Source organism: Bidens hawaiensis, unplaced genomic scaffold (assembly GCF_021521415.1).
Source record: "Bidens hawaiensis isolate Kalapana, Puna unplaced genomic scaffold, B.hawaiensis_p1.1 tig00034153_1, whole genome shotgun sequence".
Lineage (NCBI taxonomy): Eukaryota > Viridiplantae > Streptophyta > Magnoliopsida > Asterales > Asteraceae > Bidens > Bidens hawaiensis.
The window spans coordinates 23,892-95,980 of NW_027495876.1; the positions used below are offsets into that span (position 1 = coordinate 23,892).

Consider the following 72,089-nt stretch of genomic DNA (forward strand, 5'->3'; position numbering starts at 1 on the left):
CGCTTCCTTATAATCCGCGTTGACATTCTTGATCGCCCAAAACGCCTTATGTGCCAACTCCATTGGTAAATGACACCCTTTCCTATAAACTAACCGATAAGGAGTTGTGCTAATAGGAGTTTTATAGGCGGTCTGATACGCCCACAATGCATCATTTAACTTAGAAGACCAATCCTTCCTATCGACCCCGCACCGTCTTCATCAAGATTTCTTTAATTTGGCGATTGGGCACTTCAACTTGTCCACTCTTTTGCGGATGATAGGGAGTAGCGATTCGGTGATTCACATTGTACCTTTTTAAAAGCTTCCCAAAGTTGAAATTCTTGATATGTGACCCACCATCACTTATAATAACCCGCGAAATGCCAAACCGAGCAAAGATGTTTGATTGAACGAATTTACAAACTACCGAATGGTCATTAGTTCTTGTTGCTACCGCTTCTACCCACTTTGACACATAATCAACCGCGACCAAGATGTATAAAAATCCATTCGATTTTGGAAACGGGCCCATAAAGTCAATTCCCCATACATCGAAAATCTCTAACACCAAAATCGGTTGCAATGGCATTTCATCCTGTTTCAAAATACTACCCAACTTTTGACAATTCAAGCAATGTCGGGCATACTCGCTTGCATCTTTAAAAATTGTGGGCCAATAAAAACCACATTGGAGCACCCGGTAACCCGTATTTTGACCACTAAAATGACCTCCACACGCTGATGCATGTGCATGAGTCAAAACTTCCCACACTTCATAATCGGGAATACACCTCCTTATCATTTGATCCGAACCAATTTTGAACAAATCCGGTTCATCCCAAATATATTGTTTCACTTGAGCCATGAACCGTTGTCTTCTTTTCTTCACCCAATGCTTGGAATAGACCCCGTTGCTAAATAATTCACAAAGTGAGCATACCATGGTGTAGTCGACACGGCTAACAATTGTTCATCAGGAAACCGTTCGTTTATCTCCATCGGGTCATCAACACCCTCCAATGGGATTCGGGATAAGTGATCCGCTACTACATTTTCACATCCTTTTTTATCCCGAACCTCTAAATCAAACTCTTGCAAAAGCATCACCCATCTAATTAACCGTGCTTTTGCATCCTTCTGCTCCATCAAATATCGAACCGCGCTATGGTCCGAATAAACAATCACCTTACTCCCCCAAATATACGAGCGAAACTTATCCAAAGCATACACCACCGCAAGCAATTCTTTTTCGGTGGTTGTATAATTAAGTTGCGCTTCGGATAAAGTTTTACTCGCATAATAAATTACCACCGGCTTTTTATCAACTCGTTGACCCAATACCGCTCCAATTGTAGTATCACTAGCATCACACATGATCTCAAACGGCTTTGACCCATCCGGTGGTTGTAGAATGGGAGCTTCCACCAACTTTTCCTTCAAAACATTAAACGCTTGCAAACACTCATTAGTAAAATCAAAAGGAACATCTTTTAATAATAAATTACATAAAGGTTTTGTGATAACACTAAAGCCTTTAATAAATCTTCTATAAAAACCCGCATGCCCCAAAAATGACATTACCCCTTTAATGTTTTTAAGTGGTGGTAAAGATGATATTACCCGGACTTTTGCCTTATCCACTTCCAATCCCCTTTCCGAAATAACGTGACCCAACACGATACCCTCTTGCACCATGAAATGACTTTTCTCCCAACTTAGAACTAAATTTGTCTCAACACATCTTTTTAAAACTTTTTTTAATTCATTGAGACAAGTTTCATAAGTTGGACCAAAAATTGAAAAGTCATCCATAAATACCTCAAGTGACTCCCCGACCATATCAGAAAAAATACTCATCATACAACGTTGGAATGTGGCCGGGGCATTACACAATCCGAATGGCATTCTCCGAAAAGCAAAAGTTCCATACGGACAGGTGAAAGTGGTCTTGTGTTGGTCATCCGGGTGAATGGCAATTTGGTTATAACCCGAGTACCCATCCAAAAAACAGTAATACTTTTGACCCGATAATTTTTCAATAATTTGGTCAATAAAAGGTAATGGAAAATGGTCTTTAGATGTAGCGGCATTTAATTTACAATAATTAATACAAACTCGCCACCCGGTGACCGGTCGGGTGCCGATTTGTTCACCGCTTTCATCTTTAATTACCTGTATACCTGTTTTTTTCGGTACCACTTGTGTAGGACTTACCCATGCGCTATCCGAGATGGGATAGATGATTCCCGCATCCAACCACTTGATTACCTCTTTCTTCACAACTTCTCTCAAATTGGGATTCAACCTTCTTTGAGTCTCTCGGGTTGGTTTTGGCTCCTCTTCGGTGATGATTTTGTGCATAACTATAGATGGACTAATGCCTTTTAAATCGGAAATTGTCCAACCTATGGCAGCCTTGTTCGCCTTCAACACCTTCAACAATTCTTGCTCTTGGGCCTCTTCCAAATTAGATGCAATAATGACCGGTGATATGTCATTATCCCCCAAAAACGCATACTTCAAGTGCTCGGTAAATCCTTCAATTCCAACTTTGGTGGACTTTCTAATGACGGTTTTGTACCCGAATCAATCACCGCTGGTAGACTTTCAATTTGATGAGTCCATGGTGGTCGTCCTTCTTTAACCGCCAACACGTCTTGATTTTTCTCTTCCATCCTCAATGCACAAAGATGTACCTATTCAGAAAAATCATAAACACATGCTTCCAAAGCATCGTCCTCATAATCGTGTGGTTCACACGTGTCAACAATATCTGTCATGAAACACTCATCACCACATAAAGCATTAGATCCGTTAGTGAACACATTTAATCTCATTTTTCTATTTCCAAAAGCCATATCAACTGTGCCCGATCGACAGTCAGTAATAGCATGAGCGGTGTTTAAAAACGGTCGATCCAATATAACATTTTGTTGTTGGGTCGAATCAACCGATGAGTAGTCCAAGACCAAAAAGTCAACCGAATAGTAAAATTCTTCAACTTTTACTATCACGTCCCGCACAATTCCTCGGGGGAGTTTATGAGACAAATCGGCTAACACAACCGTTGTCTCAACTCGTTTTAAAGGACCAAAATCATATTGGTCGTATGGACCCCCCGGAAGAATACTTACTCCAGCCCCAAGATCTAGTAACGCCTTAGACATTTGAAAATCGCCTACTTAAATGTTAATTAAAAGCGTTCCCGGATCTTGAAGCTTAGGAGGAAGATCTCCTTTTAAAACCGCACTTACCCGCTCAGTTAAATCCACTCGTAGAGGCACTTTTTGTTGCCTCTTTTGAGTGCATAATTCTTTCAAAAACTTTGCATATGCGGGTACTTGCTTAATTGCCTCAAGTAAAGGTAAATTGACCTTTACTTGTTTGAAAACTTCCCACATCTCTTCTTTTTGAGGACCCCTTCTTGAAATAATATTTTTCTTACCCGGGTCAAGTAAAGCCGAAGGAAATGGAACCACCTTTGGTTCTACTTCCTTATTTTCATCGTTTACATTTGAAGTTTGACCCGGATTTTTTAACGGTTTTTCAAAAGTGACATGTTTAGTAGGTTTATTTGTTACTATTTCATCATCACTTTCGTTACCCGTAATATCCTCAACTTCTCCATCAACCACACCCGGTGATAAAAAAATTTTATATTCATTACCACTTCTTAAAACACTAACGTGGTTAATAGGAACATTACGAGAAGAGTTATGAGAAGGATTTACCTTTGTGTCGCTTGGCAATTGGCCTTTATTCTTTTTCAACTCGGAAACTTCAGTTGCGAGTTGACCCATTTGTGTAGTCAAAGATTGGATGGCCTTATCTCTTACTTCATCCTTTTGCATTCGCGCCTCATCCAGTTGATTTCTTCGTTGCATGTCTTGTTGCATCAACTTCAACATGTCCATAACCTCATTACCACTCGATGAACTTTGACCCGTTGACCCGCTTTGACCTTGAAATCCTTGATTATTCCCGCCATGATAATTACCTTGATTATTATATTCTTGGCGAGGGACATAATTGCTTTGATTTCCTTGAAAATTCGGGTTAGATTGAGTAGCCGGATTTCCATAACGAAAATTCGGGTGATTTCTTAACCCGGGGTGATAGGTGTTGGAGTTCATGTTGTAGTTTCTACCACCCCCCCCCCTTGGAGTGCATTTACTTCTTCCACCGGCGCTTGACCTACCGTACATACCTCCATTGCATGACCCAATTCGTTACAATTTGTACAAACATTGATGACTTGATTTGTAGTTTGTACGTTTCCTTCTTCCACAGCTTGCACTTGCGGTCTACAATCGTCGGTCTTGCTAATCTACCGGTCTGAGCCTTTCTCTTTGAAGTAACCGCCATTTGTTCCAAATATGCCCAATCATCTTGCTCATAATTGGTACCAAATGTATCATTAGTGATCGACCGCAAATCCCGTTCATCCTCCATACTCAAACCCTCATGAAACGCATTCATCAACTCCCATAAAGCAATACCGTGATGAGGACAATTCTTGATCATCATGTTAAACCTCTCGAATGCTTCATGAAACATTTCCCCCGATTATTGTTGGAATGTTCTTAAACTTCTTCTCGCATCATTGGTCTTTTGGGCCGTGTAAAATTCTTCTAAAAATCTTTGTTGCATTTCGGCCCAAGTATAAACAGACGCGGAAGGCAAAGTGTAAAACCACCTATTTGCCTTATCTTCCAATGAAAACTGAAACAAAACCAACTTCACATCATCCGATGTAAAACCTTGACCCCCAATTGTGTTGCAAATTGAGTCATAAGCCTCCAAGTGGAAGTAAGGTTCCTCCGTTGCTAAACCTTTATACTTCGGAAGACTTTGAAGTGAATTGGTTCTTACTTCAAATGTCCTCCCTTGATTATTGAGAGTGATAACCACCGGAGACGGATTATTAGTAATTATGGGTCGAAAATGGGCTTCAATCCCCCTCACCATCTCTCTTGCATGCCTTCTTGGTACACCCATGGGTACTCTTGGTTGACCCATTTGCCTATAAATGGGCCTTGGCTGCACAAACTGTGGTTGAGGCATTTGCGGTTGAAATTGTTGATCTTGAAGTTGCCCTTGTGGTTGTTGAACAATTGGTGGCGGTTGAACTTGATTAACAACAACTGGTGGTTGTTGTTGAACTTGTTGAATAACCGATGGTGAAGCTTGTTGTTGAATAACCGGCGGTTGTTGTTGTCGATTAAGCTCTTGAATAACCGGCGGTTGTTGCCATTGACCATAACCAAAAGTTCCCGGATTTACCATTTTTTCTCCCTCACCTCCCATGTAGTTACCTTCCACTTCATACCCATCAAATTCACTGTCAAACCCATATCCGTATCCGTCACCTTGTGTTCTTGAATGTTGCATAAACGGTTGAGGTTGGTATTGGTAGTTTGATTGTGATTGTTGAAAGGGTGGTGGTTGATATTGTTGAGATGATGATGATGCACCAAAGTTAGGAAAAAGGTTGGTAATAGGTGGCAATGTGGATGATGTTGAGTAGGTGTATCGGGCAGCTAAGGGTTCGGTTGTGGGTGGTGGTTAGAGTTCACTTGATGCTGTAGATGTATTAGTAGTAATTGGTGGAGGTGGATTTGGTGGAGGTGTAGTCGGGGCTGGTTAACCCGAAGTGGAAACTGGTGAATCCATATTGCTGTTTGATGCAGTTGGAGAACCAAGAAACTTATTCTCCCTGAGCAAGACTCGATTTCTTCGAAGCGTTCTGTCAATTTCGGGATCGATTACTAGTGGTGATGACTTGTTAGATCTTCTAGTATGCATACACCTGTAGGTACCTGCACACCAACACAACCAGCGTAAACCCGAAAATAACAAACAAAAACTACTAAATCTAACACACGTTGCGCACTACTCCCCGGAAACGGCGCCAAAATTTGACGTGAGGTCGAAGACTCACTCAAAAATCAACCGAATACAACTAGTTAGATAGCGGTAAGCTGGTATCGAACACATGGAGTTTGTGGAAATAATGTTACCAAGTAGTTTTGTTATTTATCTAAATTAAACTAAGTGCGAAAAGTAAATTCAAAGATTTGGTTGTTGGTTTGATTAACAAAAATAACTAAAACAATAAACGAGTTTTAAACAATATAAGAAAATATGCCCTCCCTCGGTTTCAGGTTTCTATGAATGTTACAGTGATGTTTAGACTGAGTTCATGTTTATGTAAACGATTGCGATAATTGAAGATCAAGTACTTGGATCATATAACGTAAGGTAATCACTCAAAAACCAATTAATTTATCCAACCCTAAATCCCTCCCGATTAATCTCGATTACTTAAAGAACCAAGAACTGACGGTTTAGAACACAAAGTCGATAAACTAATAATCTATCAATCAATACATAAACATCATAATAATGAAATCAATAAGATTAAATATTATCTCAGAAATTGATAAAACATTCAACCAAACAAGCATAATAAACTTTACAATCTGAGGGAAAACATAAAGGAGTTTAGCCGAGCATGATTCGGTTCATCATTCCTTCGATTATAAGTTGCATATGAATCAAAAACAAGTCTTTAACGATTACCACACTCAAAATAATATTCTTGTCTCCCAAAATCGCCTCCAGGTGTTTCTAGATGAAAAAATGTGTCCCAGATGTGAAAAGCCAACACAATTATAAGTAAAACGGCAGTTACAAAAGTGCAGCGTAGCCTCCACCGTACCGTAGCTTACGGTGGCTTCCAAAAACCGACGGTAGCTTGAATCTGCCTTACGGCAGCTAAATTCCTTCAACCCCACCGTAGCTTACGGTGGGCACCGTAAGCTACGGTTGTCTTCACACCAACTTCTTATTTTCTTGATATTTTCTTCATTCCAAGTCCGTTTTCGCCACCGTTTTCGCCTACGTTCTCGTAGTTCCATCATCTAGCTTCTCATACCTGCCATTACACGAGTAAACGTAGTTATCTAATTCAACAAAATAAACCAACTAAGCGCATGATTATAAACGAACTTAAACCACTTAAGGGTTGTCCCAAGGACCACCCGTCAGTTTCCACCCCTGAGAAAATTAACATCGAAATCCTGTTAGAACTAAACACCTATGAACGACAAATCATCATAAAACGTCATAGTTTAAAGGTTGTGAAAGAGAAAGAAAACTATATAAAGTGAAACCTTGAAATGGCTTTGACGGCTTGTACATTTATATTTCAACTATTCAAGGACCTTCATCATAACAAAAACTTGGATTTTAATCAAATTTATTTATACCAAAACGTAAATAAAAATAGAGTAAATTGCCCTTTCCGTCCCCGTGGGTTGATCAGTTTTTCCATTTCTATCTAAAATTATTTTTTTTTTGTCATTTTCAACCTCGTAGCTTCATTTTATTGTGATTTTTGTCCAAATCACTAGCTTCATTAGTTGACTTATGTTAAGTTCGTGTAAACTTACCTAAATACCCTTACATTTCAATCAAATATATAAATATTATGGATATAAAAATATATTAATGTCTCATCTTCAACATTAAGCAACACTACTTCAAAACAACTTGTTGCCACCACCATCGTTAATTTCCAGCCATCACCAACATCTAATTTCCTGCCACCATCATAACTCGACCATCAACTCCACTACCATTTTCGGCAGGGACTAATTGCATGAGTATCCCCCACCACCACACCATTGTTGGTTTTTCAAGGCTATTGCCCACTTTCAAACATATTAAGAACGCGGGTGAATGTCAATCAATTCAGGCCATGTTGGTGGTGACTTTCTGGATGATTTATACTTTAAAAAACGATAGGATATTGAGTGATATTCAATAACAAACCATTCTTCATTGCCAAGGTGATAAATAATATCAAATTGGACTTCTTTTCTTTGGGTGAAGCATACAAGTATAAGATTATCGTCAGAATAGGAGAAGTGTAGATTTAATTTCATAAATTTTCCTTTGTAATGGATCAAGTAGCGTCCTCTAGTGGCTCGCGTTGTAGTTAGTTTCCCATTTCTTTTGTTAGTGCTTTCGGGCCTTGCTTCTCGTAAGATTTTTCCCTTTTTTTTTTATATATCATTGACTTTTAAAAAAAATTAACAGTAAATAAAAGTCTTAAGGATAATTAGTTTAGAGGAGCTATATTATAACTTGGGAAAAATTGTTATGACGTCTTTCGCTATTAATAAACCATGTCAATATATTATCCGATTTACCTCCAATGGATTAGACATCTAGAAACTCAGGGCTTTGTTTTCACCCGACGAATTACTCGTCCTTGCAAAAAGATCTCGAGGTAAAAGGTTCAACCATTATAAGAAAGGTTGCATCCCCCCCTCCCCTCTCAACCTACGCGACACTTACAAGTAAAACACTTGGATGAATGCCTTTTCTTCTATATAACATACTTACTTTATACATGTTATCGTCCTTGACCCTCTAAATAAATAAAAATAAATGATAAATAAGTTACTATTAGATTTATGTAGAAATCCTAGTCCAAATTAAAACGATCTTAGCACAAACGTTTGGCTATGTTTATGAGAGAGAGAGAGAGAGAGAGAGAGATTTAACGATAAAAACTACTTATGTTAGAGTCAAAGGACAAAAAATATAACATTTGGATTTTGGACTAACGATTTAACAAAACATGTCAGTTTTAAAAAAACAAGTCTTTATAGGACGATACAAGTACATCTTGACAGTTGACACATAGTAGAGGGTCCCGTTTCGTAAATTTTGTCCACCATCTTCTATACATATAACGTATCAACAAATGAACAATATTAACAATTAGGGCAAAATCACTTTCTTCAGTCCACTTATAATCCAGACAAAGAAAAATGGGTTGGATCGGAGAGCAAGTTGATTCATTGAAGTCTATGCAATTCAGACAACTCTTCACTCAAGCCATTAGCCTCGGTTCGTTATTATTATTATTATCATTACATTTCTGTTCATATTATTAAATCTTGATCATTCAATTTAACCTTCCGATCTGCTTTGCTGTTGCTAGTTAAACCATGTTTGTACTCGATTTGGTTAATTGGATCTTAATTTTGTGGGTTTTTGTTAGTTTTGTACATTAAGGCTTGAATTGTGAAATTTGGGTTTTTAAAAATTTAGGGTTTTCTAATGTGTTACATGATTACTGTTATCATTGAATTTGATTTCAATTTTTGTGGGCTTTGTTAGTTTTGTAAATTAGGGTATGGATTATTATAATTGAACTGTGAAATTTGAGTTTTTGTTGGGTTTATAAAAATTTAGGGTTTTGTAATGTGTATGATGATTAGCAAATTTGTTGCTGTTCTTAGGCGATTTGATGCAAAGTCAGTCTCAATTTTGTGGGTTTTTGTTAATTTTGTAAATTAGGACATGCATCATGATCTACGGGTGTGGGTGTGCACGTGGTTCGGTTGGGGTCGAATTTAAAAATCAAAGATGCGGTTTTTATGTTTTTGAAATCATTTGGGCCTAAATCATTTTGTTAATTTGTAACTAATTTATTATTATACATTTGGGTTAAAGTATCTGAGTTACATATAAACTCATCTTATAAACTAATTAAAATTAAAAAGAATGGAAATTTATAAATTTAGTTCGGTTTTTTCAGCTTCTACAGAAATATAAGATCAAACACTTCACACCTTTATATCTGAATTGTGAAGTGTTTTATAAGTATTTGGTTCGATGTGCTGTTTCTTTTTGTTTCGTTTTCTTGATAAGTTGATATCAATTTCGAAGTTGAATTATGGTTTTTCATGTTTAGTGCAGTGTTGCAGAGAACGTAACCTTTGTGCAGTCTTGAATAAGGCTATACTGGTTTCTGAATTTTCATTATTTTTGTAGGTATGATTGTTACGTCAGCATTGATAATATGGAAAGGGCTTATGTGCATTACCGGTAGTGAATCTCCCGTTGTGGTTGTGCTTTCTGGAAGTATGGAACCTGGTTTTAAAAGGGTAAGTAGTCTTATTATTAATTAGCATTTTTTGTTGAACCTAAATGATTACTTTGCTTGTTGTCAAATTTTCGATCTTTACCCTGTGAATTCACTTTTTATTGAGTTTTAACTCTTTTGAATGTTTTGCAGGGTGATATTCTGTTCTTGCATATGAGTAAGGACCCGATTCGAGCTGGAGAAATTGTGGTGTTCAACGTTGATGTATGCTTCTTAATAAGTTTTCATCTTTTGAATCTTTGTGACAATTGCATGTATAGCGTATACATTTTTAACATCGCTTAAATATGATGATCATGTACTTAGAATTTAGAAGTTAGATCCGTTGTCATAATCTTTGATTCACTGTGATTCATAAGCTGTAATTCCTGCTCATCTATTTCCATTATCAGTAATTTACAAGGGTGCATACAGTATATTGATTAATGCTTCAAAATTAACTTTGCTGATGTGTGTTTCTGCTCGTGTTTGTATGCAGGGGCGTGAAATTCCAATTGTTCATCGAGTGATTAAGGTATGTGCCTCAAGAATTATACCGCGAGATTTATTATATAAGCTATATCTAGTCAATTATCAGGGATTAATATCTAACTGCTGATATGGTTTCTGTAGGTTCATGAGCATGAAGATGGAGAAGTCGATGTTCTTACGAAAGGTAATCTTTAATTCATTTATAAACCATACTAAACAGCTATAAAGCTGTAATTCAGATCACGATATCTCAAACCTTTTAAAAGAGATTAGATAACAGTTAGGGAAACCGAAGCCTGGTTCACTGGCATTTTGATCTTCGAGAAAATAATAAATTAAAATGGTTATAATTGATAAGGCCATAAGGGTAAATATGGTATTTGAAGAAACTGTTGTGATCTTTCAGGTGACAACAATTTTGGAGATGATAGGCTTCTGTACGCCCAAGGGCAGATGTGGTTGCACCGACACCATATTATGGGGAGAGCTGTCGGGTAAATTAAACTTTACATTGTTTATATAAAACGAATTACATAAATCTTGGTTGTCTAAACAACATAAATTTGGTACTTTTTCAGGTTTTTGCCTTATGTTGGTTGGGTGACAATTATAATGACGGAACAGCCCATTATCAAGGTTTAATTTTTAGACCAATTTTATTTCTTTTATATCATCTTATCAAAGAAAATCTCACTTGTAAATAGTATATAAGCATTATTCCAATGAATTAAACGTCTGTTAATATTTACTAACGGGTTGTCTTGTTGTATGCAGTATATTCTAATAGGTGCTCTCGGGCTGCTAGTGATAACTTCAAAAGAGTAGAGTGTGCGTCAATCCCTTAATGGAAAGGTGGTTTAATGAGTGTAGAACATTTTGGATTTCGTTTTCCATTTTATGGACTGATATAGATTCAATATAAACTGTTTGTGAGGTGTGTATTTTCCCTTTATTAATACGATCGGGATTCCATAGAATAACAAGAGCTATAACTGCCCTACTAAGACTTTATATTCTAACAAACTGTGCAAGACCAAATGATATTAGGTTTATAGCGGATGTATTCTTTCGCCTTGATTTGATTTTTGTTCATTTTTTTTCGCTAAAAAGTGTGTATGGAAATGGGTTTCAATAGGATTCACTTGAAGCTACAACTCTTAGTTTCTTGACAAACTAACCTGTCGATATTGAAACACAAACGACTGGTTATAACGACAGATTGTCTTGGTGTCATCTTAAGGTGAGCGGCAACATATTAGATGACCAGGTTCTGTCAAAACTAGGTGACCATGTATTCTTAAAACCCGCCTAACCAAATGCTTACTTCGTGGGATTCGAACCCTTCTTGTAACGAGTATGTGTGAACCCCATTGTGGGTGGTCTAAAGATACAACACTAAATATTTGTCTACACTATGCATAACATATAGAATCATCAAATGTTTTAATGTCTCTTTCTTCCCACAACACATACACCTTGTCACCTACTCACTTGGATGCATATGATAACATGCACTTTGAGGTGTACTTGTGTCGATTGACAACCGTCCAGTTTTCGATCTTGGTTGCTTTGGATTTTAGTGTTGGTCTGGTTCCATCTTCGTCAATTAAAGTTTATAGGCTGGTAAAAAATGTTGTTCTAAAATAATGAAGTTGGATCTAAATTTTATTATTTTTTTAAACGACCAACCAAGATAATAAAACATAAAATAATTAATTATTATATATTTTTGTTAATTAATAATTAATTATTATTTATTTTAGGTAAAATATACTCGTTACCTTGCTTATTAAATTCATATAAATTATTTAAAATTTAAAATAACTTAAAATATTTAAATTCAGTTTTGATCTTTTATTCATATAAAGTTCAAACAAAGAGTTTGTTTTTCTTGAAATTAATTATTATTTTGTTAATTAATAATTACTTATTATTTATTTTAGGTAAAATATACTCGTTATCTTGCTTATTAAATTCATATAAATTATTTAAAATTTAAAATAACTTAAAATATTTAAAATTCAGTTTGATTTTTTATTCATACAAAGTCAAAATCAACACAAAAAATTTGTTTTTCTTGAAAACATAAAACTAAACCGTCGGTTTTGTTTCAGTCCAGCTTTTCATTTTAGTTTTTCGGTTACTTGTATATTAATAGAGAAACAGGATCATATACATTTTATTTTTAACATGAAAACAGTGAGAATCAATTTGTTGGTATCATCAAATGTTTTAATGTCTCTTTCTTCCCACAACACATACACCTTGTCACCTACTCACTTGGATGCATATGATAACATGCACTTTGAGGTGTACTTGTGTCGATTGACAACCGTCCAGTTTTCGATCTTGGTTGCTTTGGATTTTAGTGTTGGTCTGGTTCCATCTTCGTCAATTAAAGTTTATAGGCTGGTAAAAAATGTTGTTCTAAAATAATGAAGTTGGATCTAAATTTTATTATTTTTTTAAACGACCAACCAAGATAATAAAACATAAAATAATTAATTATTATATATTTTTGTTAATTAATAATTAATTATTATTTATTTTAGGTAAAATATACTCGTTACCTTGCTTATTAAATTCATATAAATTATTTAAAATTTAAAATAACTTAAAATATTTAAATTCAGTTTTGATCTTTTATTCATATAAAGTTCAAACAAAGAGTTTGTTTTTCTTGAAATTAATTATTATTTTGTTAATTAATAATTACTTATTATTTATTTTAGGTAAAATATACTCGTTATCTTGCTTATTAAATTCATATAAATTATTTAAAATTTAAAATAACTTAAAATATTTAAAATTCAGTTTGATTTTTTATTCATACAAAGTCAAAATCAACACAAAAAATTTGTTTTTCTTGAAAACATAAAACTAAACCGTCGGTTTTGTTTCAGTCCAGCTTTTCATTTTAGTTTTTCGGTTACTTGTATATTAATAGAGAAACAGGATCATATACATTTTATTTTTAACATGAAAACAGTGAGAATCAATTTGTTGGTATTATTAGGTTTATTTTTGTAGGTGTTTGTTGTTATTTTTTGTTCGTATTTGCTAGTTTTCGACTATGAGACGTTATAAGTATTTGTTGATTTATATTTTGTTGTTATTATTAGATTTTTTCTTTTGCTGTTATAAGTATATGTTGGTATTTGCTGTTATTATTTTGTTCTTGATTTTAATTATTTTGTTGTATTTTTTAGGTTTTTTTCTTTGTTATTATAAATCATTTTTATGTAGATTGGTATTGTTTCTTAAGTTCTCATTTTTTTATAAATTATTATTATTTCCTACGTTCTTATGTTAAGATTAAAATGCACATGAATCTTCTCGTATTGATACGTATACTTATTAATCTTTACGTGACAAAAGTATTCTTACGTACATCCATCCGAAAAGAATAATGCAAAGATGAATTCAAAATGTTTTTTGTTTAGAATTTATAATTTACACAAAGAATATAAAATAAAAACATAATTTTCATATATTATAATAATTTTGCCTCGGAACTTGGTTGTCATTAATATTATTATGATTCTTGTCAAGCCGTTGAAGATTTCAACCAAATATTGTTTGGGTTTAATTAACAATTAATTAATTACATTTGATTTGATTTGATTTGATCAGACGGACGAGAATTTGTAATTTGTAATCTGTTGTTTCCGATGGTCTGAATCCACAAACCACCCAATAATTCATCCATTTCCGATGGACTCACCGGATTCCGCCGTCACTCTCCCACCGCCACCGCCGCCACCACCACCACCATCCGCCTCTGCTTCATCCCAGGTTAACCCACCTTTTAATCATCAATTATCCGACGAGGATTACATATTCAATTTGTCTTTTTAAGGTTTCATGTTTTAAGTTAATGAATAATGTAGAACAAATTTATGCAACTATTAATTAACAAACATTGTTTTTTTTTCTATGCATGTTATTTAAATCAGACCATATTCTGCTGTAAAGATATTAATGAGTTATATTGTGCAGTTTGCCATAATCTACTTATGCTACTTGCATACATGTTCATAATTCACTTAATATCTGATTAGTTAATTGTTAAGACTTTTTTATTGTCAATGTGAATTAGGCCTCTAAACGAACCGAGAGATCATGAACTGTTTGACCGGAAGTTTTTTATCTTCAAATAAATGTATGGACATGAACAAAGTTTTTTGTTCATTTTTTTAAACACACGTTTTGATCGATCAAGTATGTTCGTTTATTTACATTCGTTTAAATTTTAATAAATACATGAGTAGTTATATTTGTATAAATTTAAAATATAAACATAAATGGGCTCGTTTAAATTATATACACACTTGGTTAATTTTTATTGAAAATAATAAATCATTGTGATTATCCACTAGAGTTTGTATTCGTGAAGGAATTTGGTCAATTATGTTCATTTGTGTTCGTTTAAGTTTGTTTGTGTTTCTTTGTTTAAGTTTGTTTGTGTATGTTCATTTACGTTCGTGAACTCTTCGTTAGGTTTTAATCGAATGAAAATAAATGGGCACAAACACGAGCTGACGAGCATGCCCATTTTTTCAATGAACGAACATGAGCAAAAAAATTTGTTCGCTTATATGTTCGTGTTCGGTTAAAGTAAAATGAATGAACACAAACATGCCTCCGTTCGTGTTTGTTTGGTTCATTTACATGCGTAGTATTGTTATGGCTCCAAGATTAGCGAATGTAGTTTTTAAAAAGATTGGGTTTTGCAGTTCAAAATGGGGTAGCGGCGCAGTTTGTTGCCCGCTTGCCTTTTGTTTCAATGTAATCACTACCTTTAAATGTTTATTAAAACATATTTACATGCCTAATGTTAAATATTGACTTGCAGGAAGATCATTGCGTAGCATCCATAACGGAAGAACATGAGGTAACCTGTTGGGGCTGTGGATTAATCTTGATACTTTCGCCTTACACACCGATTTTCAAATGCGGCTGGTGTGGAGCCATAACTAATCATAATTCAGTTAAAGGTGACAATAACTACTTCTGGTGGAGACGTTTGCGCGACAGGTGTTTCGTTTGTGTCCTCCTACTGTTCATGTTTTTCATTATAGGTAAAAATGTAAAATTAAGTTATTAACTTATTAATAACCACCCTTTAAATGATATTATTAATTACTGTTATGCTAATGATTATATGTATGCAGGTGGTGGTATATGGGCTATTTATCCTATTGTTTTCTCCATAAGCTATTTTTGTGGCATATTTCATATGACAACATCGGTTATGTTATCAATAACCACATTTTCCACTTATGTTCTCTCGGCTTTTCGGTCTCCTGGTGCACCACCGCTCATACCGTGGGGTAGCTATCCAACTGTCGGGAAAGGCGGTCTTGAAGGCTACACGTTTTGTAACTATTGTTCAAAACCAAAATCATCTAATAGTCACCATTGTCGTTCGTGTGGCATGTGTGTCTTAGATATGGATCATCATTGCCCCTTTGTAAGTGTGATTATATAGATACACTGATACATAGATAGTTACATACATATGTATATAGATATATATTAAAGATTGTTTTTTTAAACATATATGCAGATAGGAAACTGTGTTGGTGCTGCAAACCATAGAGTTTTTATCATCTTTCTAATCTCAGCAGTGATAAGCAACTTTTACGTATCGGTCATATCTTCATTTGCAGCATATTATATCTGGCCACCAATACAAAACCTTCCTGTATCGGTTTTAACCGGGCCCACCGACTACATGTTAATTTATGGATACTTGAAGGAAACTGCTTTCGCGTTTTTTGGATCCATAGAGTCATTATCGCTCAGAGGCTTCGTTCTTATATATCTATTTATTGCAAGTGTTTCAGTGGAAATAGGATTATGTGTGCTTTTATGGCAGCAAATGTGTTACATATATGAAGGGAAGACTTATTTAATTCATTTGAGTTCTCGTCGGACAAACCGAAATAGCAAGAAAGATTGCCAAAACATTGTTCGGTTTTTCGGGTGCCCGTATTCTGCAACTAGGTGTTTGCTAGGGTTTTGGAATTCTAGAAAGATTCATACGAAGTGAACCATATTGTTGCGGTAATGTGACTGAGATATGCGCGAGTAGGTCGTCGCGGGCACGCTTGTTTTATGCTGTGAAAGTAAGAAAGTGAAGCTTATGGTTTATCAGAGGGGCAAGTTTTTATGTAAGATGTGTTTTGTATGTCTTCTAAAAATTATTTTTGGTTGGTTTTACTTGCTGTTGAGTAAAAGTTGGTTTTAGTTACTGTGTTATAAGTTTTGTATCTTGCATGTTTTTAAGGAAGAGTACAGTGGGTAAATGAACATCCTAACATTGTTGGTAGAAAATCTGGTGTGGGCTAGAAATGGAACCTTGATGTTAAAGTTTTTAGATTTACTAACCGATCGGTTTCGGTTATGAACATTTTAGTTTTATTTTTTAATTGTCGTTGAAACCAGTTTAGTTAATTCGGTTAACCGGGGATTCCAGCCTAGGTTGTGTTTGTGGCTTCAGCTTAATATTATTGTTCAGGATATTGGATTTAAATAATCCGAACTTTGACCTATTGACGATATTAATCTCAACTTAAGAAATTCCCTAGGTTAATCCCAACTTTCACCCTATTGGCCTTCATCGAACCTTTTCCTAACGGAAAGTCTCTGGGAAAAAAATGTCATTTCTCAAAGTTCAGGAAGGGGGGGGGGGAATGAAAACGCCCCGCCTCCATCGTTGCCACCGCCACCATCGTCCCGCCTCCACCGCTGCCGCCGCCACTATATATTAATTTATAATAATATATATTCTCAAACTCTCCCTTCATAAACCTATAATATGCGTAGTGGTGGCCTGAAAAGTGGTGGCGGCGGTGATGACGGGACGATGGTGACGGCGACGGCGGTGGTGGGGGCGGAGGCAGCGGTGGGTTTTGAAGTCTAATTACCTTTTTCATTTGTCCCCTAAACTTGGAGAAATGATTTTTTTTATTTTGCCCTAGAACTAACCGGGTTAGTTTACGTTAGGAAAATGCTCGATGGAGGCCGATATTGGGATTAATCTAAGGAATTTCTTACGTTGGAACTAATATCGGCTAATAGGTCAGAGTTCAAATTGTTAAGATCCAATATAGAAAAATAAGGCAAAAATACATAACCAACGTAAAATAAATAAATAAATAAAAGCTATTATAAAGAGTTTGATATGAATTAAGATAGCTTAAGTGAAATTGTGGGTAAACTTTCATAGGGATTCAAGATGCTCTACTTGGTAATTTTTTTTATTAATTTTTTTTAATCAATAAATTTTTCATCTAAAATCCTACTTATCTTGCTCTACTCGGTAGACGGTAATCACTATAATAGGAATATAAAACCAATTTTAAATGTACAATTTACACGTAAAACATGAAAAATAATCACCTGCAATGGAAGTAAAATAGAAGTTAAAACTTGTTTATATACACATTTATCAAATAAGTATAAATATATATGTGTGTGTTTTTAACTTTTTATATTAAAAGTTGATTAACTATCCTACAACATTCAAAGATCCTATTAATCGAAAATCTCCATAAGAAAGAATCAACAAGTTATGGCTTTATATTTAAGCATAATACAGTAAATAATCTAGGCAGATGATATACATTTAAACAAAAACCTACGTATATTTATCATTAGTGTGCGAGTATGTAGCAAACGCAAACGCTAGGATTAGGTTTAAATAATCCCAAACCTAAACGGTCTAAAAACCTCTAATGTTATTGTTATGTATTGTGGATGATGCGGAAGGAGTGGAAGTCCTGCCTCTGACAGTGTGGGCACAAACAACGCCGTGGTGAGGGCGCTAAAGGGGCGTTGCCCTTCTTGAGCTCTTCATGGTGCGAGCGGCAAGTTTATTTAAAATTTGGTTTTTTAACTATTAAAATATAATAACCCAATTATTTAGAGCCATCTCCCATCAAGTATTGATTAGACAGTTTTCTTAAATACATAGTTTTAAATATTAATTTTAGGCTTTATATAAAATATTTAGTACAGCCAAGTAACACATATATAAACATGTCACAATAAGACTTTTGAGACATTTTGGAAAATTTATCATGTCACAATAAGACTTAAAACAATAATGAACAATTTTAAAGTATTTTCAACATCAAAGTGGTTTTCATCTTTATCTTTTTATAAAATACTGTTTAGTAAATAAAAAGCTTAAAAAAATTTGCTTTATAAAAAGTTACGTGTTCAATATTTTAAATGGCGTGCTTAAATCTATAGTATATATAAACGAAAACATAAAAATCCTACGTGTCGCGATGTGGTTGCTCCCCTTTTTTTTTGGAGTCACCAGATATGCTTGATTTTTAAATGGAGACTTCTCATGCATTTGACCCGAATTCACGGGTATGGGTCTTATCAAACCCACATATTTCTTAAACGGGTTACAACATTTCATTAAATTAAAAAACTAATCTCACCAAATATTTGACACAAAAATCCTATAAAGTATGAATATACTAAAATTAATATCTAATTTATTTAAAAAAAGATATATACTTAAAAAATCAATTTTATAGTAAAAAAAATAAACGGGTATTGACTCTAATCAAACTCATATAGCTTCTAAATCAGGTTATAACATCTCATATATTTGTGAAACAATTTAATATCAAACCACAATTTTATAGTAAAAAAAATAAACGGGTCTTGGATCTCATCAAACTCATATAGCTTTTAAACCGGGTTATATCATCTCATTTATTTGTGAAACAATTTAATATCAAACCATAAGTATATTAATAACTTTCATACAAAAAAAATTTCAAAAAATAGAATAGATATTAAAAACAAATAATATAAAACAACCCCTGTAATACGGGGGAATAAAAACTAGTGATTTATATAAAGAAAATTGGATGTGGTTCAATGGTAGAGCACTCACTTTACAAGTGAGAGGTATGGGGTTCAAATCTCACTATCACCAATTTATATATGAGATATGAGGGATGACCCTAGCTTGCCAGGGTTCGAGTCCTGATCTCACTCGGTTATATCGGCTTCTCACTGTCGTGCCGTTTGGCGGGCGTGAGGGTCGGGTTTTATCCAGGGAATCTCTCAATAGGTGGACCGTTAGGGGCTACGTCCGTCCGGACTAGTGGCCGGCTGGGACTACCTTTAGCCAATGAGGGCCGCGTACGGAGTACCCGGCGTTACTTAGTTGGTCGTTAAAAAAAATGATTTATATAAAGATCTAGCTCTTTTTTTTCTATAGAAATGAGGTTTGGATTGGGATAAGTGCACATTTTCATGCTTTGGTTTTTTCAAGCTGGTCTGACCAGACCAGGGCAGACCTAGTGTCAGTTCCTGGCTAGCTTGACCTGCTGATTACATTGACCCGGTCCACATTTTAAGGCCCAAAAACATTCACAATTGGCACGACCATTTTTAGCAATGGACTGCAATTCTTTTTCGTTTTTCCTTTTTTTCTTTTCTTTACAAATTGTCTCACTTAAATATGAAGTGACAAACATCAAACCCACTTATTCACGAGCAAAAGGAAAAATTATCTAAATGGGCAAATATACTATATTTTTTATTTTTACATTAATAGACAGAGAAAATTAGCCTTAGAGAATAGGCATAACGGCCACCCGCCTTTTTTTTATAATTATTTACTATTTAGCTACTCTACAACGTATTAGTTAAAGGGTTGATTAATATATAGGTTATTGTCTATATAGTTTTTACATGATGTTTTAACAGAAATCACTAGTTAGCTCAAAACGCATACCCAAATAAGAGAGACACGTAATCCCGTTAGGCATCACTATGCAACTCTTGAGCCTAAACACATTGTACTATACAACCTTGAAATAAGCTTAAGTAGGAGGGTGCAAACGAACCAAGCTACTCTCGAGCAACTCGAGATCGGCTCGTGAAAAGCTCGATTGAGTCAAGCTTAATCGAGCTCGAGCCTAAAAGTAAGCTCGTTTAATAAACGAGCCCGGTGCCGAGCTTTACTTATCGAGCTCGAGTTGGCTTGCGAGCCTAGACGAGCCTGACATTTATATAATTTTACTATATATTAATTAATATACATAATTTCATAAAAACAAATAACTAGAATTAACTATATAGTATATATTATTTTATGCATAATATTAAAATTGAAAAAAATATATATATAAATAATAAATATATAAAAATTAATTAATATATAGTAAACGAGTTAAACTCGAGCTTTAAAATATGCTCACAAGCTAAGCCCGAGCTTTGAAAATAGAGCTCAAAACAATCCGAGCTCAAGCTTGATTCGTTTGCACCCTAGGTTTAAGTGTCTTTGTAGCATATACAATGATACTTAGACATCTAGACATCTTTGGAGTCCAAGACTCTTTTCCTTTGAAAAACATTTATTTCACTTGCCTATTTAATAATTTTCCTTTTCAAATATCTCATCAACACAGTCAAGAACAGTTTTTTTCAAAAACCAAGGTCTACTTCTGATACTACAGAAAACCAAATTATCTCAAGGTCCACATGAAAATTGAAATCAACACCTAAAATCAAACAACAAACATAAAGCAACAACAGCTACAACCCCAATCAAACTCCAAATAACGCGAAAATCTCACATCAAAACCGACCCGTTATCCTATTCGGGCTGGTCCACCTCAGCATACGGCGTATCCACTTGGGCCTTCTCAGCTTCCTGGACCTCCTTCTCAGTCTTCCTACCTTTCTTTGACTTGTAATATACACTCATAAATGTCCCCACAGCTCCATACTTGTTCCTGCACTTCTCATAAAGCCCTGCATCAAACATCCTCCAAAACTTCTTCTCATCAAGTTCAGAAACCGCGTATTGTGGCTGGAACCCGTGGTTCTCAATCAACCAAGTTTCCAAACGACGAACTGCATCAATCCCGTCGAATACCTCACCCCTGAACACTGGTCCTGGTGTGTAGTAGACTCCAACATCCGTGTACATTTGTGCGTATGACGTGTCGCCTTGCCTGCATGCGTGTTCAAACCCTTCTTCCGGGTATATCATCGTCTTACACGGAAGCTTGTACATCCTATGTGGACATAACCATAATGGATATATCTGTACAATATATAATAATAATTATCAGTTTCAAAACACATATCCAAACACTAAAAACAATTATAGTAATAATAATGTTATTGTTTTACCTCCATTTCACGGTCAACCCACTCAAGGGCATCGGGGACCTTATAAAGCGGGACGAGCAAATCTTGAATAACATGCATCTCATGGTAATAGTTTCTTATGGCTTCACCTTGTGTAGCTTTCAGCAAAGAAACCTTTGGTGGCATTAACCAACCAAACAGAAACCTAAACCACCATTGATCACCAAAAGGAAGAATAAGTTTCCCTTCCCAGTACAAGCACCGTGTGTGTCGGTGATAATATTCTCTAGTTGGGATATACTCAACAAACTCTCCTTTTTTCAAAGCGGTTTCAGCGTGCTGATAAAACCACGGTTTAAACCACCAACCGACACTGTTGATTTTATTCCCTTTCATTTTGGCTTCTTCTTTAGACGCGTATTTTCCCGTCATGCAAACGCCCTCGTGCGGGTTGTAAATCATGGTTTCCACAAAGTCGGGAACTTTTTCGTTGTTCTCGTCGTTGAAATCAGGGGCGAAAGAGTCGATATACGCTTGTGCGAGGTCTCGTACGTTGCCTCTGACTGGTTTGTAAGTCAGCTTCATGTATTCTTTGATGGGAATAAGTTTGATTTCGGCTGACATAAGTAAACCGAGTGTCCCTTGAGACCACGGGATGGCATAAAAGAGATCAGAGTATTCATTATCTTTTGTGGCCCGAACCACTTGCCCGTTTGCAAGAACAATCTCGTAAGCCACAACAGTATCAGAGAAAAGCCCATATAAATGGGAGCTTCCTTCGATTCCATAACCGTTTATGAGCCCACCAACAGTTAGATCATCAAGCTCAGCCACAACAGCCAGAGCCAAATTCATAGGAACAGTTGCTCGTGTGATCTGACCCATGTTGACCAATGGCTCACATTTGGCAATCATTCTTTCTTGGTCGATTTCAAGAATGTTGCGGAAAGCCGAAAGGTCAACTTCAAAATGGCGGGCCCGTTTGTAGTCAACGTTTCTCATTCCGACTGCAATCCAGGGCTTTCGGGCTGTGCAGACAAGCCCGTCTTTCGATGGGTTTCTTTCTTTGAGACGTTTTTGAACCTTTTTAACGTTTTCGTCGTGTTCTTTTTGGCGTTTGGCGAATGATTTCCACTCAGATCTAACGTCCCCAAGGTATGTGAGGAAGTAGAGAGTGAAAGAGATTGGAAGTACTACAAATATGACAAGAATCCATCTGAATTGGACAAAATAGTCAACCCACACCTTCTTCCTCTTCGGGCGAACTAACGGAGCCTCAAGATCCGCCATTTTTTAAAGATTATAAGCTATACCGTCGAGAATAACGAAATATTTCAGTAAATCGATACATGTAATGTTGAAATTACCGCAAAAATGGATTAATACTAAAAAGAACATTCAAAACAAGACATCCAACTCATCAAATCCAAATAGTTATTAACTTAAATAAATCTGTAATAATTAATGTTGAACAGAAATATGACGTGGCATTTGGCAATGATCTTTATAGATCCCTATTCATGGATCCACAAAAGGTCAAAAAAATAATTTGAATAATTAAAGTAGATCTGGTTACAGTAAATAACTAATATTATAACATTAAATCCAGATTTATGAACCACAAAGTAAGGGGTAGGTGAGTTATCATTTTACAATCAAGTTCAAAGGAATCTTTGTACTTGTACCTCCAAATCAACTAAAAGCAACTTACATTTTACTGTAAAAAAAACCCAAAAATTCTTATTCTACAAGATGCAAGGGTTAAACTACCCAAGTTTAACCAATCCTACATCGTCACATCATCATGTCATTTACACCTTAAACTACCCTAAAACACCATAATCATAGACACCACTCCTCTCAAGTACCCTAAAAAAATATTTTGTTTTCCATTTTTAACTAAAATTAAACATTTAATAAAAATAAAAGTAAACTTTTATTAAAAAATAACAAATTTGTTAAAATATATTAAAACTACACATATATAAAAAAATTATATAAACAATTTGGTGTTATATATATATATATATATATGAAGTACAATAATGTGTCTAATTACAGATAAACCCTAAAAACAATTTTCCCCCAATTTACACCTTTCATATTCACAAAAATATCAAATTAGGTTAAATCAATTAGCTAGATAAAACCAATTCAACACCAATGCATGCACAATTAGATCCATAAGCCCTAATTAAACATATGAACATAATACCCCCAATATTAATGAACATAATAAACCCTAACAATAGTAAATAATAAGTTGATAACACTAACAACAGCCAATACATAATCTCATTGAAGTTAATTGAAACAGTGTGTGTGAATCAGTACGGATCTGTAAGTGAATATAGGAAGCTTACAGAATGGTGGAGCAGAAAACGGGTCGGATCTTAGTCACTGCTGAGAGCAGTGAGTGAAGCAGGGGCGACTTTAGATAAGATGATGGATTATGTTTTATAGCAAAAAATGTGGGCCGGTTTTCACGTGACATAAAACTAATACAAAATAAAAATATCTACTACACTCAATCTTTTTCCTTTTTTTATAGTTTGTATATGATAAAATGGCAAAAGACGTCCTTTACGTTTGAACGTTTTTTCAATAGTCGTCCTTTAGCAAAAGAAATGGCAGAAAACGTATTTCAGGTTTCAAATTCCGTTCACGTTACATCCTTTGACACAAACACAGTTAAATTTTTTGGTTAAATATGGTCATGTGCTTTGCACATGAGGGTAGTGTGGTCATTTTACCATTTAAGGACTGTTTGTGTAATTAAGTAAAGATTTGGACTTTTAAAAAAATATTTTTATTTTTTCAATAAAAAAAATATTTAATAACCTCTCCCACCCACTCCCACCATCCGTCCATCATCTCTCATCATCTTCATCACCACCAAAATCGGTTTTCCGCCGGAGAACATGTCGCCGTTCATCATCGCCGAAGAACAAGCCGCCGTTCATCATCCCCGGAGAACACCATTCTACTCGTATTTGAATTCCGAACAGGAGCCATAAAGATTTAATCACAGTTCTTTGTTAACGAACACGAATTTTTTATCTGAATGGTTTCTAGGGTTTATAATTTGGGGGTGTTTTACAGATCAGTGAGGCGGTGAGGACCTGGAACACCAAATTCCAACCGCGAAGATGTAGATGGTTAGGCGATGGTGTTACAGATCAGTGGTGGTGTTCCATGTAGGGTTGTTGGGATTTGGTTTTCCAGGTGGTGGCGACGGCTACAGTGATGCGTGGTGGCGCTGTTCGGCAACAGGTGACCGGAGATGGTTGTTTAGCTAGTGATGGCGGCGGTGTTAAATTACGGTGGAGATGCGGTGGTTGGTGGTGGCTGTGGCAAAGGTGGGTGGCGGTGGTGGCTGTGGCAAAGGTGGGTGTCGGTGGAGGAGGTGGGTGGCAGGAGAGGGAGAGAGATATTGAGAGAAAGAGAGATTTATTTAATTTTATTCAATGACCAAAATTTTAAGTCAATTACACAAATAACCCCTGGGGGTAAAAAGACTAAGTTGCCCTCACATGAGGTGCACATGACTGGATTTAACGAGAAAAACTAACCCTTGTTAGTGAAAAGGACGAACCGTGCAACGTTTTTTGAATATAAAGGATGTTTTATGCCATTAAGTTTGCTAAATGACGTCTATTGAAAAACCGTGCAAACATAAAGGACCTGTTTTGTCATTTTGTCTTTGTATATTTAATACTTTACTATTATTTTTGGGCGAATAATGGAGACATAATTAATGTTAATAAAGTACAGATGCGTAGTTGGTAGGTCCTTTATAACATGTCGGACACGATACGATAATTAATCGTGTCATTTTTTTTAAATACGTACACAAACCTGTTAAGGGACCTGGTGCACGTGTAACGAAACCAATATTTTTAAAATGAGTATAAAAGTCTTAATTAATAGATAATTCATAACGTATTTGAAACAAAATACCACATATATATAAGATACTTGAAACAAAATATGCCAAATCCATTACGTATTTGAAACGAAAAACCATAGAAGTAAATCACAACATTCATAAAAAAATATAATCTTTGGTTCAGACGGGCATTAATGAAATGTTGTTTGTAAGTATGACTTTAGGTTAAGACTCTAGAAGTGTATATACATTTATTTTTATTCATTTTTTAAAATAGAAATCTACATAGGTTAAAGACCTGTTAGGACACGAATTTAAACATGTCTTAAACAGGTCAATCTATTTAAGACACGAAACATGTTAAATTCAAACCTGTTAAAACTCGTGTCGTGTTAACATGTTCATGTAAAAGGTGGTGAGGCCAGGGAGTGTTTTTTAGTGTAAAATGTGATGATGATATGGCAATGTTTTTGGGTGTTTTTAAGATTTCTTATTTGGTGTGTTTTTTTGGAGTCCTTATTGTGGATGCTCTAAGACCATTCACAATTCGTCCATCAAATTTAGTGAGTGGGTTTTAAAATATCCGGAGTGGTGTTGTGATATGATGAGAGAGAAACTATAGTGATTTTTCAGTATATTTGAAAAGTTTCTATAACATCATATAAATTTTTTAATATATTTTAAAATGCTCGTGAGTAAATGAGAGAGAGTATAATTATAAAAGTTAAAAAAAATTATTTAATTGAGAATGAGAGAGGAAATGTAGTTTGTTTTAGTGTAATTTGGGATTTAGATAGTGAAAGGGTGTGAATGCTCTAAATAACTGAGATTTTAAGGTCTCATGTTTATAACTTGATTTAAATGTTTCTAGTTGACTTAAACCTAAAACATTAAAATCAATATTAATGGTTGATATTTAGTCTTAGAATGACTTACTTAAATATTAGTGGAGAGTTTCAAACATTGTTAAAATAATATTAAAGTATGGATATGTGGTTATTATGGCAAATTTGAAGCAATCCAGATTGATCAAAATAAATTAAAGACGATATGGTTATCATGGCAATTTTGAAGCTATCCAGATTGATCAAAATAATTAAAGACTTGGATAGAGACTTAATGGCAAATTTGAAAATATTTAGAAAATAGGAAAAAATATGAAAGCAACATTTTACTTTTGCTTTTTTATAATTATTCTTGTTTTGGTATACAAATATTTATATTTTATTTATTGTCATAACTCACAGCTAAAAATGCGACTTTAATTTTTGAAGTCTGTAATGTTGTATGTAAAAGTTGCACGGTTATTTAAATAGGTTTTTTTTAAAATAAATGTATATATAAGGTTACGTTATTGTCAATAGTCTTATAATACGTCTCACACGGAAAATTAGTTTCTTACAACTGCCCCTGTGATAAATATAAAAAATATAATCACCTACAAGTTACAATAAATAAACATTTAAAACAATAATAGATGTGTTTATTTTGTTATTTTAGTTATCTTATCTATAAACAATGTTTTTATTCCATAAGGTTAAGTGTAATGGCCTAACACGCCTCCACTACACCTGGTTGATTTCAAATGGTTAAGACATGTTGCCATCATTCCTCTCCTTTAACATCATTAACAAACGCCCAAAAAGGTTTAGTTCTTGACACGACCTAACGACCATGTAATGGTGCTTAACGCCATGTAATTTTTTATGTGCTAGGAAGTGGTGCACCCAAGTGGTCAGCTCTCCATTACATATTGTAACAAAAAGAAAGATATAAAAAAGGTAACACTAGAGATATACAGTGAATGGTGTGACATTTTTTAAGTTTGTAATCGTAATTATCGCTGGATGTGTTTGAATTTTTTATGCACTAAAACACAAAATAATTCAGTCTCAGAAAATAATATATTTTTAGGCCTAAATGGTTTTTTACAATTGTCGTTTTCTGCCTGCCTGCTTTATTTTATAGGAGTATTTGTCTGTTTTAAAGATTTTATTTGGATTTGTTAAAGGTGGTATCCAAGAGTAACTAGTTCACTCTCACTAATCACCCTCATCTTGTTTCATAAAATTAAAAAGTCATTTATATGTTTTAGTTATTATTATTATTTCATTGGAAGAAGTTTAACACATTATCAAAATTAAATCTTAAATATCATGAGCGACTTAATCTTGTACCTTTTATATTAATTATGATACGTTTTATGTAACCGCTAACATACCGAAAATATGTTTTTCACTTTTAAAAATATTACACTTTTGGTTTTATTGTGAAGAAGGTAATTTATAAAAGTATCTTAAGCATAAAATTCATACTACATTTGAGCACATTCGCGTTAAACAATAATGATAATAATTAATACAAAAAACAATAATAACAATTATAAATATAATAATAATCAAGATCCAATCCAACCAAAGGGCTGTATATCACGTTCTTGATACTTGGCTGGCTAAATATAATAATACTATATAATCAATGTCTCAGGATTCTATGTGACTACTGATCCGATTTTAACTTTTAAGTATATTTAAGTTAGTTGTAATTATCAAAAAGAATAAATATAATATCAATGATCTTAATCTTAGAAGATAATATTATAAAGTTAATTCTGAATACCAAAAACGTACGATCCTTTTCATGATCATAAATAGTAGTGTTTCAAATGCTAGGAGTTTGTAATACTAGTTTTATAGTGTTATAAGGTTATGTGTAGTGGAGGGGCTACAATCGGGGGTGAATTGTGACACATGGCGCCCAGTCAGCAAAATGGGCGAATTTGTTTTTGTGGTGTAATGATGTATGAGCTACAAGTTGGGTCCACAATATCTTTTTTTATTATTTTCTTTTTATAATTAAACTAATCAAATAATAACCAATTTATTTAAATAATTAAATAAAATTGCATTAAAATTAAAAAGAAATACCAAAAAAAATTAACTAAAAAAAATACGTAACTAAAAATATAAAAAAACATATAGCTTTGTTGGCGTACATATTTAGGTTCGGGTCGGGAAATTGAAACAGTTAGCTCGGTTGGTTTAGGTTCGTCGGGTTCCATTGTAAGTTCACGTTCGGTTGGTTTTGCGAATCACGTTCGGAATGGGTGGTTCGGTTGGTTCGGGTTGTTTCTAGGATTCATTTTGCATATACATATATACACACACAACATATATACATATACATATACATATACAAATATACAAATACATATATATACACACACACACAACACATATACATATATATGTATATATATATCACACACACAACATATATACATATACATATATATACAATAGTAATATAATAATAATATATAATATAATAATAATAATCTTCATCTCTTCCGGGCGACAAAAGAACCCCGCCCCCACCCCTTTTCGCCCAAAAATCGCCCGGGGCGGTGTTCACGCCCCTTCGCGTCCAAAGTCGCCCAAACCCAAGCCCCACTACACATAGCCTAAACTAGGATTCTGTTTTTATTGATATTTTCAACAATTACTTAGATGGCATATATTTTATATACGATGACTCATATAGGATAAAACTATCACAATTTGACACAAGGAGTAAATTTGATCTAGTGATTATTCACTCATACACGTTATAAAAAAGTTGTGTTCAAGCATCCATCAATGCATTTTTTATATAAAACAACTATACAGATAGTCCATGATATGTTTATATTACGGTGCTAGTGTATTTGAGAAATTAGTGATTTTACTTCTATTGTTTGCTGACCTATAAGGGCGCATTCGCTTCACGGAATTTTTTTAAAGGATTTGGAATTGGAATAGGAATAGGAATTGGAATTGGAATGGAATGGAATGGAATGGAATGGAATGTTTGAGAATCCATATCATGTGTTTGGTTGGTTAATATGTATTGGAATTAAAATCTTCTTCATTCTTGATGTTTTTTTTTTGTTTTTTTTAAGAACGAGGGCAAAGGTAGAAACGTTTTAGTTTTTTTACATTTTTCGTTTTGATTTATATTTTGAGTTATGATTTTTTTATTAATTTTTTTGAATTTTTTTTTGAGGTGTTTTTATTGTTAATAAGAAAATTCTTAACAATCCTTTCAAATAGGTGGGATTTTAAAATCCCATGAAATGTGGGATTTGATGGGATTTAGTTTTCATTCTCAATCTTTCATTTAATGAAATGAACATATCAATTCATGGAATTTAAAATCCCATTCTTTAAAATTCCTTACAAATCCTTGAAACGAAAAGACTAAGAGTTTTGGTCTCTAGAATGGAGACCAAAATTTTGGCAAATACAAAGAAATGTAAATCCCACTCCTATTATCCACTCCATTTCACTTTGATCATCATCTATAGTAATCTCTAATCACATTTTCAGCGGCATCACACAAGCACTTTGGTGGGACGTTTGATGACAATGTATGACAAATGATATAACCCTTTGAGAGAAAACCGCCACCACCACAACCTACGTCTTTTAAAAGAATCATGATGCACTTAAAACAATTAATTGTTTTTCATGTGTATGTTTGAAATGAGAGAATCATTAATATTCAGAAATTCAATATAATTTTTTCAATTCATAGGATTAGAATGTTGATTGATTTCACTATCACTTAATAAATTAATCCAATAGTTTAATGCTAATCGATATGTGTTTAAATCATCTTAAATAATATTCGTTGAAAACGTTAATAAATTACTCTAATAACTTAGGGATCACGAGGTGGGGGGAGCTTTATGTGAAAACCCAACAACCTGAGTGTCATCTTAACAAATCACTACCTACCCATTGGAACCCGTGACCATCGGCAACGGTGTTCCTGACTATCCGCAAACACTCTCTCTTTTCTCCAACAATCTATGCCGCTTTCTCTTGTAGAATTAGGTTCACATTTTGATTAAAATAATATAAAGATACTCTTTATTCACGTGGGAAATTATAGTACGATACTATATACGTAAAACAGTTAAATATAAGTAAATAAAAGTTACTTGAATGTAAGATGATTCAACCTATTGTTTTCTCCAAGTTGAGTCCTCGGGTTTGTTCTTGACTGCAACAAATGAATAAAATAAATTCATTAGCATTGGTTGAGGTTTCGTGTTCAACAAGGGTCACTTAAAAGCATATTTCACGCATTTTCTTAAACGAAAGCATCTGTCTCCCAGAGTATAACAACCGGAACAATATGAGTACTGTTGAAGATGGCTCTCGCACCTGGTTTCTTGGTGTTCTTGATTCATGGAAAATGTAATAAATGAAGAAGATGATAGTTTTACCATTTTTCACAGTGGCTACCCCTAAATATATGAATTAGTTTTTTTTAACCAAAAGCCAACTAGGTTAGGTCACTTTCACATATCTTCATTTATGGGCTTTAGTCTCATTCTATAACTTTCTCTTATCAACCCCCGAATTGTTGGATCCAAATCATTACTTTTGAATTCGTCAAGTTGGTTAAGACAATTTTCAGTTGAGATCAATTGTTGTGATGTGTTTTTAACTCACATGCTAGTTTTGTGTATTTGTCAATCCTCAATATTATTAACTCAAGATTCAGATTTGAATCTAGTTCAACGTCTTGCTTTTAGAATGACATGAAGAATCACTTCAAGACGAACAACCTTTGGTATGCACTATCTATCAAATATCTAACTAAATTCAGATTTTGACCAACTAGCATGTAAGTCTAATAACTAAATTAGCTCATTACGAGCATTGTGTACTCCATTAGGTCACATGTTTACAATATTTTGTTAGATTACGCAAATTCTTATCACCAAACTTTTCACCTTGTTGTTGTCAAATGCAAGTCACCCCACATTTAAGTTTTATTATTGGATATGCTTCATCCAAATGGGGTAGTAAAAGGTTTTCCACCCTTTCTAGACGGGTTTGAGAAAAATCTCAAATACCATGTCCACAAACCGAAAAAGTTATTTCTTAAATGGCCTTTCTGTTAATGCAGCATTTGTTGTCTGTGACTGTTTGAAAAGGTTATATATGGGTAGTTTAAGGTTTTATATGTAATAGGAATGGTCATACACTTATAATGTGTGTTTTTATAGGGCCACACGCTTACTAAGTTTACCCTTACGCTTATTAAGTTTACCCTTACGCCTACTTGTGAGCTCATACGTCTATGTATTTGGCGTATGGAGGCTCGTTCGCTAGTTAGAGCGCCCATATGCTCAGAATGTGAGCATATGGGAAGCCATTCGCTGATTACTATAGGCCAATGATTAGATGTAAGCATATGGCAACCCATTCGCCTGGTAAAATACTTTGCGTATGGGAATGCCTATAAATAAGATTAATCCAGTAAATGTAGTTAGAGTTTTGCCATTTTGATTAGTTCATATCGTTACCATGCCAAAATCTCTCTAGAATGATAGGCCGCCTAGAGGTGCACATCTAGACGGATCGAGCTTAACCGAGTGTGTATGTATGAATGTATGAATCATTTGTAATCTTTCGGTTATCAATAAACAAGTAATCATTTGGCTCGAATCATTCTATTACGTCTCATAGATCAATTGATTCGTCTCATGTAATTGCAATTGGATCCTAATAAAAATATAACGATTCTCACTCTCTCACCCATATTTGTTGCATCTTGAACAAGTTGTGCAATCATACTTATGACGACATAAAACCATCCATGACTAGATAAATCACATCTACATCTTTGTGTCATGAAGTCGTGAAAACAGATTTTTCAGCTCATATTCCTTTTGCTCAAAAAGGTTTCTAAAATGACAAAAGCAACATATACCTTGGTTTCTCTTCAGTTTTTTATTTATTTCTTTTTTGCAAATTGCAATGAAAATATAACTTACTAAATAAAATAATATGGCTAATGGTATTTTAAGAAGGACACATGCATTCGTATTTAATTAAAAGTTGGAGATTATTTAAGTCTTGGGATCCAATCTGATATTTTAAAACATCTGTTTTCCTACATTATACTAAAGAAATTCCCCACATTCTAAAAAAACAAAATTAGAAGTGAAACCATATTTTTGTATTCACAAATGTAATTTCCTTAAAAAAAACAATTACTAATATTACGTGTTCTGAAAATTTTAAAACATACGGAGATAATTATATTAAACTTTTTTTTACCATAACTTTCTTGTGTGTTAGTCTACCGCGCTCTATAAATTTGGAGAGCACTGTTGCCTCATTCCGTCCTGACTATGTTGTCTTAGCTAGGTTTACGCTGACTTCAGAGTTTGGATTTGACGTTCTCCCGAAAAACCATACCGCCAGCTGCCACTTGACTTTGTGTCACCACAAAAGCAAAACTCACTAGTGTATCACATGGTGGGACGAAAATCCGAGTGGGCTCGGGATTTGAACTAACAACATTTGCACAATGTTTAGCTTAAATCATTCATTGTCATAATCCACACAAAATGACACAAACGAAAATCAAACTTGGGTTTCTACTGAAAGATCCAAACCTCCTACCACTAGCTCAAATCTCCATTAGCTCAAATCCTTCATTAGCTCAAATCCTTCACTGTATGCGTATTAATTATATGAAACTTTTAATGGATAATTTTTTATGTTTTTGATATATTTAATTTATTAAGACTTTGAGACTTAATTATTAAGATGGTATCACCCTCAAACATAGATACTAGAACATTGGTGAGGGCCGACGAGTCAATTTACAATTGTGAAAGCAAAAATTAAATTACAAGTTTATTTTGGAACGACCAACTAAGTAACGCCAGTCACTTCGTACGTGGCCCTAAAAAGGTAGCCCGAGCCGGCCACGAGTCTGGACGGACGGAGCCCCTAGCTGTCCACTTATTGAGGGATTCCCCAGATAAAACCCGACCTCCACGCCCGCCAAACGGCATGACAGCGAGCAGCCGGTAAACCGGGTGAGATCAGAACTCGAACCTTAGCAAGCCTGTATAAATTGATGATAGTAAGCTTTGAACCTCCTATCTCTCACTAGTAAAGTGAGTGTTATATCATCGAGTTAAATCCAATTTATATAAATTACAAGTTAAATATTCTATTTGTACAAACACGTGTAAATCATTATAAACCATTGAGTTGGTCTAAGTGTAGCCTTTATTTGAGACTAAAAGAAGCATAAATTATAAGGGTGATAACTGAAACACATTATTAAAACATTTAATTGAATATAAAAAATATAGTTACAGATGCATCCCATCATTCACGCATCATTTTAATGACAAAGGTATAACCTTTAAACATCATACTTTAGAAAATAAAGGTATTGAAAATCACACGTACAACAAGATTAAAAGAAAATTTTTATTTAAGAAATGTATTGTTTGGCATAGAGTAGTTTTTAATATTCCAAATAAACATTTATATGAATATTAGATATTGCAAACTAAAAAAAAAAAAAACTAACTAAATTCTCTTTATAAAAAAACTGAAGTTTGTTTACGGCAATTTAGATTTTAGAACGAGAATGACCGACCACGAAGTTACTTTTCATCCTCATTTTAAATAAGATTTTCCTAAATATTGTTTTATTAAAATCAATTTGTATCCTCATAAAAACATGTTACTTTATAACACAATCAGGCTTGATTAAAATCAAAATAACATGAACCTGATATGTATGAACCTGGCATGAGATTACTTTCATACTTTTTTGTTGATATGGATGGGAATAGTATTAGATATACCCGTTTGTTTACCCGTACTGAAACCAAATATATTAACACATTACATAATCTTAAAAAAAAATAATAAATTGTATGTTTAAATTGTTAGGAACTTGAATTTATAGAATTATTGAATTTTTAAAAATAAATCGGTGAGTATTTAATACTTCAATTTGATCTGTAGAAACTTAAGATTGATTCCGCCAATAAGCATCCTAACGAGTAAATGTAGCCGCATACGACCACAAACATGCATGCACGCCCTTCTAATCATGCACATCGAATTACAAATACCCGTCTCATACCGACATTGTCATCCTTTTGTCCCAGCAAGGTGAAGTGCACAAGAGTGAGGCATGGACCATACTGTCTGTGGTGTTAGTATGCATGTACCCATAACTAACATGCTGCTGACCCTGCTACCCATATAAAGTTAATTGTACATATATGACTTCTAATAAAAAAAAAGCTTAGAAATATTTTAGAAAATATATGAAAAGATGAGCAAATTTAAACTTGACTACACCAAAAAAGAATATTTTGAATAATGAGACCAAAATCATAGAATTTTTTCTTAACCGCCATCCATGTGTTAGAACACGATAATTTAGTCATACAAAGCATCAACATTACAATGATTTAGGTTCCGGATTATATTTGCCAGTCAATAGGAGTCGCCTTTGCATCCTCCAAGATCCGATTTGTTCGAGAAAAATGCCTGCAAATCAATATTTCAACCTCTTATTGGCATTTTCTTTATCAGCATAACATTATACAAATAGGCTTACATGCATCATCTAACAGAAATCAATAACTTGTTCCGAAAAAGAAAAAGATTGACACGGTTCAAGAACAACATTCTGTTTAGTATTCAGTGATAATTTCATATATCGGTCTCAAAACTTGGTACAAAATATCATATTTACCAAACAAAAACATTATCATTTACAAAATTATGACATTTATATCTTTCTCTTAAGACTTGCAATATGAGATGAAATTTGGAGTGTAAAACAAAAGAGAAGGATATAATGGTCATAATATAAGTTAGGGTGAGCAGAAAACCGAATTAACCGAATCGAAACCGAATAATCAAAAAAACCTAAACGAAAAAAAAACGAACCGAGGCATTAACCGACGGTTAATTTTTTAGTTTTTCAAAAAACCAATTTTTGGGTTTAGGTTCGTTTATCCATTTTAAAAAAACCGAAAAAACCGAACCAACCCGATTAATCGAACCTATGTTTTCTACGTGTTTTATTAAGATGTGATGACCGGAAACAAAATACCAAAAGAATCTACCATTGACGATGACGAAGATTATGAAGATGATGAAGATTGGGTCTAAACTTTGAAGATGAATAAGATAATGAATGAAGATTCGGGCCAAACTTTTAGTGTTTTTTATATTAAGAACTTTGTTGAATTATAAACTCTACTACTCAAATAACTTTGTATTTGTTTGGTTCCACCTAACACGTGCCTATTTTTGTATTTTGAATTCAACATATATGAAGTACTCTATTTTTTGAATTCTTTTTTTTTTTGTAATCTCTAATCACAATAAAAAAACCAAAAATAACCGAAAACCGATTGGTTGGTATTCTAAAATAACCGATAGCTTCGGTTTCGGTTTGGGTTTCACCCAATAACCGAACCGAACTGTGCTCACCCCTAATATAAGTTGTAACATACTCACCATTCGCTAAAGTACACAGCTTGTTGCATTAAATGGTAAAAACATATGGTAAGTATGTTGCATTAGATGTGTCAAGTTGTGCATATATAGGTAAGAAATAGTAGTTATGTCGCGTTAAATGATTATATAACATAGAACAGACTGCAGAAAACGAAACCTGCAGCCGAAGAATCCCCTATGAGCAGATAAACCGGAAGGATGGCAGCCTTGAGAATATGATGCTTCTTTTCATCAATTAACCTATACAATGTTTCCACAACACACATTCACAATCTTAAACAACATTTCAATTTGTATCTACTATAAAAGATGTAAAGTTAGAGTCTCAGGTCACATATGCTAAATTTTCACCTTCAAACTGATTGAATCGTTAGGTTAGTAAAAAGAAAATAATAGCTATCATTATTACCTAGATTTTGCTTGTGCATAGTTTCCCCAAAGAAGAAAAACAATCCCCGTTTTCTTTTTAGAAATCGTCTCTATTACAGAGTCAGTGAACTGTTCCCACCCTTTCTTCGCGTGAGAATTTGCTTGATGCTGCCTAACTGAAAACAATATCAACAAATAAAAATACAGCAATCGTATTAACATACAATATCAGCCATTTATATAAACACCAAATCAATATATTCCAAATAATTTCATAAATTAAAGTTTCTTACCGGTAAGAACAGCATTGAGCAACAAAACACCCTGCACGTAATAATAATACCATCAGATAATACATACTTCGCAAAAAGAAAAAAAACTATGTATTTTTAAAAAAATGCGAATTTCACCTGTACAGCCCATCGTTCCAAATTCCCGTGAGACGGAATTGAGCACCCCAAATCCTGTTGAAGTTCTTTATAGATGTTTAACAAACTTGAAGGTATTTTTATTCCTTGTGGAACAGAAAAAGAAAGGCCCATAGCTTGACCCGGTCCATGATATGGATCCTGATACAGTGTTAGTATTCATACGCGATGATCATTCATGTTCAAATATATAAATTTAGGATTCAAGTAAACACCTGGCCAATGATGACAGCTTTGACTTGGTCAAATGGAGTAGAATTTAAAGCATTAAAGATCAAATGCTGTGGAGGGTAAATTGGAATGGAGCTTTGTATTTCGCTTTCGACAAATTCACTCAATTTCTTGGCATAGGGATTCTCAAATTCGCCAGGAATGGCTTCCAACCATGTGTCTTCCACCAACAGTTCTTCTAGTTTAAAAGATCCTAACCCCTTACCTAAACAATAAAGAAATATTAATTAAATTAAATTTTCATGTTTGACTGTTCTTCATTGTATTTTGAGAGTGATTTTGTGATTATTGTCTTCTTAAGGTGCAAATAGATTCACCTTACAGAGAGGCTTGTTTAACTTATTCTGAGTAGGGGTGTAAACGATCCGAGCCTGAGTTTGACTAGGCTCAAGTGCGGCTTGTTTAACTTACCGAGAGTTTGAGCTCGAGCTCGACTCGTGAATAGAGCTGTAAACAAACCGAATCGAACCGGACAAGGCCTTGTTCGTGTTCGTCCGTTAAGCTTTTATCGGGCAAACGAACGGTTCAAGAAACCCTAAAAGTTTAATTACACTAACCTGACGTCGAATTGGATACTCTTTCAGCACATACTTTAATATTACGTTTAGCTTTGGCTAACGACTGATTAAACTGAACCCTACGTTTCTGTTCCACAGTGAGACTCGACGAAGACGACGGTTGAACTGTGCCGGTTCCGTCAGCGTCAATCGATTCCGACACGGCGGATGAAGGTGCCGCAGCTAGTTTAGAGCGTTTTGACGGCGGGAAGAAGTCGGTTATGGGTTTAGATGAAGAAGCCATTTTGTGACTGCCGGAACTTGGAAATGATATTATGGCGGGAAATCTTCTAGCAAGTGAGGTCATGGAATTCGGTATCTAGTCTTGGTTTTGGTCTTATTGAATTAAGACCTAAATAATATTATTATGATGGAAAAAATGGGCGTGTCAAGTTAATTGGTTTTGAAGGTTATATAGGGAGTATGAATCAGTAATTGGAATAATGTAATTGGACATAAAAGTTTGGCAATAAAATATATAATCCATAAACTAAATGGTACATCCGAGTATTTTTAATAAACGGAATGATACACCTGAAATATAAATACCAGATGAGTAACTAATTACCTAATAAATATTTGATAGGTTTTGGGTTGAGTATGTGACATACTCTTATAATCGGGTATGAGGTTGGGATTACTTAAACTCGTCTCATACCCGACCTAGTGACATCCCTATGACCCATTAATTGTTAACGTGGGGTGGATGGAACAATGTCAGCGGTGGGCTTTTAAAAAAAAGAAAATGAAGCTTCTTAGAGAAGGTTCATAGGACACAATGATAAAAATGTGTCTTCTTCTTTACCGATATAAATATGGGTGGCGTCTTTTTCTGTCTGGATGGACAACTGACAAAGTGGAATATCAGCCTCTGGATACATAAGCATTAATGGGGCCCATGCACCATGGTCTAGCCCCCAATTATCCTCCTCGTCGACCTTATTGAACCCAGAAGACATGAGTAGTTCCTTGACTCTCTTTGCCAATTTTGGAGCTCCTGGTGCTGGATACTTGAGCTGATACATTTTGGAATAAACAATTTTGATAATATCACCCAAATTGGCTAGAGGTGGCAATTTTCAACACAGGCCGAAACACTTCCCGAACACAACTTCAGCAATAATCAGGTTTTGGGTTGAGATATTTAACCCATTTAAAATATGAGTCGTGTTCGGGTTAAATTGTTTATCTCGTATGGTTAACATGTCCACCCCCTCCAACCCATTTAACCCCATTTTTTACAACCCACAAACCCATTTAGCTAACTGGGTTAACGAGTTGTTTTCCAGTTACACGATTTAAATGTGCACAGTGCCACAGAGTTAATATTTTTTGACACGAATAAAAATATGGGTCGTTGACCGACATGACTAAATATATTTTTATATGATAGATTGGTTATGATAATTGCATACATTTGTTTAACTAGCTAGCTACCTGGTAGATGGGTTCAGGGAAACCCTGAAAATCATATATGGTATCAGAAGGGCCATCTGAGACGACGTTGACAGTGGGATGTTCAGTCTCCCAATGGGCGGAGATCAGAAGAATGGACGAAGGACGACGAGGGTAGACCTTTTGTGAAAAGGATTGGAGGAAATGCTTCAAAGGGATGCATGTTTCTTCAATGGATAAAGTAGGGGGTCCATGGGATATGTAAAATGTGTCTTCTATCTTCTTCATTGCCATGAATGTATTCTTGATTACTAGAACAAATTATGGAAGTGAGTATGCATGGAAGTCAACTGAATATGAAGATTTATATAGAAAATGGAGTTCATTAGCACATGTAGATCAAATCTTTTTTATTATTATTTTGTTAAATTCTAAGTCTTTACGGCTAAGAAAAGTGTCATGCAATATTTTAATTACTACATGATCATCGTGTTAAATAAACTAAGAAGAAAATTAAGATGTACGTCATGTAGGATAATACTCGATTCAACTTACTGTTTGTGGGCAGTTTTGTTAAGAGTTGGACCAGATCGACTGATCAAACTACGTGGACCGAGAATTAGACTATAATCAATGTGTTGATCTGACACTGGTTAGACATACATGTAGATTTTTTGACAAGTGATAGTTAAACTGATAGATTTTGAGTAAAAGAACTTACAATAATGTATATTTATTTTATTCTTTTAAATATAAAAACATGACAATATACTATTTAAGTTTCATGCTCTATATACGACTCCAGTGTCATCCAAATTATAAAAGAAAAACGAATGAGTCTTTAACATCATTTTGTAATATAAGTAAGTGCATTAGCATGATCGAATTGCCAAAAACATATACACTAAACCTAAATTCCAAAGTCAGTTACAAGTCTTTAAAAACCGATAATTCAGATGGGGCCACATATAAATATGAACTATATGATGTTGGGTTATGACGACTTCGGACCGGTTTAGGCCCATGGAGGTCAACAAGTAGAAACACAAAAGGGGCCGGTTTTTTCAATAAGTTACTTAAGCCCGTGTTTTTTTATCTTACAAATACCTACAAATGTAATTATACTATTTGCACTTGAGCCAATATAGAGAAACCCTAGTCCCTTGTTGCAACAGCGGGCATATATAGGTTTCACATCGAAACCAAATCACGTTATATTGCCGTGTTCGTTTATTTTTCTGGTTATGTGTAATAAGCATTTGTGTGTGCGTATTGTTTGCTTCCATTGCGTATCACTTGATTCCTAACATTATTGATAGATTCTAGGAATTGAAGCAAATCAAAATGAATTGAAATGCCCAGTTTGAGATGAGTGAAATCTCGAAATACAATAGTCTGATAATCAAAAGAAACATGCCTTTGTTATTAGCCACAATCCTGACAATGGTCGCACACATCGCAACAAGCGGGCGTGAGGTAAAGAGACGTTTGGCGTAGGGGAGTGTTTTGACCATTGTGCTCGGAAGGAAACAAAAAAGAATTACTATATAATCCCAGTTAACTTTAAAAAATAACCAACACTCTTAATTATTTCTACACTACTTTAATTTTTTTTACCATATTACTCATCTACCTTATTTCAAAAATATGGATTTATGGGATGAGCCATGAGTGTTACCGACATACAGGCCCGGTCCGGGGGGGGGGGGGGGGGGGGGAGGGCTACAGCCCCATACCCAATAGTTTTTAAGGTCCACAAAAAATTCTAGCATTAATATATATATATATATAATATACAAATCCTTATGAATTGATATGTTGATCTAGCTCAAGTGGTAAAACCATCTCCATCCAAATGGATTGCTCATGTTCAAATCTTGCATCTATTATTTACTTTTTTTATTTGTTTAAATTAACTCTAGATCTCATTAAGTTTTATGTCCAATGTTCATTCTAACTAAAAATGATAAAGAACCATTAATTTTTTCATTTTCATTAATAGAGCCTATGGCATGGGCTTAATTCTTATTAGAACTCGTGTTAATAGTTATATCATCTTCTTTTATATATATTTAAAGAAAAAGACTTTTTGATTTAAAACCAGAAAAGGTAGGATAATTTCAACATTCGTTTAAGTGTTTATATAAAACTATTTTGCTACTATATTCATTTGTTTTGTTTATTGCTATCATAATTATTGTCGTATTATTTACTTTTTAATTAGGAGTTAATGAGTATAAATACTGGAGGCCCATCTTTTACTAGCCCCGGGTTCTCAAATTTTTAGAGATTTTCGGAGACGGCCCTGCTGACATAATATGTCTTTCTGTCAAAACGACAACGACGTGTCTGACGCCACCGAGATGCAACATAACATGAGTAAAACACAACTACCATCTCCCGACTTTATTATTCAGAGATACAAAAGACTTGTAAGTAGGTTGCGAAGAGCAAATGAGCCCAATAAACGATCACCACCACCACATATTCTTTTTCTACTTTATTATTTACAATCACTTATAACTCTTATCACATCTTTTACAAAACTCACTCACACACACATATTTATCATTTTATGAATTTTCAAAATGTTACAACTTTAATAATAAAACTATTTTACTCATTTCCAAAATGATAAATCTAATATATATTATTTCCCAAATCTATCCACGACAATCAACTCAAATAATAATAACAATAAAAATAATAATAATAATAATAATAATAATAATAATAATAATAATAATAATAATACTACTACCAAACCGGTAGCCGGTAACACCACACCACACAACCACCGATCAGTCCATGGCCGGCGTCCACATCGCCGCCGAGTGGCAACTCCTAGGCGACAAATACTACCGCAAACCCGAAATCTACCAATTACAATGGAAACACATCGATCTCGCCCGCAACAAAGTCGCCGCATCCCCATTCGCCGGCCCAATCGCCATCATCCGCGACGACTCCAAAATCGTCCAACTCTACGCCGAATCCGCCGTCCGAAAACTCCGTATCTTCAACTCCGCCGGCAAACCCATCTCCGAAACCATCTGGCGTAACCCGGGTGGCCGCTTAATCGGGTTATCATGGACCCACGATCAAATCTTGGTATGCATCACCCAAGACGGTACAGTCTACCGTTACGATGTTCATTGTAAGGTTATCGAACCGAGTATTAATCTGGGTGTGGAGTGTTTGGAACACAATGTGGTGGAATGTGTGTTTTGGGGGAATGGTGTTGTGTGTATGAATGAAGGGTTTGATTTGTTTTGCATACCGGATTTGAACAACCCGAAAAGTTTGAAGCTTGCGGGTGCCGGGTTGGAGGAGTTTCCGCTGTGTATGGCGGTGACCGAGCCGCAGTATACGATGTCGGGGAATGTGGAGGTGCTGTTGGCGGTTGGGGATCACGTGTTGGTCGTGGAGGAAGATGGGGTCCAGACGGTTGGCGATGGGTTGGGCCCGTAGCAGAAGATGGTTGTTTCGAGTAATGGGAAGTTGATGGCGTCGTTTACGCATGATGGGCAGCTGCTTGTTATGCCTACGGATTTTTCGAGTATTATTTTTGAGTATGCTTGTGAGGTTCGTAACGAGTTTGCTTTGATAGTTTGTTGGCGATTAGGTGCCTGTTTAGTACACGATAAGACCTGTTTAGCAGAAAAGTACACTATGCGGTTTTATACGTTTTAAAAATAATTAAAATTAGGAGGCTAGGGTTCATCATTTCAAGCGTAGTGTTAAACGAGTCGTTTTCATGTTTGATACTTGTATTAATCGTGTTGTCTTGAACCTGTTAAATATGATAAGACACATGTGCCAGCCCTAACTTTGTTTTTATTGTATAATATTGTTTTCGAGTATTATTTTTTAGTATGCTTGTGAGGTTTGTTTGATTTCGTTTATTGTATGAATTTGCGTAATATAATCTTGGTTTTAAAAAGCATGAGGCGAGGCCTAAATCCGAAGCAAAAGGTGCACGCTTTTCGTACGCGAGGCGTAGGGTTTTCATATAATTTTTTTTATGTATATCATATGTTTTTAGCATCCGCGGATCAAAATTTAGCTATAAATAAGTATCATATATGATTCAATGTATAAAATAAATAATCTACATAGGCAAAAAGCGGCCTCAGCTTCGTCTTAGGCCGCTTTTTGCCTAACTCATTGCCTTTTGAACATTGATCGTCTTGAGTAGCCAAAAGCAATGAGGGTTTCGTTTTGAGCGCACTTTTTAAAACCAAGAGTATAATAAAGAATGTGATGATTAGATAAATAATACTATAATAATGTTATTGTTTAATTGTATTTGTATAGTCTGCTCTTGCTCCGGAGCAGCTTGTGTGGTGTGGAATGGACAGTGTGTTGCTGTACTGGGATGATATGCTTCTGATGGTGGGCCCGTATGGAGATCCGGTTCGTTATCTTTATGACGATCCGATTATTCTTATTCCGGAGTGTGATGGAGCAAGAGTATTGTCTAACTCAAATATGGAGTTTCTGCAACGGGTCCCTTCTTCAACTGAGTCGATCTTTAAGATTGGGAGTACAGAGCCTGCAGCTTTGTTGTATGATGCGTTGGATCATTTTGACCGACGTAGTGCAAAGGTAGAAACTTTATGCAACAATTATTCATGTCACCTAGGGGTGTGCAAGAAACCGAAAAAACCTATCCGGAACCGAAAAAACCGAAAAATCCAAACCGAAAAAACCGAACCGAACAAAAACCGACGGTTTGGTTTTATGTTTTTGTAAAAACCGAACTAACGGTTCGGTTTTGGTTTTGCATATAATAAAAACTGAAAAAACCGAACCGAACCGAATACCCAAATTTTTGTTTTTTTATAAATTATATTAAGTAATTTATAAGAATTTAATAAGCATGTAACTCAAGTTCTTTTGGTAAAATGTTTAACAGTCTATTATTTAAATTATTTTTTGAAAACTTTTTTTTTGACCTAAAATTTTCAAGATCAAATGGCAAAAACCGAAAATCGAACCGAAACCAAAATGAAAACCGAAAAACCGAAACTGAACGGTTTCAAATACTCCAAAAGCCGAAGTTTTGGATTTCGGTTCGGTTGTAACCAAAAACGCACCGAACCGCACCACGCACACCCTCACCTATGATCATGATTAAACTTATTAACGTCAATTTATTGCAGGCTGATGAAAATTTGAGACTGATACGCTCATCACTGCCTGAAGCTGTTGAAGCGTGTGTTGATGCTGCAGGTCATGAATTTGATCCTATGCTTCAACAGACACTACTTAGAGCTGCAAGTTACGGTCAGGCGTTTTCTAGGTTAGTTTTGATGTTAATATATTGGAATTATATATGTGTATATAACATGATATGGATTATGGAACTCAAAGCAAAAACGTACAGTATACTTAACAACAATTAGTTGGTGTAGAGAACTTATCTGAAGAACATTAGTTGATGTAGAATTTGAGTTATTTTATTAGCAACTACCGAAAATAGGCAAATTCAATGTTACCTTAGGTGTTTGAACTAGAGGACCATACATAAGCAAGGTTACGCGTTAACTAACCGGCTCGTGTATTAGATTTTAAGTTTTTTCTAATTTCTGTTTACGGTAGTGATATCCAGTTGGCTTTGGCAGCCAATTTCAGCGTGAAAGCATTCAGGAAATGAGTAAAACGTTGCGAGTTTTAAACGCTGTGCGCAGCCCAGAGACTGGTATTCCACTCAGTATACATCAATACAAGGTTTCTAACCACCTTAACACGATTCAGTTACATGATTGACTTTGATTATCTTTCTTGTAATTAATATATTTATTTTTTTATATTAGTTACACCAACGGTTTTGATCGGTCGATTGGTTAATGCTCATCAACATCTGCTGGCACTCAGGATATCAGATTACCTTGGAATGAATCAAGTAAGTTCTATTCTATCTTTTTAAATGTTATTTATTTTAGAAATTAAATTAATTTCTTTATACAGGAAGTAGTTATCATGCATTGGGCTTGTTCGAAGTTAACAGTATCGTCAGCAATTCCTGATGCTACGCTTCTTGAAATTTTACTTGATAAGGTGTGCAAACCGCAATGTTTTATAAACAATTAAACATGCAGTCTTTGTTATTGTAGTTTAAATGTAATAACTAACTGTTTGGGAATTTCAGTTAAAGTTGTCCAAAAGCATTTCGTATGCTGCAGTTGCTGCTCACGCAGATCAGATCGGTCGCCGGAAATTAGCTGCTATGTTAGTTGAACACGAACCTCTTACCTCTAAGCAGGTGATATACGTTTGTTTGTTTTTATTAAAATAGTGTTTACGGTGTATATATATATATACTAGATGGGTGCCCGCGCGATGCGGCGGGGAACAAAAATTATAGTAATCATGTAATAATTGTGGATGTTCAAGGTTCGTTTGAAACCGTGAAAACGTTTGAACCAATCATCACTTTTGGTCAGCTGGTTTTCGAATGTTCAAACCATAGCAACTGGTTTGGTTTATGGTTTATACAGAAAATTAACCATATAAAACCGGACTGGACGGTAACTTTATTATTGAAGCTCAATTCATGAAACCAAACCATTAGTAACTGTTGGTCACAATCGGATCTTGAACTAGAAAAACAAAACAGAAAATGTGGACCAGATTTCTACTAACTTTTGTAGTTGTATTTCTTATAACAAAACTGATTTTTTAGTGTACATAATCAAAGAAACAAACCCCTCTATTTATAGAGTGGGAAACACAAAACTACTTAGACATCCACTTGACACACAAGTTGGTCTTACACCTTATCCTACCCACTTGTTATCTTCTACAAATCTTCTTCTATAAGCAACCTGAATTTTCAGTCCAAGTGGCTTGCAACTTGTTTTATTTTTACTACTAAACTTTAACCCAAAGTTAAATATGAGAACTGTTTTTACCGGCCGGTAAAAACCGAGCTGAACAGTAACACGGAATCAACTAACAGTAACGATTAAGTTTAAAGTTTCTACGGTTCAATTTCGGTTCTCAATGACAAAAAATCAAACCAACAGTTTGGCTCACGATATAACTTAGAAACCGTTAAAACCGAATTGTAACACCCATATGTAATATGTTAATTTTTTCTATTTGAAAAATTATAGCAATACCATACTCAAGTTAAAGACAATAAAATGCTCATTTTTATGGTGCAATTTTTTATAAAAAATATTAACGTATGTAAAAGTTATGGCCGTTGGAAAATCGTTGGTGGGAAGTTATTTACAATTAAAATTAGAATATATAGGTAAAGATAAAGGTCCAAAGTAGTATTATTTCTTAAATTTACAAAAGTTGCTTAAAGTTGAGGAGGCAATGTTGTAACTATTTCAAGACATCTATACTATATATAATACACCAAACAAGGGTAAATTAAGACACCCATTTTTAAGTAATTTACAACACTTAAAGCATGAGATACATGTGTTAGTAAGGGTAAACATGTCTTTTAAAGACAATCCATTTAACTTACAAGTTTGGTAACCATATTATGTTTTTAATTTAACTTGTAAACTAACTTCCCACCCATGACTTTTAAACGACTATAGCCTTTTCATACGTTAATATTTTTATAAACAAATTGCACCGTAAAAACGAGCATTTTATTCTCTTTAATTTGGATATGATATTGTTGTAATTTTTTTCATTTTAAATAAATTAATATGTTACATAGGGGTGTTCAGTGTCGGTTTTGATGGTTTTTAAGTTAAATTTGTAAGTCCAACCGTTAATACTGATTTTTTGTCGTCCAAAACCAAACTCAACCATTGAAAGTTGAAACAGAATCGTTACTAACGGTCTGGTTCCAGTTTGGTTTCACAGTTTAAACTTTAATAAAAAATTTAGTTTAAAATAACTAATAATTGAAATGTACCATTAATTTTAACTAAAAACCAACATGATATGATACTTGAGATGATCATAAATAAAAAATGATAATTTTAGCCACATAAATGGTAAATATTAATGGAAGAGCTAGGACATGAAATAATAACAACAAATATTACAAAAGGAATCATATTGTAATTAGGTTAATTTACAGTCTTTTCTGGTTTCATATGGTCGATTGCCGATATAAACCGTGAACCAACCGTTCACTACGTTTTGAAAATTTTGAAACCGACCAACAAATCGAAAGTAAAAAAGAAAAAGAAAAAAGAAGTCAAACCAATGATCGATTTAAATGATTTCAAGGTTTTAACCAAACCATAAACACTTATATTTGTACGTGATTAACATGTTCAAACACCCGCTGCATCGCGCGGGCACCCGTCTAGTATTTTCTAGTGGACAAGTTTGTCCCTCTCTTACATGCTATATAAGGTGTATATTATGCATTAAAATTTGTAAATCCCTTAAAATTAAGGTGTCTTAATTTGCCCTCCTTTCATACATTATATATAGTATAGATATAGATATATATATATATATATATAGGATTAGGATCATGTGAGAACCATTTTAAAATTGAGAACTTTGAGAACCATTTTGAACCACAAAAAAAACTCTTTTTAAAAAAAATAAAAAATATATATAAAACAAAAAAAAACGCGAAAACAAAAAAAGTAAAAAAACCAAAAAAAATTATTTCTCATCCCGGTTTCATAAAAAAATAAAAAAATATCGGTTTAGCAAAATTATACATATATGTATAATACTTGTTTTTTTAATTTTATACATGTTATTCTTTATACACATATGTGCAATTAAGATAAATGATAATGTACATATGTGTACATTATGTAAATTGAGATTAAATACAAATATATATATATATATATGTGTGTGTGTGTGTATAATTAGGTTTTTTTGTTTTTTTATGAAACCGGGATGAAAAATAAATTTTTTTGGTTTTTCACTTTTTTAAAATTTTCGTTTTATATTTTTTAAATTTTTTTTATTTATGTGGCTTTTTTTGGTTCAAAATGGTTCTCAAAGTTCTCAATTTCAAAAAGTTCTCTCATGATCCTCACCCTATATATATATATAATATATATGTGTGTGTGTGTGTTACACATAATAATACGTCTGACTTTTCAGGTTCCTCTGCTACTCGGTATAGGGGAAGAAGATACGGCGTTATCAAAGGCAACTGAAAGTGGTGATACTGATCTTGTTTATCTTGTTCTGTTTCACATATGGCAAAGGGTATTATTCTTAAATATTTTACAGTTATGATCTTTTAGTTCGCATAATGTTGATTTGTCAATTTAATATGATTTTGACTTGTATAGAGGCCAGCATTGGAGTTATTCGGAATGATACAAGCTAGACCTCTTGCACGCGACTTATTTGTACGTTATGCACGGTAAGTCAAAATTGCTCAAGATTTCTTGTTTTACTTTATTCTGACCTTATTTTACATGAAAATCTGAACATATTTATTTAATGCAGATGCTATAAACATGAGTTTTTGAAGGATTTTTTTCTTTCCACTGGTCAACTTCATGTAAACCTACATTCATAATGAAACTTGATTTTGTCTCATTATTTACAGTTGTGTAATGAGTTTTTATTTAATGTTATAGGATGTTGCATTTTTATTGTGGAAAGAATCATGGGAAACGGCCAAGAATCCAATGGCGAGCAGAGGATCTGCACTTCACGGCCCACGTATAAAACTCATTGAAAAAGCCCAAAATCTTTTTGTTGAAACTAAGGAACATGTTTTTGAGTCAGGCTGCTGAAGAACATGCAAAATTATTAAAGTATTAATTTATTTTAAAAAAAAGACAAGATTACGTTTTTTATTTATATATTTATACATCCTGTCATTATTTTTTACATTTAACGCAGGATGCAGCATGAGCTGGAAGTAAGTACAAAACAGCCAATTTTTGTTGATTCAAGTATCAGTGATACGATTCGGACATGCATAGTATTGGGCAACAATCGGGCTGCTCTAAAAGTTAAAACAGAATTCAAGGTAAATCTCTTTATGGCTCATATTGTTCAAATTATATTATTTTAGACATACTTTAAATGATATTATTCAAAACTCGAATTATCAGGTTTCGGAGAAACGATGGTATTGGCTCAAAGTTTTTGCATTGGCAACAATTAGAGACTGGGATGCCTTAGAGAAGTTTTCAAAGGAAAAAAGGCCTCCAACTGGTATGGTTCTTATTTAAAAAAAATAATAAAATAATAAAAAAAATAAATAATAATAATAATGTATTTTTATTTTTGGTATGAATTTGTGGAGGCATGCATTGATGCTGATGAAAAAAGTGAAGCCGTTAAGTATATTTCAAAGCTTGCAGATCCTCGTGAAAAAGCAGAGGTATTTTTATATTTGACTTTTAACCAATTTGACCCGTTGACCGATTATCACCATGTATGAAACAGGCGTATGCACGAATAGGCATGGCAAAAGAAGCAGCAGAGGCTGCATCACAAAGTAAAGATGGGGAGTTATTGGAGCGTCTTAAAAACACGTTACAACAGAACACAACCGCTTCATCAATATTTGATACTCTCAGGGACCGACTCTCATTTCCGGGTGTTGCATAGTCTTTATGACACGAAAAGTGTGTGTTTTGATCTTTATTTGTGAGTTATTAAATTGTCAATAACAAGTAGTGTTCGTGTATAAGTTTGTTGTATAGACAAATTATCAATTCGGGAATTTTCTGTTTCATAATTGGTGTGAATGTGTGTGTGTGTGTTTGATTTATATTTTGGCTTGTAACTTCTTCAATAGAATAAGTTTTGGATTTCGGTTTTAGTTTCTTGTTCTTGAAAGGCTTGTATTGAATGGAGTTGATGTTGAATTTGATTTTGTTCCAATGTCTCTTTACATCACACTCGTACGGCCTTGAATGATTTTATATGCCGCATAACGGAAGATAGAAACCCGACATCAACCTGGAAATTTTAAACGACTATGCAAATCATGACACGACAAACATATTAATGAATAGACACGAACATGATCTATTTAACGTGAATTTTGTTATTTACCTTTCTTTTTGCATGTAACACTATAAAAACTACATATTTAAAACCAAAAATATAAATGTTTATAAGAATATAAAGTTACAAATTTGCGAATAAAAAATACAAATGTTTAAACAGTTAAGCTTCAAAGACTGGTTCTCATCTCTCTTTTATCATTTGAATTTTTAATTTTAATACCAAATCAGTATAAGTAATTTTAAAGTATTATTTAAAAAAGTTAAACACGTCTGCGTGATGAACCCAGTTCGTTTAACTAAACGCATTAGAGCAAACCTGCAAAATTCATGTTAAAATTTCACACCATGAAACAATGCCCTAGCTCCAACAAGAGTGCTAATTAAATGCGATTAACCGGTAAGCATAATAATCATGCAGACCTCGAAACAATACCAGTAAAGAAACCAATTTATGAGCCGAATTAAAGAGAAGTAGAAGAGACAGAACACCTTAATTCCTCACTTATTCTAGTAACTCTTACAAACATAAAAACAACTACAAAATCCGCTTTTTAAACCTTAAATAATTAAATTCACTCGGTTTCATTCTGAACCTTTCCCAACAGCATCGGTGACCAAAGTCAACGGTCTCTCATCTATAACCTCATCTATGATACCAAACTCCTTAGCCTCTTGTGGGGTCATAAAATAATCTCTATCCATATTCTTCTGAATTACATCAACGGGCTGTCCGGTATGCTTTGCATACAATGCATTTAATGTATCCCACATCCGAATGATCTGTTTTGTGTGGATGGTCATGTCTTTAGCCTGCCCGCTGTAACCGCCTGACGGTTGGTGGATCATGATGCTGGCATTAGGAAGAGACCGCCTTTCACCCTTGGCACCAGCCGTCAATAGCAGAGAAGCCATTGATGCAGCTTGACCTAAACATATTGTGTTGACTGGAGATCGAATGTATTGCATTGTATCATATATTGCAAGACCTACAAAAGAAAAAAATCACACATTATGATTTTCATCAAGTAACAACAAACTTCTAAATCTTCAATATTATATATAAAATCATGTCTAAATGCAAAATATTGGGATAAAGAGTAGTTCAAAACAGTTCATTTATTCATCCGTTATTGCATTTTAACAGTAGAAATGCTATATATCAAAAGACAACTGTATTCACACCGTATTCGAGTACATTGTACATAAACAGGAATATTTTTTTGAAACAATATTAACATGAATATCATTTATTCAAAACTGTGCACTAACCAACGCAGTTCCCCTATATGCCCCACCACGAAAATCTGAATTCTAAATCATAACATGATATAACATAACATCCAGAAAAGTATTCTAATGTTTGAACACCCAAATAAATCTAGCAAAAGTGTTGAAACTTTTTCTGAAAACCATAATGCATAATATTAATATCAAACTGAAAGCTATAAAACATTCCGAGGTAATGACAAGTGCAAGGATAACCTAAGATCGACTTTAAATTTACTATTATAATGCACCGATTTTACATGAAATGAATTTTTGTTTGTTCTTCCACTTAATAAATAAGAAATTTTCCTGAAAACTTCATAGTCTGGTTTTGATGTTTCCCCTCTCTACATGTCATCCTCAACGCATTTATGCACGTAATAATCCATTTTTGGTATCAAATAAGTGTCATTGTCTCAATGCATATACCTTTTTTTTACTAAAAGCAAGTGAAATGTCTCCACGACTTTATAATACTGTTTTAAAACTCACATTAACGCTCGCTTCAAGAAAGTAATACGGCCTTCAGTCGCAATTGAAACAAAAAAAAAAGCACTTGGATTTGTACTCCAAAGCTAGTACTTTCTAGAACTGAAATTCAAGACAGATTTATGCACATTTTTTAACTCCTAACTATTTAAATGTATAGCATATGCAGTAAGACAGTCAAGAATTCATTCTTACAAGAGCCATAAACCCCTAAACAACAAAAGGTTAAAAAGCTACTTGTACAACAACATCTAGTGCAGTGGTGAAGCTTGGACATACACGTCGAGGGGGGCAGACTCAATATGTATAAGAAAACTTATAGACTAGAAGGGGGCGGGCTCAAAATTTCGGTCGGAAACGGAGTGAATTTACACCATGTATAAAAATTTTCGGCTGAGAAAAAAATAAATTACACCGCCGAGCGAAAAAACGGAGGAGGCAGGCTCAAAATTTCGGTCGGACACGGGTAAATTTACACTACCGAGCAAAAAACCGAGGGGGGCGAACTCAAAATTTCGGTCGGAAAAGGATAACTTTACACTACTGAGCGAAAAAACGGAGGGGACCGGGGACACCCCTGGCCCGATCTAAGCTACGCCCCTGATCTAGTGCATCTCTTTCATCAAACAGTATAGAAATTTTCAAACAATCACATATTCACATACATACAAACATCAAATAGGTTTGTCGGTTCTCATTTTTTCTTTCTTAGTTTAATTTTCTTTTTCTCCAATTCTTTTTTGCTTCTTTGAGAAAATATATTGTTCCTAATACATATTAAGTTAATGTTCCCCCACCAACAAATTGAATCGATACTAGCCGCAGCGATCAGGTTAGCACCACTACATGGAATTAAAAACTTTGATCATTTCCTAATTAAAAACACAAACAAACCCTAATTTGCATAAAACAATTATAATTAGAATTTAAGAAACCTGCAGTGACAGCACCACCAGGGGAATTAAGATACATATTAATCGGCTTCGACGGGTTCTCAGACTCAAGGAACAGAAGCTGAGCAACGACGACGTGTGAGGTGTCATCGGAAATAGGACCGTTGATGACCACAATCCGTTCTTTGAGGAGACGAGAGAATATGTCGTACGCTCTCTCGCCACGCGACGAGTGCTCGATCACCATTGGTATTAGACTGTACGGTCGCCATTGATTATGATCATGATGATGATGCTTTATATTATTATTAGGTCTTGTTGCAGCAGATGCTGTTCTATAAAGCTTGGTGAAACTGCGAGTGATTGGATTATGCATTGGCGATGAAGAAGATGTGTGGATTGATTTGAATTTGGGGATTAATTAGGGTTTGAAGGGATTGTGATTTGAGGTTCAGTTGCTTCTGGAATTGCAATTGTCATGCTCATATCATCATTTTTTTAGGACAACAAATCCTCTAAAATAACCGAATTATAATGAGACTAAATCCATCGTATCGGGATAAACTCATAGTTTGATTCGGGTTAACGCTCGTGATCACTCGTCCAAAGACATGATAGTGAGGTAAGGTAAAACTCGTTCAGTTTAAGGATCCAATTAAAGAAAGTCAACTGATGTCTCTAAAAGTAAATGGTGAGGGCATGAATCAAACATTAGTCACATCGGTTTTGTTTTTCTTATATGTTTTTGGTTGGTATGAGTTAGGTTTCTTATGATACGGACACAAAACTGAAAAACAAGTTTGTCCGTCAATGCAAAAAACAATACTGATACTCATATAACTTATAATCACAAAAAATAGCATATTATCAAAGTGGCAAATTCGGTTGACATCTGTTAGCTTCGTTATGGTATTAGGCTAAACCCAAAATTAGAATTAGTGAACAACTAGAATACTCATATAGCTTTTGATAAAAAAATAACATAGCTAAAACAACGCAAATTGGCACTGACTTTGTTGTGTTCGTTACAATGTCTGAACAAAAAAACTACATATTTAAAACAAAAAAAATAAATAAATATTAATGGCGTAGCACATGTTGGGACGCCACGTGGACCAACCAAATTGGTGCGGTACCAACATATTTATCTATATATGTAAAAGGTAAAATCAATATACATATATTTTCGATAAATAAATATGAACGTGGAAGAAAACATATATCTCTTATCATACAACAACCGAATCAATATATACTATCGGGATAGTCTAAATCGTAAATAAGTAACAAGATTGAACTACTGATCACCGAAAAAAATGATTTGTGTTTGAGAGAATTGTTGTGTATTCGTGGGTGTTTTCTATTCACTCTCGGCTAAGATAGCCCCATTAGTTTAAGAAAAAAATAGAACTTCTCAAGCATTAAACTGATTAAACAAAACGTTAAATCGTATTAAACGTCTTTTAACAACTTAATTCGTTTATTTGTTAGTTATTCACTCATTGTAAAAGGAAAAACTTTCAATTTTATTGGTTAGTACTAACCTACCATAAGCAGTAATTGTATGTCACGAGTAACTCGGTAGTTGTAACTCGCATAGCAAGAACTCCCATTAGCACCAACCCACCAACAATTTCATGCCAAAGACAAACTTTGACCATCAATATCTCATCATATTGGCTTCGTTTTAGACACAATTTGGTTTGTTATGTAACACTCAAATAGTAGAACACAAGCCACGTAAATGATGATTATGTTTAATTATATGTCCAACACTAAACACGTTTAACTGTAAATTTTTTTCGTACTCACACGCTCACAACCAATACAACCAAATGGATTAATGGCAAAACAACGAAGGTCTGTCAACAACCAAAAACTCTTACGTTGAAGAGAGAGGATGAGGAGAGTGAGTGTAGTTAGTTCATAGCCATAGACTATCCGTGCAAGATGAAAGCGAACCGTGTGAGAAGAGAGGGCGATGATAGTCCCCTCTCGCTTTAAAAATATATACTCAAAAAAGCTTCTATTTTTTATCAAAAAATCTGAAAATAATATTATAATAAAATGATCCAATTACAATAGAGAAGCAGCTAAGCGGGCAACAAGCTGCGCCGCCACCCCCTTTTGAGTGGAACCGATCTTATTAAAAACAAAGTTATCATTCTTAAAAAACATAGCCACATCGATGGCAAGAAACCAAAATGTATCAAAACCAAAATGAATAAAGGGGGAATGGAATGGGAGAATGAATGGAATTGACAAAGGAATGAAATGGATCATTACTATTCCTTTGTCTTATTTGGTTAACATATGAGAATGAAATGAATAATTATTTTTTTTTGTTTGGTATCCGAAAAATTTTTTAGGAATGAAATAGAAATAATAAAAATATTCCTATCCCAAAATATATATATTTTTACAAAAAAAAAAAAAACTAAAATGGTGACGGTGGTGGTAGCTCTGGAGATGAAAATGGTGGTGGTGGTGGCGACGGTGGCAGTCAAGCCACGGGGGTAGTGGTTGTGGTGGTGGTGGTCAAGCGATGGTAGCACTAGTAGTGATGGCAGTGGTAGGGTGGTGATGACAATGGTGGTGGCCAGGCAGTGATAGTGGTGGTGGCGGTTATGGTCGGGTGGCGACGGTAACAATGGTTGTCGTGGTTATGGCGACGGTGGTGGCGGTGGTAGCTTTGGTGGTAAGGTGGTGGAGGTGGAGGTGGTGATGGCGACGGTGGCGGTCAGGTGGTGATGGCGGCGACGGTGGTGGTGACAGAGGTGATGGTGGTGACGGTGGCGGTGGTGGTTAGATGATGGTGGTGGCTATGGTAGTGGTGGTGGCGGTGGTTGTTAGATGATGGTGTTGTTGAGAAAGTAGGTTGAAAGAGGAATGAAATGAAAAAAAGAAGGGGTGTGGGAAGGAATGGTTTTGATGGAATGGGATTCCATGTGTAATGAATGATTCCATTCCATTGTGCAACCAAACACCTCTTATTTCATTCTCACGTAATGAATCATTCCATTTCACCTGTCATTACTGCATAACAAACGCTACCTAAAGGTGTTTTAATTCTCTAACACACGCTTTACTCTTTATAGGTTCTGGAGGCGGCTAGAAAGCAAGCAATTCAACCGACACAAACAGAACTAGAACTACAAATTTTGCATAAATGAACCCCAATAATACAGTTTCAATAAAGAATATATGATATTGATCTTTGTAAACGAACATTTTGGTTTAAAAAACAATTTAGAAAATTAAATACAAACAAACATATAAACATCATCTCTCCATTTCTCAACACACAATCCTTAATATACAATTTTTTTCTATCTAAATATACACTTTTAGCCCCAAAAATTAATATATTTATTATAACAATGGCTTCCTTTATTCCTATTTTATTTATTTTTCTCTATTATCATTTCATTTCTTTCTATTTCCTCTTGTCCCATGAATTCAATTGTTCCAAAGACCATATGTACTTAATCAATAGCTGCTTTGTTCTTTCGACCGCTTATCGGCTTCGGCAACCCGTCAAATATCGGTCTCGTGATGGCCGCAGTAGACAATGCGTCAACCGTCAGATTCAACACCGAAGTTGGCCAGATCGATGACATAGACGAACTATTATTATTATTACTATTACCGTTACCGTTACCATTACTATTATATGAGTCGTAAAACCTTGGTGTGCTCGATGACTTTTTCACACCAGAAGTGTCGGTATCAGAGTCACTGACGGTTTTGCTAGCGGCTTTTGGTCTCAAGGCTAAGCCTTTTCCGGCTGCGGCTGAAAACGCACTAGCGGTGTTCGTGGTGTCGGGTTTAAGCAACATTTCCGGAGTGTGAGTTTGCAGGTCGACTTCTGATAAACGCCTTCTCATTAACTTATCGTACCATGTACTGGAATCCGGCTTTTTCCCGTTTGAAACGGGCCCGTTACTAGCGTCGTCACCATTTTCTGACAACCCGTTAGCTAAGCTTTTACATTTTCTGTGAAGACCGTGTGGCGGGTGGGAACTTTGGGGCGGTTTTGGCCCGTTTTCTATGTTATAAGAACCTGCTTTATTGGGCCCGAGTCTTCCGTTAGCACCATTTTGATTGGTCGGTTTAAGGCCGTAATAGTCTCGTAACGCGTCCATCGATGGCGAAACGGTTTGCGGGGATGAGGATGACAATTTTAACGATTTTATCGAGTCGCATAAATCCGAATGTCTATGGTTTGGTGTTGACTTTTTTTGCCTGCAGGTCAAAGATAATAAGTCAATAACACATCAATGAATAAGTCAAAGATAATAAGTCAATAACACATCAATGTGAATAGTTGAATACATATCATCATATGCATACATGTATATTATTATATAGTCATTCAACATGTTTCCAATTAAATATAAGGTGAGATTCCGTTATGATTAAAAGGTAGGAACCAGACAACCAATAAAGAAACATAACAGCAACTATTTATAAAAAAACATTTTCATTTCAATTTTTATTATTTTAAAAACTGTTATCTACATATATAGGGTCCGGATCACGTACAAATAAGATTTAACGTACAAACTGTACGAAGTGAAATATTTTTTTTTGCATAGTAGCAAATTCTTAATTACTCTGAATAGAGTAATTACACCGCAACAAAAATATAAGTACGATAATAATAATTACGCTACTTGTAAAGTGTAGCGTAATTATTGTTACGCTACATCAAAATACAAGTTGTAGTGTAATTACTCTATTCAGTAATAGAGTAGTTACGAAAATACCACTGCGTCCTTTTTTTTTTCTAAACTTCGTATGTTTCGCACAATAAAAGTCATTTGTATTTGTTCCAATAACAATTTTATAAAAAAATACAAGTTTCATATCCATTAGGCGGTCAAAATAAATACTAGTATATAAATAATGTTTACCCTTGAATATCATATCCATTTGATATGATGGGAGAGGGCGGGTGCCTTCCCGGTAGAGGTATATAAAGCGTCTTGCGCGAAAACATTTGTAGATCGGTTGTCAGCCCGTTCATCCTTTTTATATCAGCCACCTGATCACACAATACAATTCAACTTCAAATACACACAAAAAAATAATAATAATAAAAATACAAAATAATAATAATAATAATAATAATAATAATAATAATAATAATAATAATGACTTCATGGAGTCAACGATTCTCCTTTCCAATGATGAATATAATCAACTTATATAGTGATTACAAGTTAGTTGATGTCATCAGCCAACAATGTAGACCGGTCATCATCCCAGAATAATAACCAGCTATATTTACAATTAGTCCTTGTCCTAAAAATACATAACAAAATCCAAACTACAGTAAATGTTTGATGTTTTAACACATCATTCATTTGTCTACAAGGACTTAGTGAAGTCACTTTAATTCATCATTTGGTTTTTCATGTTTTGCACCAAGTACCGTTACGGTACCGTACCGAACATAACCAATACCCATAGTTGAAAAAATCCCGACAATGCGCCGATTAATTGCTAGTTGCTACGTCCCAACCAATTAGTTGCCGATTAATCGCTATTTGGTCAAAATTAGTCAAAACTGAAAATTTTACGTATAAAATTTGGTATATATATATATGTATATTTGGAAAATTACATGCAAAATCTAATCCGATTAATCCCTACTAATCTCAATTAATCGCTAGTCCCTACCCCACCGCCCGACTAAAGCCTAGCGAGGTATACAACATTGCGAGTCAACACCTGTATTTGTTTTTCATGTTTTAGGTATCAGTACCATTTGGTTTCAGTATTTTTTATGATACCGGTACATGCCGGTACCAAAACGATAAAATCGGTACGGTATTTTTCTGCTCTCTTCCCTACTAAATTATGCATAAAAACTAAATTTAACCAGTGTTGCAAAAATCCCGACTAGACGCCAATTAAGTCCCGCTAGTCGCCACCCCACCGACTTGTCCCCTATTAATCCCTATTTGTCCAAAATCGGTCAAAATTGAGAATTTTATCCATAAAATTTGGAATATACATGTATATTTGAAAATTTACATATAAATTTCAATCTGATTAATCCCGACTAATCCCTATTAATCCCGATTAACCGTCAGTCCCTACCCCACCGCCCGACTAGCGCCTGGCGATTTTTACAACACGCTCATCGTTATTAAATTATGCATAAAAAAAACTAAATTTAACCAATCATTTGACCCTAAAACTACCATTTATTCAGCAAAATTAGAAAAATTTCTTAAAAAACATGAAATCAAACGAAAATCAAACGGTTTTCGATATTCAATTTCTAACAAATTAAACAGCATAACATAACGTATACCTCAACGCCATACTTAATAGCAACACCAGCAAGCGTATCAAATTTGGTGACCGTATGCTCAATATACCCATCACCGACACCCGAATCCGATAACCGTTGCATCAAATAATAATAACAATAATAATTCGAATTCAACGATTCCGGTTCCGTACAAAACCCCCAATCCGATTGCCGGTTCCAATAACTATTATCCTCTCTCTGCATATTCATATCCTCCAATTAACATCATGAATCCAAAATCTTGTTCACTACATTACCCAATTAACCCACCAATTGAATCGAATCGAATCGGAAACGAGATGGAATTGAATAAAGATTAGTGGGTTTTGAAGAGAATCGAAAATGATTAATGGGTTTTGAAGATCTTGGCGAATGGATTGGAATTGATTGGTTGATTGATGATGTTAATAATATTACGCGTATGAAATTGAAAGAAAGCGTGTTTTGGGAAAAAGAAAGTTATGAATATGGGAAGAGAGGATGATGATGATGATGAATGTTGCTGCTGCTTTGCCTCCAAATAAGACACGTTAGAAGATGTTATGTTATGTTATGTTGTTTTGGAGTATTGTGTTGGATAAAATTAATTAAAGTTACTTTAAGGCCAAAAATAAATTAATACTTTTTGTCTTCTAATCATTCATATGCAATGAATTGTTTTCTTGTATAAGGTGATAAGGTTATCAATTTTTTTGTAATGTTTTTGTTTGGAAGTTGTTAACTTACTATTGGTAGTTTTTTGTGGGTTTAACTATAGGGAAACTCTATGAAATTGTTATATTTTAATATGTTTTTGTTTTATAAAATACTAGTCAGATGTCCGCACGATGTAGCGGGACACGACACTTAAAAGGTTATTAGTGAGCCAAGCCTAACTCGAGTCGAACATCATACTGAGCCGACTTAGCTTAGCTCGAAATTAAAAATAAAATCTTAAACTCAAGTTCCCCTTGATATTTTGATATTTATTTATTTTGAGTACTTTTAATTATATTTTTGTGAAATATATCAAAAGATAATAATATTTACATAAACATAAGGGGTCAAGTGGTAAGTAATCCTTAAAATAATAAAATTTGAGTAAAGTTAAGGTACTATACTTGTAATTAACTTTTAGTTGTAAAAGTAATTTGTACATTCATGCATTAATGACTTGTACAATTTAAACCGTTTATTTGTTTCTAAAAAAATTTATATTGACACGTCAATAAATAAAAGCTCGTTAAATGGGTATGTTCAGATTTAGTTTTAATCATATCTTTGTAAAAGATATAACAAGAAAACCAAAAGGAATAAAGTTAGAGTAAAAATAGGGTAAACATGAGGGATGAAAGTCATAATTATTTCTTAAATTAACAAAATGTGACTAAAGTTTAAGGATATATATTGTAAGTTTAGAATCTTAAATTTTAATGCATCATGTGTTGTATATAAAGCAATGAGTTTGGTACCTCTCAAAATTTAAGAGGTCCCTAACTCATGTTTTATATATTGTATAGATTATTTATTAATAAACTCAGCAAATATAGCATTTAATTCCATAAATTGTTAGTGATATATAGTTGTAAGTGAAATTTTGGAGTATTGGATAAAATTTTAGATACTTTGTAAGCAAAAATAAAAAAAAAATACTTGTTGTTATATAATCATTTATATGTAATAATAATAATGTAAAACAATGGATTTTTGGATTTTGTGTGTGTGTGTGTATAAGGTGATAAGGTTATTAGTTTTTTTGTAACTTTTTTGTTTGGAAGTTGTGAAGGTAACTTGCTATTAATAGTAGTAGTTTTGTGGTGAACATGTAGGGAAAAGTATGTAAAATTGCTTATTTTTTAATTAGTTCTTTTAATAAAATGCAACTTGGTATAAATTTAATGAAAGAGCATTTTATTCCGTAAGTTTAATGTAAAAGTTACGTTAAGGTAAAAAAAAATAGTTTTTGTCTTCTAATCATTTATATGTAATAATAATGTGAAACAATGGATTCCTTATTTTTTTTAAATATTGTTTGGAAGTTGTGAAGGTAACTTACTATTAACTAGTGATTTACCCGCGCGGTAAAATTGGTTGTCGCAACGGGGAGTCAACGCGAATTTAGCCAATATTAGCTACGTTCGTTACGTTATTGAAACGAAAACAATTTGAAAACAAAAAATAGAAATAGAGGTGAGTCCGGGCGGGCCAAACGTTGAGGCAATGACTCAACGACAATCGTATAACATATTATAATTTTTTTGTTAACATATTTAAGACAATGCAAACCTTGTCGTTGCAGTAGCGAGTCGACTCATGTTCGGGAGTTGTGGTGGCGAGTTGGTAAAATCGTGGCGCTGGTAAAAATCCGAGTTTCTTGACGGTGGGTCAACAAAAATTATGTTGATTTCGTTTACATATGTTACGGCAACGGAACTAAAATAAAGTTTGGTAAAACGCGAGTGTTGTCGGTACTGGACGTTATGTGGTGAGTCGGTAAAACCCGAACATTGTCAGGCCCGGACATTATGACGGTGAGACGACAAGAATTCGGTAAAACAAAAAACAAAACGTTTGTTACGAATCTAGAAAAAAAAACGGCTAGTAAAACTCATGGCCTTAATAATGACACAAATGAAAAAAAAGGTTCAAAAAAATTTTTATTTGCCCTAGCTGAGAATCGAACCAAGGCCAATCAAAGGAACACCAACTTCAAACAACACCACCAAGCCAATGGACCAAAGCTAAATTAGTGTTTTAGATTATCTTATATATATGAAAGTCTTGGAGCCTATGTCAACTTTCTGGCACCAACTTTCTCATTTATTCTATATAGATAATAGTAGTTTTGTAGTTAAAATGTAGGAAATGTATGTCAAACTGGATTTTTTAAATACGTTTATATTATAAAATGTAACCTGACATAAGTTTAGTGAAGAATCATTTAATTCCGTGAGTTATTTTTTACGGGATGGTCAGGTTCGTGTTTGTGTTTGATGTCATAGAAGGACAAACTGACATTAACTGTGTTATCGTGATAAAAATTGCATTATTGTATTATATACGTGTCATTGATCATGTATTAGTCGTTGTTGACGTTAAAGGCTCATACAAGTGTGGCACTTAAGAAACTAGATAGGTTGATTAATGTCTAAGAGCTTTGTTTGACCGACGGGTCTTGTTTTGATCATGGATAGGGAAAACATGTTTTCGTTTCATTTGATATTTCATGAGTGTAATGTTCAAAACCCTTATAACATACCAACCTGTGGATTGGCATCGAACGACACCATGTTTGCTTCGTCAAACATGAGTATAATATCGCCAGTATTCACTAATTTGACCAGGATGTCCGCTTAGAGAAGACACCTCATGTCTTTAAGGAGGTGTGTTCATCTTTATTGTTATTACATTGTTTTAAAATAAATTGTTTTCTTTTGTAAAATATTATAACTTTATAACTTCAATTGAATGATATTAACATAAATGAAGAGGTATGCACCCGCCTTAACATCGAGCGGGGCGGGTCAACCCACAAGATATACACAAGAGGCTTGAAATCAGGATGTCATGAAGACACAAAGCCAAAACCTATGCGCAAGCGCATGAAACATCTGCGCGTGGCGCATATCACATATGCGCAAGCGCATGAAACATCTGTGAGAATAAAGAGAAGACCTTGCGCATCCCCGGGATAGGCGCATAAAGGCCGCGCGTAAGCGACACACAACAAATGAGACAATAGACTAATCCAAATCAGGATAAGGACAACCATGATTGTACTCATCAGGCAACCTTCCAGAAGGTATCTTTTAAGGAATAAAGAATGTGCTGATGTTGACAGCTGCCAATGAAGGGTGGACAACTCAGCAAAGCCCATGTGCCACCACGTGATGGCACATGGGTCAGGTGAAATACCTTGGTCAGAGAATAATCAATGAAAAAGCACCAGGTTCCTAAGTACACGTGGCGCGAAGCAATAGGAGGAGTCCAAAAGGCCCTAATTGGGTCTGAGCCCCGCCATTGGAAACCCTAATACTATAAATACCACACCACCTCCACAGTTGGAGGGGGCAGGAAAATATACTCTAAATCCTTTACTCATTTTCACATCCTGATTATCCCATCCTACAATATCTGATTTTCACACCGGAGGGTTACCCCAAAGAGGACCCCTCTGTCCCTTTCTGAGGGGTAAGCTCACGGTGCTGTTCGTTTTGTAGGTGGAAGAACTCGTATCTCGGAAAACCATCGGTGATATAGCACACTCGTACCCGAGGGACGTTGATCTTATACAAGTAAGTCGATCCACGCTTCTTCATTGGCGCCATCACCTGTTACAACGGCAACAAAACTATTATTTCATCAATTTTCTCTTCACCATGGTTTCCGGTGTTCGAAACAACGATCAAGTTCTGGAGGATAATGAGCTTGAGGATGTTAATGAGGGACATCAGGTTCTGAGGGCGCCGCGTGACACTGCGCGCACCACCAGTAACCATCCCTTCAACACAACACCTCATAGTTAGACTGAAACTCCCCCAGACGATCTCACGTTCCAAAATCTGACTGGTGCAAAACAAAAAGGACCAATGGGCCCGGAAGTTGAAACCAATGACCCTAAAGAATGGCTCATAAACGAACAACGGCGTTTAATGGACAAATACAATGAGTTGGTAAAACACAAAAAGTTAGCCGATTTAACACAAAGGCTCGCATTTGATAAACAAACCATTCAGGGAACAACAAAAAAGACGTGCGCGCTGGAAGACGGTCATTCTGTTCACACCAAACAAGCTGATATTAGTGATGAGGAAGAGGTGCACAGCATAAAGAAGACGCGAGATACTCATGCAGGAGGTTCACAGCTTCGCGCACACATGCACATAGCACCTGGAGCCAAAGCTGATATGGATTTATACACACCATACAACCCACAAGCGAAAGAGCAAGTGGACGTAACCACACCATATAGGCCAGCCATCTTGGTAAAACATTAAAAATTCGCTGAGCGCATTGCGAAGGCTCCCATTCAACACAAAACCAAGATGCCAAGTGGTTTAGGCAAGTACGATGGTACAACAGATCCAGATGATTTCTTACAAGGTTTTTATAACACTGGAAACTTAGAAAGCTGGACGATGCCAACATGGTGTCACATGTTTGCTCGCTGCCTCACGGGCGCAGCGCGTGTCTGGTTCAAAAGCTTGCCGACAGGACAAATCGATGGGTTCGAAGAGCTATTGGAAAAGTTCCAGGCTCACTTTGTACAGCAGCGCAAACACACGCGCGACCCCGATGACATCATGCACTGCGTACGCAGGAATGATGAAACCATTGAAGACTACATAACTCGTTTCAATCAGGAATCTCTTGCAATTGGAGGCATCACTGAACAACTCTTGCGCGTGGCCTTTATACAAGGTGCGCGCAGTGATCAACTCCGCAGAGCTCTCGTGAGCAGAGAAGGCATGCCAACCACTTGGGCTAAGCTTATGGAAGCATCGCGAGTCTTCGCGCGAAATGAAAAATAAATTGCCCAAGACAGAGCAAGAGATAAAGGGCATCAAACAGAAGCACCACACAACAATGAAAAGAGGCGCAAACAAAACTCCGTATGGTTCAGGTTGCAACAAACCAATTATTCTCCTACAGAAAAGCAAGCGCAACAAAGTTCACCCCAACCCCAAAAAGACATTCTTAATCGCGGAGAAGGTGACAAGAAGGAAAGCGGCAGAGAGCCTAACAGACCTCTACCAAGAATATGGACTCCCATCACCAAAACGCCTTCGCAAGTGTTAAGCACAGAGAATGTCCAGTTTAAAAACCCCAGGCCATTACTCCATAAGGGACCACCGAACAGTGGCAAATATTGTGAGTTTCACAAATCCACAGGGCACAACACTGATGCATGCCATCATTTGAAGGATGCGATCGAAAAAGATGTGAAATCAGGCAAGTTGGCTCACCTGGTAAAAAATCCAAGACCAGAGAACGAACAACCAGACGGAGCCTCAGCCAGTAAAAAATTCAAAAGAATCTGTGTAGCTGAAGGAAGAAGGCAAGGGCAAAGATCGAGGAAGAGAAGCGCGCAAATCCAAGGGGATTGGCGCGAGCAACAAGCAATCTTTCCAAGAATCAGAGGAGGCCCGTCTATCAGCAGCCCTTTAGTCATCACTGCACACATCGCTCATTATGAGGTGTCAAGAGTCCTGGTGGACACCGGTAGTGAGTCAGACATCATGTATGAGCAATGTTTCAGGAAGTTGGATCCAGCAGACCAAGCAAGGCTTGAAGTTGTGAGTGCACCAATCTCGGGTGTCTCAAACGAAATTATTCACCCCCTAGGTCAGATACAATTCGAAGTAACTATGGGGGATGAGAAGCACAAGCGAGCTGAAATTGTCAACTTCCTGGTCTTGCCCACCACTTCATGCCATAGTATGATCTTGGGCAGAGGAACGATTGCCCAATTCAACGCCATACCGTCACCAGCGCATGGCGCGTTGGGGTTCCCAACACCAACAGGAGTAACATTTGTGTACCGAGATCATTTATGCGCAGTAATAAGTATACCTCGAGAGGGGAGAATGAAGCTTCCAGTGGCAAACAACGCGCCAGAGGAATGGATTCTCAACCCAAAATTCCCAGAACAAACAATCACAATCGGAGCTACGATATCAGATGACACAAGAGTGAGAATGAAAAGATTGCTCACAACGTATATGTCAGTCTTCGCGTGGCCATTCTGATATGACTGGGGTTCCGCGAGACCTGGCGCAGCACTCTCTCAACACATTCAAGTCCGTGGAGCCAATTGCTCAAAAGAAAAGAGTCATGGGAGACGAGAAGACAAAGGCCATGAATGAGCAAGTAGAGGATCTACTGTGCGCGAATATCATTCGCCCAATACGATATCAAACATGGGTAGCCAATCCTGTGATGGTAAAGAAGAGCAATGGGTCATGGAGAATGTGCATTGATTTCAAGGACCTCAACAAGGCGTGTCCAAAAGATTGTTACCCCCTCCCAAATATTGACATGAAGGTGGACTCTGTGGTGCCGTTTAAGCTCAAATGTTTCCTGGATGCCTATAAGGGCTATCACCAAATTCAAATGGCACCACAGGATGAAGACAAGACTGCTTTCAGAACTGACAAGGGTGTTTTCTGTTACACAAAAATGCCCTTTGGTTTGAAGAATGCAGGAGCCACTTACCAAAGACTCATGGATGCAATTTTCAACGAGCAGATTGGAAAAAACTTAGAAGTCTACGTGGATGATTTGGTGATTAAAAGCAGGGAGGAAAAACAAATGCTCAAAGACATCGAAGAAACCCTTCGGCGCCTAAAGGAAGTAAACATGAAGCTCAACCCGAGCAAATGCACATTCGGTGTTGAAGAAGGGAAATTTCTCGGCGTAATGGTCACCAAGGATGGTTTCAAGGTGAACCCAGAGAAGGTGGAGGCTATCCTCGGCATGCCCTCACCATCCACCATGAAGGAAGTTCAAAAGTTGAATGGTAGATTGGTATCAATTAACAGGTTCCTAGCAAACCATGCAAGTAAATCTACCCCATTCATTAACACATTGAGAAATTGCTTAAAGAAAAGCCAATTCAAGTGGACGCCTGAGGCCGAGCAAGCTTTCAGTGAGATAAAAGAATGTCTGATAAATCTGCCTGCGCTCACAGCTCCACTACCTGGTGAAACTTTAACGTTGAACCTGTTAGCAGGAGAGCGCGCCATTGGCGCAGTATTATTGGTGGATCGCAAGGGAATCCAAACACCAATTTATTATGTAAGTCGGGTGCTGACAGATCCTGAGACACGCTACACCATCATAGAAAAGCTAGTTTTATCACTGACACATGCGTCTCGCAAGCTTCACAGATATTACAATGGTCATCCTATTGAAGTCCTGACTAATTACAACATCCAGCAAGTCTTGCGACGTCCCGCGCTCTCAGGAAGGCTGACAAAATGGGCGCTGGAATTAGGGGAGCACACGATCACCTATAAGCCTCGTCCAGCAATCAAGGGACAAGTCTTAGCTGATTTCATCGCAGAAATCCCTGAAGGAAAAGTTGAAAAGGCTCAGCGCGAAGTAGACCCTCCGCAAGCCAGTAATGAAGAAAACGTTTGGAGATTATTCACTGATGGAGCTTCAAACAACGAAGGGTCCGGCGCAGGCCTCAAACTGGTGGATCCAGAAAATCATGAGTATACTTACGCAATCAGGTTGGATTTCAAGAGCACCAACAATGAAGCTGAGTATGAAGCCCTGTTGGCTGGTTTGCGCATCGCGCACAAGTTCGGAGTTAAAAAGCTAGAGGCTCATGTAGATTCATACCTGGCAGCAGCACAAGTCAATGGCCTTTATGATGCCAAGGAGAACACCATGCCTTTGTATCTAGAGCAGGCGAAGAAACTCACCGAACAATTTGACTTTTTCAGAATCATACACATTCCGCGCAGTGAAAATAAGTCTGCCGACGCGCTAAGCAAGATGGCATCAACCAGCTTCGATCATTTTGGCAAAGATGTCAGAGTGGAAGTAATGAGCAACCCGTCAGTGGGTGCGAAGTCTGTTCTTATAATTCATACAACACCTTCATCATGGATAACTCCAATAATGGAATTCTTGAAGGAGGGAAAGGTACCAGACGATCGCGCACAGGCGAGGAAGATAAGACACAAGTCGCAGAACTACGAAATGCTCGATGGTACGTTATATCGACGCTCTTATCTTGGACCACTCATGAAATGCCTAGACGCTGAGGAAGCAAGTTATGTGATCAGAGAAATACACGAAGGAATCTATGGAATACATGCTGGCCCGCGCATGGTGATCGCCAAGGCAATGAACGCAGGTTACTATTGGCCAGACATGTACTTGGACGCGTTAAAAGAGATCCAAAAATGCAAAGCGTGTCAGAGCTATGCGCCAAATACCATGCGGCCTAAGAACAACTTGATTCCGGTGACCTCTGCATGGCCTTTCCACAAGTGGGCAATCGATATTGTGGGTCCCTTACCACAAGCGCCAGGGCGAGTAAAGTTTTTGGTAGTGACAGTAGACTATTTCACAAAATGGGTTGAAGCCAAGCCACTGGCAAAAATCCCAGCCGAGGCAATGAAGCAATTTATTTAGAGCCAAATCATATGCCGTTTTGGCCTGCCCATGGAAATCGTGAGCGACAATGGCAAACAATTCACTGACAGGAAGATATCCAGTTGGTTCAAGGAATTGCACATCAATCAGGTCTTCACTTCAGCATACCATCCTCAAGGGAATGGCCAAGTGGAACGCGCGAACAAAAGCTTGCTGAATGGGCTGAAGAAAAGGTTGGAAGGAGAGTCCCATGCATGGGTCGAGGAGTTACCTAATGTCCTGTTGGCGCACAGGACATTAAGCAAAACCAGCAATGGCGAGTCCCCGTTCAGCCTAACCTATGGAACGGAGGCTATGATTCCAGCAGAGATTGGATGCCCATCCTATAGAGTGCTCATGATGAGTAAGACGGATAACGAGCAAGAAAGGAGGTTGGATCTCAATTTACTTGAGGGACGCAGAGAGGCGGCTATCATCAGTGAAGCCAAATACAAGAAAAAGCTAGAAAAATACTACAATCAGCGCGTGAAAGAATGCCACTTCAAGAAGAATGATTTTGTCCTTCGGAACAATGAAGCTAGTCGCGCAATACCCCCGGGAAAGATGTCTCCCAACTGGGAGGGACCTTATCAAGTCTCGGAAGAATTGGGAAAAGGCGCATACGCTTTAAAAGATTTAAATGGAAAAAAGATCCCGCGCACATGGAATGCAGCACAACTTAGAAAATGTTTCATGTAAAAGTTGTCAAGTTTGTAATCAAGGCTTTGTAAGCCATTATGAATAATGATACGCTCTATTTTAATATGCGTTCTATTACCTTTTGCATACATGTTTCACACTTCCCTTTATTAATTTTGAGCGATATGACAACATTGTATTGACATCAAACTAAAAATAAAACGAAGTAAAACATACATGCGCGAGCTTCAAGCTCAGACGCGTTAACGAGTTTTAACTCTGAAACGTCAGGGCCTTAGCCCAATAATATGAGCCTTAGCTCAAATTACTCATAGCATCCATCCTACGTATTGCGCAGCCGGACCATAAAAATACCTAAGCACAACTAAGGCAAAGCACATGCCAAAGCATAGTTATTAAGGTCTCAGGTCGGGGCCGCGCATGAGATTATAATGGATATAGACAGAGTAACACATACTGGCACGTAAAGGCTAAAAAACTCATTCATAATTCCCTATAATAAATGCACGATAACGTCGCGCAAAAGAGGAATAATGAAATGCCAAGGCACGTGTCAGCATATTCAGAATATCGCAAAGTAACTTGAAATATGACAACTGTTAAGGATCAAGTAAAAATAATTTCCTTACAACCTCGTTCAAGTTTCAATGTGTAAGTATACCTTATATTCAACAAGCACACGCATGCAATATAAAGAGTTGAATTGGGAATGCGCAAGATGCGAATAAGGGAAAAACAAAATTTCATTCCAAAATATAGAAGTTCACAAATTTACAAATGATGAGGTAGAAACTACAAACACAACTAAAAAAAAACAAGAAGGGTTTTTCAAGTCTCTATGTTAATGTCAGCCTCTTCATCTTCCTCATCATTATTTCCTCCCTCAGCATCTGGCGCAGCTCGCTCCTCGTCATCTCCAAATTTACCATAATCAAGCTGTTCGTCTTGAATATAGTCGTCTTCTGTCATGATAGCGTCAGGAGTAGGTCCTTTGGCCACGCCAGAGCCGCTGGCAGAGGTAGCGTTGCCCGCGCCATCATCATTGCCACCAGTCCCTTCACATTCATCAAGTAATTTCTTTAAAGCGCCAAGATCGGGCTGGTCAGCAAGCGTGGCTATCTGCAAGTCACAAGGAACAGTATAAGTACAAAAGATTATGAAAATAAGTCAAGTAAACTCATTAAGGTTAAAATACCTGCTCAAGGATGGGAATTGGAGTATTCAAGTACTTCTCCCCCACCTCAGCCATGTCAGCGCAGACAGCGTCGAGCTGATAAGGGTAGTCGGATGGATTCTTCTTTAGCATGCCATATTCATAACCATCCTTAAACCCCTCAGCCCGACCCACCAAGCGCGACGCCGCATTATAGTCCATCACAAGGGTCTGGAACTCGTCTGAATATTTCATGGCATAAGCGCAACGAGTCACACCCTGTGAAATCAGCCAATGACGATCCTGCGCAAGAGAAGAGACAGACGTCTCAACAGCAGGAATCTGAGAGTTTAACAACTCAACAGTTTCTTTGGCTTGCTTCAGCTCTTCCTTTTCGGACGCCGCCGCCGCCAAGGCCTCTTTCTTCTCTGCTTGCGCAGCAACAAACTCTTCTTTCAGGCGCGCAACCTCACTTTCCAACAAAGATTTTTCAATAATAACCTGCGCAATAGTTTGGTCACGCGCCTCCACTGCCAACTCCAGGTCACGCGCTTGACGCGCGTGCTTTACCGCATCTGCCTCTGCCACTTGCAGTTTCTCCCGCGCAGCTTACATCTCAAGCCCGCGCTTCACAAAAGCAGCGTTGGAACTAGCCCGGTTCTCGCTAAGTTCTGCTTGGAGTTTCTCAGCCTTCTCTCGGGCATCAGAAAGATTCCAAGCAGAAATCTTAGCCTCTTGCTTGGCCTCCACAAGGGCATCACGTACCTTTATATAATCATTGCGAAGCTCTTGGGAGGCAGCAAAAAACGCAGTCCCAGCAAAAAGGTGGTCATTAAGCAAATCCACGCGAGCGCGGTCCTCTTGAAACCTCCTTTTAGCTGGAGGAACAGAGTGAGCCCAAAAGTCTTCACATACGTCCAAGGATTGGAATGAGCTCTCTTCAGTGATACTCCAGCTCGGGCGGTATATGTGATCGGCTCCCTACAAGCACAAAGCATCGCAAAGAAACGTTTTAGTTATCTAAACACTAATTTGGAAGTCTGCGCAGCGGAGCAAAATAAATTTATACCTGAGGAGAACTGGCAGAAAGGTTAGCGCCAGCTGATGAGCTTCTGCCTGCCACATGAGAAGAAGGCTGCGCCACGAAATCGCGTGGCGCTGTAGGGCTTACGCGGCCACCATCAGAATTTTCAAAATCAACCTCCTCATCATCCTCTATAACAGGTCTCTTCTCCTGCGACTTGGAAGAATCAAAAATAGTCTCACGAGGAGGGCTGCGCGCAGGAGGAGGTGAGGGAGGTCTTGACGCTGTTAGAGTAGCGCGAAATATAGTCTCCTGCTCCTTAGTGATCCCAATAAGGGGAGATTCAGTACTTGTTAGAGCAGGAGCAGAACTAACGGCGCCAGCAAGCAGTGCCACCAGCAGCTTGTGTGCCAGTTATAATTCCTATGAAAAAACCAACAAGGAGAAATGATTCATGACTTGAACTAAAGGAAAAAATCAGACAATCAAAGCGCAATAAATACCTTGGCGCACCGCAGTCCGCGAATTAAGCATCGCCATAAAGTCCATTTTCCCCCTTTTTGAGGGCAAAACAGAGGACTTCAAAACAACCTTCGGCATAGCCTTGGCACCTTGCTGCGCCTGAGGTTGAGCCATCAACGTTGCCGGCTCTACAAACATTTGAGTGAACAAAGCTTCATTAATAACTCTATCGAAAAAACGCTCATAAAACAACAAAATATAAACAAAGTATACCTGTTGGAGAAGACGAAACAGCAGGCGCAGCACCGCTTCCCTTGTCCGTCGCGCGCAGAGATGAGGTGGCAGCACCATACCTCGTGTGGACTGGAGGACTGCCCACACCTTGAGGCAAAGAAGACGAGGAAAACTTGGAAGTAAAACCCTTGGTTTTCTCAAGTCCCTTCACTTGAGTAGGAGGAAGATTCTAGGCAACAGAGGCATCATCTTTTTTCTGTTTTTTACTGGCCCCTGCGCCAGTCTTGCCTTTAGCCTTACGCTTGAGTTTTTGCACTTCAGCTTCTGCCTCCTCCCCTTCCTCTTCCACAGGCTCCAACTCATAATTAGCGAGCGCATCTACAATACGCCCAACAGAAATGTTAAAACCAAATTTGGTATTCTAAGGGCCTAAACACAAATACAAGGGCTTACCAGGCGCATCGCTGTCAAAGCAAAACTCTAAGTCGACAGGGATGAACATATCATCGAAGCGATCAGGGAAAGCAACTTCCCCAGCGTTCAGGGCGACAGAGCCACCTTCTGTATGCTCGTCATAGGCGGCGTGGATGTATTCCTTGCTTTCTGCATAAAACAAGACAAGTGATATCAACAAAACGAATTATACTCGCGCAAAATTAATGCAATGAACAAACAACCCACCTAAGCCATCAACATGGATGACAGGCTCAGTCTCGCTGTCAGTCCACCTCTTGCTCATACCA

The 72,089-nt window shown here is 35.9% G+C and overlaps 4 protein-coding genes and 4 pseudogenes across 7 annotated transcripts; 3 read left to right on the plus strand and 5 right to left on the minus strand.

Moving 5' to 3' along the window:
• The first annotated feature begins 8,769 nt into the window (after window positions 1-8,769).
• LOC143585722 (uncharacterized) lies at window positions 8,770-11,427 on the plus strand. The gene is made up of 8 exons (XM_077067443.1): window positions 8,770-8,904; window positions 9,835-9,947; window positions 10,079-10,150; window positions 10,425-10,460; window positions 10,559-10,601; window positions 10,824-10,911; window positions 10,996-11,053; window positions 11,192-11,427. Exons 1-8 carry the CDS (start codon window positions 8,826-8,828, stop codon window positions 11,240-11,242), a joined length of 540 nt encoding a protein of 179 aa, XP_076923558.1. The 5' UTR covers window positions 8,770-8,825; the 3' UTR covers window positions 11,243-11,427.
• Window positions 11,428-15,251: 3,824 nt separating this feature from the next.
• On the plus strand, window positions 15,252-16,556 carry LOC143585727 (protein S-acyltransferase 11 pseudogene; annotated as a pseudogene). Its single transcript, XR_013144587.1, has 3 exons — window positions 15,252-15,498; window positions 15,592-15,890; window positions 15,987-16,556. The product of XR_013144587.1 is annotated as a protein S-acyltransferase 11 pseudogene (transcript).
• Window positions 16,557-20,925: 4,369 nt separating this feature from the next.
• LOC143585718 (delta(24)-sterol reductase-like) lies at window positions 20,926-24,052 on the minus strand. Its single transcript, XM_077067440.1, has 3 exons — window positions 23,920-24,052; window positions 21,599-22,863; window positions 20,926-21,509 (listed from the first exon to the last, which is right to left on the minus strand). Exons 2-3 carry the CDS (start codon window positions 22,844-22,846, stop codon window positions 21,057-21,059), a joined length of 1,701 nt encoding a protein of 566 aa, XP_076923555.1. The 5' UTR covers window positions 22,847-22,863; window positions 23,920-24,052; the 3' UTR covers window positions 20,926-21,056.
• Window positions 24,053-34,422: 10,370 nt separating this feature from the next.
• On the minus strand, window positions 34,423-37,683 carry LOC143585723 (uracil-DNA glycosylase, mitochondrial-like; annotated as a pseudogene). Its single transcript, XR_013144586.1, has 7 exons — window positions 37,383-37,683; window positions 36,810-37,030; window positions 36,577-36,735; window positions 36,460-36,490; window positions 36,207-36,342; window positions 35,955-36,037; window positions 34,423-34,816 (listed from the first exon to the last, which is right to left on the minus strand). The product of XR_013144586.1 is annotated as a uracil-DNA glycosylase, mitochondrial-like (transcript).
• A 454-nt stretch (window positions 37,684-38,137) lies between these two features.
• LOC143585728 (4,5-DOPA dioxygenase extradiol pseudogene) lies at window positions 38,138-39,071 on the minus strand (annotated as a pseudogene).
• A 2,496-nt stretch (window positions 39,072-41,567) lies between these two features.
• Window positions 41,568-49,503, plus strand: LOC143585719 (protein VACUOLELESS1-like; annotated as a pseudogene). The gene is made up of 15 exons (XR_013144584.1): window positions 41,568-42,362; window positions 43,095-43,385; window positions 43,943-44,082; window positions 44,405-44,523; window positions 44,606-44,685; window positions 44,751-44,840; window positions 44,932-45,045; window positions 47,835-47,942; window positions 48,029-48,102; window positions 48,189-48,243; window positions 48,323-48,502; window positions 48,591-48,720; window positions 48,806-48,909; window positions 48,981-49,077; window positions 49,143-49,503. The product of XR_013144584.1 is annotated as a protein VACUOLELESS1-like (transcript).
• Window positions 49,504-50,101: 598 nt separating this feature from the next.
• On the minus strand, window positions 50,102-52,832 carry LOC143585724 (ATP-dependent Clp protease proteolytic subunit 2, mitochondrial-like). Its single transcript, XM_077067444.1, has 2 exons — window positions 52,402-52,832; window positions 50,102-50,697 (listed from the first exon to the last, which is right to left on the minus strand). The coding sequence occupies exons 1-2, from the start codon at window positions 52,733-52,735 to the stop codon at window positions 50,294-50,296; spliced, it is 738 nt and encodes a 245-aa protein (XP_076923559.1). The 5' UTR covers window positions 52,736-52,832; the 3' UTR covers window positions 50,102-50,293.
• Window positions 52,833-55,629: 2,797 nt separating this feature from the next.
• On the minus strand, window positions 55,630-59,363 carry LOC143585725 (uncharacterized). Its single transcript, XM_077067445.1, has 3 exons — window positions 58,685-59,363; window positions 57,276-57,406; window positions 55,630-56,604 (listed from the first exon to the last, which is right to left on the minus strand). The coding sequence occupies exons 1-3, from the start codon at window positions 58,892-58,894 to the stop codon at window positions 55,845-55,847; spliced, it is 1,101 nt and encodes a 366-aa protein (XP_076923560.1). The 5' UTR covers window positions 58,895-59,363; the 3' UTR covers window positions 55,630-55,844.
• Between the last annotated feature and the right edge of the window lie 12,726 nt (window positions 59,364-72,089).

Bases quoted from the DNA above. Each gene is read 5' to 3' on its own strand.
- LOC143585722 (XM_077067443.1), top strand. From the start codon at position 8,826: ATGGGTTGGATCGGAGAGCAAGTTGATTCATTGAAGTCTATGCAATTC. The intron at 10,151-10,424 runs GTATGCTTCTTA...GTTTGTATGCAG, and splicing joins TTGTGGTGTTCAACGTTGAT to GGGCGTGAAATTCCAATTGT. The intron at 10,912-10,995 runs GTAAATTAAACT...GTACTTTTTCAG, and splicing joins ATTATGGGGAGAGCTGTCGG to GTTTTTGCCTTATGTTGGTT.
- LOC143585718 (XM_077067440.1), bottom strand. From the start codon at position 22,846: ATGGCGGATCTTGAGGCTCCGTTAGTTCGCCCGAAGAGGAAGAAGGTG. The intron at 21,510-21,598 runs GTAAAACAATAA...TATATTGTACAG, and splicing joins GGGTTGACCGTGAAATGGAG to ATATATCCATTATGGTTATG.
- LOC143585724 (XM_077067444.1), bottom strand. From the start codon at position 52,735: ATGCATAATCCAATCACTCGCAGTTTCACCAAGCTTTATAGAACAGCA. The intron at 50,698-52,401 runs GTTTCTTAAATT...TTTCTTTTGTAG, and splicing joins TGGTGGTGCTGTCACTGCAG to GTCTTGCAATATATGATACA.
- LOC143585725 (XM_077067445.1), bottom strand. From the start codon at position 58,894: ATGAATATGCAGAGAGAGGATAATAGTTATTGGAACCGGCAATCGGAT. The intron at 57,407-58,684 runs GTATACGTTATG...TTGTGTGATCAG, and splicing joins CTATTAAGTATGGCGTTGAG to GTGGCTGATATAAAAAGGAT. The intron at 56,605-57,275 runs GTAAACATTATT...TTTGACCTGCAG, and splicing joins AATGGATATGATATTCAAGG to GCAAAAAAAGTCAACACCAA.